This window comes from Hermetia illucens, chromosome 4 (assembly GCF_905115235.1).
Source record: "Hermetia illucens chromosome 4, iHerIll2.2.curated.20191125, whole genome shotgun sequence".
Classification (NCBI taxonomy): Eukaryota; Metazoa; Arthropoda; class Insecta; order Diptera; family Stratiomyidae; genus Hermetia; species Hermetia illucens.
In genome coordinates this window covers 63,528,911-63,600,999 of record NC_051852.1, presented here as the reverse complement: position 1 = coordinate 63,600,999, position 72,089 = coordinate 63,528,911, and the positions used below count along the sequence as shown (strand labels likewise).

The window sequence follows — 72,089 nt, the reverse complement described above, 5'->3', positions numbered from 1 at the left end:
GGCTGATCACGGGAACATGTCCGGTTTACCGATATGAGCCGCAAGCAGTACTTGATAGTTCTGCTTACAGCATGTATTGGGACCGGCAAGTTCTGACTGATCGCCATACCGCACACAACAAGCCTGACGTACTGCTAGTTGACAAGACGGGTCGCTCCGCGTATATTATTGATGTTGCTATCCCCCATAATAGCAACATTGAACGGAAATACGTGGAGAAGAAGGTGAACTATGAGCCATTGGCTCGTGAAATCAAAGAAATTTGGCGCCTCGAGCGGGTGGTCGTAGTTCCCATAATATTGTCAGCTACAGGTATTGTACCTAAATCCCTGACGGCTTCCCTTGATGTCCTGGGACTTTCGCACAGTCTAGTTCAAACCATGCAGAAGTACACCATTCTGCATACGTGCACGATGTTGCGGGGGGTACTCGACGGATTCTCCCACTGACCTACCACCGGCCACCACCACCAGTGCCCCTTTAGTTTTTAAGTAGGTAGGATCGTCCGAGCCTAAATGCTTGGCACTTAGTGCTAGTATTAGGTAAAATCCGGCATCTGCCGAGATTGTGATAACTCGGAAATAATAGTCAGAGGAACAACACAAGTACTCCACCTGTAAGGTATTCCATGGAACCAGTAATCAGGAGAAGCCTAGTAACTGGGGATGTTGACGCAGTTTATAATGAAGCTTTGACTGCATTCCAAGTCGCATTCACAGAATATGCTGAGATTCTCCCAGACGCTAGGCAAAAGACACCAAAACTGAAGTTTACTTCGGCAACTACTAAAATCATGACTGCCGTTGATAGAATTTTTGCTGATCGTTTAGCTAGCGAGAATACTGTTACAGAAGTTCACAGCCGAACGAAGAATACAGCCAAAATAACATCCGAATTGAGGGTATGGACGCGGAAGACGTCTACAAATACCTCGGCATATTGCAAACAACAACACCTGCTGTGACAATAATCAAATCTAAGTTGCTGGGGGAATTTGAACGGCGTCTGGATCTTGTCCTTAAAACTGAGCTGTACGAGAAAAATTAAATCGTGGCAATCAACACCTTCGCCATTCCCGTCCTTCTATACACTTTCGGGGTGATACAGTGGAGTAATACTGATTTAGAATCTGTCAATAGACGGGTAAGGGTAGTTCTTGCAAACAACAACATGCACAATAGAGCTGCCGAAAAATTGAGGATCACTATCCCACGTCATCAGGGAGGAAGGGGTGTATTTGATTTAAAAACGTTGCACTACAATCAAGTGCATTCTCTTGGAGAGTTTTTCTATGAGAAACAATCCTTTAGCCAAATACACCAGGCTACCGTCTTGGCATATAATAAATTATCTCCTTTGAACTTGAGGAGGAGAGAATGGGATTCCATGTCGAATGTTACTTCAGTCCAACAGAAGATCGACATGTGGAAAGAGAAACCCATTCACGGAGGTCATATCAAAAATTTGTTCTTGTCAGGCATTGAGATTGGCTTTGGGTGTGTGCCTTTGACGGGGTTTGGGTGTGTGCCTTTGGTGGGGCTTCGGGTTAGGGGTGTGCCTTTGGTGGGGGCTTTGGGGGTCTGCGACTTGGGAACGGGTGTTCCTTTGTGTGGGGTCTGTGCTTTTGCCGGGGTCGTGTCTTCGGTTGGGTGGTTTGCATATTGGGGATATTAAGCTCTATTGCTGTTTTTCTAGGATAAGGACTTTCGTTGTGTGTCTTGGATAATACCGAGTTATGTTTTGGCGTGTTTCTGGGATATGAAGATGTAAGGTATTTTTGGTGTGTTTCTGAGATAGGGATCTTTTTCAAGTGTTTTTGGGGAGTGCGAAGTTTTATTTGGTGCCTTTATGGGGGTATTGATTTTTTTGGTGTGGGTTTTGTTGTTTATTAAACTGTTGTGATGTATTTGGCTGGGTCTTTGCCCTGAGTGGCTTGGCTGAAGTGGGGTTTGTGGGGATCACGGCGGGCGGCTACGGTGCGGGCTTTAGGTGGTAGGCTTCGCCGCGGGCTTAAGGCGGTTGGCTTGGCGGATCTAGATTTTGCGGTTGCCATTGCTGACTTAGGCAATGGGATACTATACTTATTTACGCATACATCAGCATTTCATATACAAATTATGAAATTCATTACAAATCAGGTGGTGATGTTATTTAAAATTCTTATAAAACTATTTCACAATGTTATTCGACATTTTGAATATTACTTTAAATTACAGTGGATAAGCTGAATAATTATTATTTTGAACAAATTTTATTTTGAAATAATTGTGTTCCTGCACATCCAGTCCTTTGAAAACGAAATAGTGTTCCTGTATAACGTTGAGCTCATCGACCTGCTTCTGACTACGAATCCTTTCGGAGAAGCGAGGGAGTAAGAAAACAAAATTGTTATTACTAAAATGGACTGTCAAACGCTGTTCAAATTTAGTTTTAACAAGCTTGAATTCGGTGATGAGATATTTTTTACCCACCTCTAAACTGGATATTGACACGTAGGTCTGGGGTAATGTTTCGCTGACATTGTTCAGGATTTCGATGGTATTCTAAGGAAACAAACAAGAAACTATTGCAAAATATTTACTCAAGTAAATCAAGAAAATTGTACTAGCGACCCAAACTTGAAGTTGGCGCTCGGTTCTCTTGCGGTAAGGGCTCATCGAATTCTATTTTAAAACCAATCTACAATTAAAATGGAAGAAATATTAGCGCTGAGTTTTCTTTGCGCTAAAAGCACATAGAATTTTACTTCAGAAATAGATTTTTTTAGTTTCAGCGACAGATTTTTTCTGTTTCAGCGACAGATTTTTTCTGTTTCATGAAAGTCAAAAAGAAAAGTATATATAAATAAAAAAGCCCACGGACCCTCTTCCCGCCCAACCGCACCGAGGGGCGACCAACCTAAGGATGGGCTGAAGGCAACATCCAAAGGCCCGCATCACAGCGATGATGCGTTTCAACGCAAAGTGTGTGCGACCATGCGAAAATGTATTCCTTCATCCCGATTGTCGCAAACACTTCAGCCAATGACGCGGAGGTTCTACACTACAGAGACATGGATCTTATATCGAAGACAGTGCGAATGAAGACTGAAACCCATTAGGTCAGATTGTTACCGGACAGGACTCTTCGGACTATAGGCACATAGCACAGGTTGCAAGGATAACCGATTTTTGCATCTCCATGTATAGTCCAGCCCTAAGATCGAGCGTTTTCAGCGCTTTATGTAAGTTCTGCGAGACTAATCCCGTCGCTGAAATTACCACTGGGACTACTTCGATCTTTTGTAGTCTCCAAGTCTGCTTCATATCGTCTGCCAAGGGGCCGTAGTTCCGGATTTTTTCGTGCTGTTTTTCAACAGTGTTCCGGTCCAACGGTACGGCTACATCGATTATAAAGCACGCTCGTTCTTCCTTCAGAAGCGGAACTAGATCGGGTCTGTTATGATTAACACTGTGGTCGGTGACAATAGTGTGATCCCACAGTAGTTTGACCCGATTATTTTCTAAGATTCTCTGCGGAGTATACTTTAGTAAGGACGGTAGGTTGCCACTAAGTTATATGATACTTCAATGTAAGGTTTTGATGGAAAATCTGGCAGACGGAGTTATGACGATTGGTGTCCTCGGTACTGCTCAACATCCGGCACGCAGATGTTATGTGCTGGATGGTCTCTTCTTCACAGTTGCATAACCTACAACTGGAGTTGGTGATTGAAGAGTCGTGAAGAATGTACCGTTTATAATCTTTTGTTGGGAGCGAAGCATCCTGAATTGAAGTTAGGAATGCTTCGGTCTCATAGAAAAGTACAACATTTGTCAACCATTTGTTAGAGGCTTCGATGTCAATGCCTGACAACAACAAATTTTTTATATGAACTCCGTGAATGGGTTTCTCTTTCCACATGTCGATTTTCTGTTGGACTGAAGTAACATTCGACATGGGATCCCATTCTCTGCTTCTCAAGTTCAAAGGAGATAATTTATTATCTGCCATGACGGAAGCCTGGTGTATTTGGCTAAAGGATTGTTTCTCATAGAAAAACTCACGAAGAGAATGCACTTGATTGTAGTGCAACGTTTTTAAATCAAGTACCCCCCTTCCTCTCTGATGACGTGGGATGGTGATCCTCAATTTTTCGGCAGCTCTATTGTGCATGTTGTTGTTTTGCAAGAACTAACCTTACCCGTCTATTGACAGATTCTAAATCAGTATTACTCCACTGTATCACACCGAAAGTGTATAGAAGGACGGGAATGGCAAAGGTGTTGATTGCCATGACTTTATTTTTCCTGCACAGTTCAGTTTTAAGGATAAGATCCAGACGCCGTTCAAATTCCCCTAGCAACTTAGATTTGATTATTGCTACAGTAGGTGTTGTTGCTTGCAATATGCCGAGGTATTTGTAGACGTCGTCCGAATCCATACCCTCAATTCGGATGTTACTTTGGCTGTATCCTTCGTTGTCGGTGTGTTTTCCCCGAACAATTGTTTTTATGCGACATTTCTCCAAACCCAACTGCATGCCGATATCCCTGCTGAACTGGATGGTGATGTCCAGCAAGGAGCGAAGTTGGTTCTCGTCTTTGGCATACAATTTAATGTCGTCAATGTACATTAAATGGCTTAATGTACATTTCGACAATATGCCATGCTTGACTTGGAACCCGTATTTGCTTTCATGCAAAAGATGGGATAGTGGATTCAAAGCCAAACAAAACCACAGTGGGCTTAGAGAGTCGCCTTGGAAAATGCCTCGCCTGATTGGTATCTCTCCTGATGTTTGCGAAGATACCGATAGCTTCGTGCTCCAATTCTTCATTACTGTTCTCAGTAGAAGAACAACATTCGGGTTGATTTTATACAAGCGTAACACTTGTAGTAACCACGAATGTGATATGGAGTCAAAGGCTGATTTATAATCGATGTAGGCTGTCGAGATGTTTCGTTTTTGGTGGACAGCCTGCTTTACAGCTACCGTATCGATTATAAGCTGTTCTTTGCAGCCTCGGGAGCCTTTTGCGCATCCTTTTTGCTCCTCAGCTATCAATTTATGAACATCAAGATGTTTTGAGATGTTCGCGCACAGAACTGAAGTGAAGACCTTGTAGATGGTAGGAAGACAAGTAATTGGTCGACATTTTGAAGGGCAAGAGACACCCTGTTCCCTGGGGATGAGGAAAGTTATCCCCTTGGTGAAAAATGGTGGAACTAAATCAGGATCGGCAATCATCTGATTAAATTGATTTGCCAATATCCTGTGAGTGCTCTTGAACCGCTTCAGCCAAAAATTGTGAATCTTGTCAACTCCTGGCGCCTTCCAGTTACCTGCCTTGTCAAGGACTGCTTAATGTCGACTTCAGTTACGTCAGGCATGGTCATTTCGGGGAGGGCCTCACATGAACGCATAAGGTGTGGGAGCCACGCTGCTTCTAAATTGCAACGACTGGATTCGCTCCAAACACTTCTCCAGAAGTCTTCTGCCTGATCCAGATTGAGGTTACTTTCCCTACCTGAGTTGATGAGATTTTTGTAGAATCCTCGTTGGCTCTGGAAGAACAAGGTGTTGTCTGTCCTTCGCTGAAAGCTTTTCTGATACCTACGGATGCGATTGGAGCATACCGCAAGTTTCTGCTTCAGCACCTCGAGGATTTCTTCGATTGGCATATCATTGGACAAATGGTAGTTTCCAATGATGTTCGCAACGCATCTGTGCACTCTTGGTGATAGATTTCCAAGGAGTGCTTGCGTCACACGACCAATCTCCTTTCTCAACTTTTCGACTCTTTTGTTGAGTCGAAACACCCAGAACGGTAAAGTCCTTCTGCGCATACCTCTGTTATTCGCTCTAAGATGTTGGTTATGGAGACGAATAACCGTGGCAGCTGCAACGTAGATCAGGCTGTGAACCTCTGTAGCAGTAATCTCGCTAGCCAAACGATCAGCCAAAATTCTGTCAACGGCAGCAATGATGTTAGCAGTTGCCGAAGTAAACTTCAGTTTTGGGATCCTTGGCCTAGCGTCTGGGAGAATCTCAGCATACTCTGTGAATGCGACCTGGAATGCGGTCAAAGCCTCATTATAAATTGGGTCGACATCCCCAGTTACTAAGCTTCTCCTGACTACTGGATTCATGGAGTGCCTTACAGGTGGAGTACTTGTGTTACTCCTTTGACTAGTCCGGTAATTTGATGACTCCAGCCCGAGCTCAAGTGAAACCTCTTGGAAGATTTGTTGCCTAGTTGGTAAGGCAACTCGGTTGTTATTCACGATCACTCGGTACTGGTTGACGACGTTCTGTTCCGGAACATGACTTAGCTCCGGAAATCGGGTTATGAACGCGTCATGTAGTCGATGTCTGTACCCTGATGGATTCCGTTCCAAATCCGTGACACGGTAATAGGCGCGGACGATAAATTCGTTGAGTTGGTTCGTCCAAACCATACGACGCCTAGGTCTCCCGTCCTTGGTGGTTGACGGCATAACCGCCAAAACATCCAAGGGCGAAGAGCCGCTCTGATGTTGTTGAACGACCCTTAACCGTGTTGGGTACTGTCTTCGTGTCCCTGGGGTCCCATTTAAAGAATTTAAACCAAAGTCCCCAATTTTATTCCCACGAGTAATGGGGAACCAGTCAGCCCTTCAACAGAGCCCCAATGTTGCAATGCCCCATGGTTACCTCCAAAGGTAGGGAAGGTATTTGGAGGGGAGCCGCTGAAATACAGTGTAACGTCACTGCAATTCATCCGGTAGGCGCGTCAATCCCTTCACCCCGGATTACGGATTTGTTAAGGAGGTTTACTCCCCCTGAACGGGAAGAATCGGTAAGGGAGGACGAACACAAAGGGAAACGTTCTGCTTGTCCGCGGCTACTTATTTACAAGATTAACTTGCGATATTCGTAGCTGACCCGGTGGGTCATGTCATTATCCGCAACCCATGACACGCGCCTGGTCGCATGCAGCTCTGCGTTTGCAACTCAGGTGAGGGTAAACCTGGTACGCCAGGGATATATATGTATATATATATATTATTCGTCTCCATAACCAACATCTTAGAGCGAATAACAGAGGTATGCGCAGAAGGACTTTGCCGTTCTGGGTGATTCGACTCAACAAAAGAGTCGAAAAGTTGAGAAAGGAGATTGGTCGTGTGACGCAAGCACTCCTTGGAAATCCATCACCAAGACTGCACAGATGCGTTGCGAACATCATTGGAAACTACCATCTGTCCAATGATATGCCAATCGAAGAAATCCGCGAGGTGCTGAAGCAGAAACTTGCGGTATGCTCCAATCGCATCCGTAGGTATCAGAAAAGCTTTCAGCGAAGGACAGACAACGCCTTGTTCTTCCACAATCAACGAGGATTCTACAAAAATCTCATCAACTCAGGTAGGGAAAGTAACCTCAATCTGGATCAGGCAGAAGACTTCTGGAGAAGTGTTTGGAGCGAATCCAGCCGTTGCAATTTAGAAGCAGCGTGGCTCCCACACCTTATGCGTTCATGTGAGGCCCTCCCCGAAATGACCATGCCTGACGTAACTGAAGTCGACGTTAAAGCAGTCCTTGACAAGGCAGGTAACTGGAAGGCGCCAGGAGTTGACAAGATTCACAACTTCTGGCTGAAGCGGTTCAAGAGCACTCACAGGATATTGGCAAATCAATTTAATCAGATGATTGCCGATCCTGATTTAGTTCCACCATTTTTCACCAAGGGGATAACTTTCCTCATCCCCAGGGAACAGGGTGTCTCTTGCCCTTCAAAATGTCGACCAATTACTTGTCTTCCTACCATCTACAAGGTCTTCACTTCAGTTCTGCGCGCGAACATCTCAAAGCATCTTGATGTTCATAAATTGATAGCTGAGGAGCAAAAAGGATGCGCAAAAGGCTCCCGAGGCTGCAAAGAACAGCTTATAATCGATACGGTAGCTGTAAAGCAGGCTGTCCACCAAAAACGAAACATCTCGACAGCCTACATCGATTATAAATCAGCCTTTGACTCCATATCACATTCGTGGTTACTACAAGTGTTACGCTTGTATAAAATCAACCCGAATGTTGTTCTTCTACTGAGAACAGTAATGAAGAATTGGAGCACGAAGCTATCGGTATCTTCGCAAACATCAGGAGAGATACCAATCAGGCGAGGCATTTTCCAAGGCGACTCTCTAAGCCCACTGTGGTTTTGTTTGGCTTTGAATCCACTATCCCATCTTTTGCATGAAAGCAAATACGGGTTCCAAGTCAAGCATGGCATATTGTCGAAATGTACATTAAGCCATTTAATGTACATTGACGACATCAAATTGTATGCCAAAGACGAGAACCAACTTCGCTCCTTGCTGGACATCACCATCCAGTTCAGCAGGGATATCGGCATGCAGTTGGGTTTGGAGAAATGTCGCATAAAAACAATTGTTCGGGGAAAACACACCGACAACGAAGGATACAGCCAAAATAACATCCGAATTGAGGGCATGGATTCGGACGACGTCTACAAATACCTCGGCATATTGCAAGCAACAACACCTGCTGTAGCAATAATTAAATCTAAGTTGCTGGGGGAATTTGAACGGCGTCTGGATCTTGTCCTTAAAACTGAGCTGTACGGGAAAAATAAAATCATGGCAATCAACACCTTTGCCATTCCCGTCCTTCTATACACTTTCGGTGTGATACAGTGGAGTAATACTGATTTAGAATCTGTCAATAGACGGGTAAGGGTAGTTCTTGCAAACAACAACATGCACAATAGAGCTACCGAAAAATTGAGGATCACTATCCCACGTCATCAGGGAGGAAGGGGGGTACTTGATTTAAAAACGTTGCACTACAATCAAGTGCATTCTCTTCGTGAGTTTTTCTATGAGAAACAATCCTCTAGCGAAATACATCAGGCTACCGTCATGGCAGATAATAAATTATCTCCTTTGAACTTGAGAAGCAGAGAATGGGATCCCATGTCGAATGTTACTTCAGTCCAACTGAAGATCGACATGTGGAAAGAAAAACCCATTCACGGAGGTCATATAAAAAATTTGTTGTTGTCAGGCATTGACATCGAAGCCTCCAACAAATGGTTGACAAATGGTGTACTTTTCTATGAGACCGAAGCATTCCTAACTTCAATTCAGGATGCTTCGCTCCCAACAAAAAATTATAAACGGTACATTCTTCACGACTCCTCAATCACCAACTCCAGTTGTAGGTTATGCAACTGTGAAGAGGAGACCATCCAGCACATAACATCTGCGTGCAGGATGTTGAGCGGTACCGAGTACACCAATCGTCATAACTCCGTCTGCAAGATTCTCCATCAAAACCTTGCGTTGAAGTATAACTTAGTGGCAACCTACCATCCTTACTATAAGTATACTCCGCAGAGAATCTTGGAAAATGATGGGTCAAACTACTGTGGGACCACACTATTGCCACCGACCACAGTGTTAATCATAACAGACCCGATCTAGTTCTGCTTCTGTAGGAAGAACGAGCATGCTTTATAATCGATGTAGTCGTACCGTTGGACCGGAACACTGTTGAAAAACAGCACGAAAAAATCCGGAACTACGGCCCCTTGGCAGATGATATGAAGCAGACTTGGAGACTACAAAAGATCCAAGTAGTCCCAGTAATAATTTCAGCGACGGGATTAGTCTCGCAGAACTTACATAAAGCGCTGAAAACATGGAGATGCAAAAAGCAGTTATCCTTGCAACCTGTGCTATAGTCCGAAGAGTCCTGTCCGGTAACAATCTGACCTAATGGGTTTCAGTCTTGATCCGCACTGTCTTCAATATAAGATCCATGTCTCTGTAGTGTAGGACCTCCGCGTCATTGGCTGAAGTGTTTGCGACAATCGGGATGTAGCAATACATTTTCGCATGGTCGCACACACTTTGCGTTAAAACGCATCATCGCTGTGATGCGGGCCTTTGGATGTTGCCTTCAGCCCATCCTTAGGTTGGTCGCCCCTCGGTGCGGTTGGGCGGGAAGAGGGTCCGTGGGCTTTTTGAACTATATATATATATATATGTATTTTTTTTTTGTGCGTACACGGAAGTGGAAAATCTTAGAAAGGCACGTCCGCTGCAGCTTCGCCGCCCGAACGTCGGAACTACTGCGGGCGCGTGTGGGATTCACACCCACTAAAAACCACCCCCGGTCTCTCCAGCCCCAGCTCCGCGGGACCACCATTACTTCTCGGGGTGGGTTTGCCCTTAGGTACTCATCCTTATCCTATTTGCAGCTTTCCTCCTTCTTTGTTCCTTCAGCAACTCTTCCTGCATTTGGATGATTGCGGAGCTAACCGGAAGCCACTTCTCCTCGGACTCCAGCATCTCAGTAACCAAGCTCTCCGGGGTCCCGCTCCTGCCCAACACCTGGTTTAAGCTCCTTCTCTCCGTCGCAAATCGTGGGCAGTGGAACATCACATACTCTGGATCCTCCCGTATGCCATCGCATCTGGGACAGTCCGGAGAATCATCCAACCCAAAGCGGTGCAGATACTGCCTGTAGCAACCACCGTGTCCCGTGAGGAACTGGGTAATGTGGTAGTTGGTCTCCCCATGTTTTCGCTCAAGCCACACCCTAATGTTGGGAATGAGCCTGTGCGTCCACCGACCTTTCGTAGACTCGTCCCATCTGCGTTGCCAAAGATCAAGCGACTCTGACCTTTCCGCATTTCTACGCTGTGCATGCCCCTCCATACGTCTTTCATTGTATAGGATACTCATTTCTTTGGCCAGGATGTCAACCGGGATCATGCCTGCCACCACCAATACTGTCTCATCTGATGTGGTTCTAAAAGCACTGCAAACCCTCAAAGCCATCCGCCAGTAAACCGAGTTCACTTGCTTCCGTCTCTGAGAGTTTGCATGTGTCTCTGCCCACACAGGCGACGAGTAGAGCAGGATGGAGCGCACCACTCCGGCTAGCACCAACCTTCGGCAATGTTTCGGTCCACCAATATTTGGCAACATTTTTGCAAGTGCCGTGGTGCATGCATACTCTAGGTGTTCCCTAAAACTCAATTTGGTGTCAATTATTACCCCCAGGTATTTAATGGCCGGCTTTGATACCACCGTATGTCCACCGACCTCCACTTTTACAGTGTTATTTTTTCTGCGGTTCGTTATTAAGACCGCTTCCGTTTTCGCGTCCGCAAAGGTCAGCCCGGCCTTTTCTAGCCAGGACTTTACCGCTCTCACTGTTTCCGTTGCGTAAACCTCCACATCTTCTGGGTGTTTTGCTGCAACAACCACAGCTAGGTCATCAGCAAAGCCGACAATCATAGTCCCCTCTGGGACGGGAAGAGCAATCACACCATTATACATGATATTCCACAACAGGGGACCAAGTATCGCTCCCTTTGGTACCCCGGCCATGACAATGTACTCTTTGGGACCTTCATCCGTCCCGTACCAGAGAGTCCTCTCTAAGAGGTAATTTTCCACCAAATTCGCTAAGTATCCGGAGACACCTATGTCAGCCAACACCCCTTTAATTCTATTCTAGTTGGCCGAGTTAAATGCGTTTTTCACATCCAACGCCACCACGGCACAGCAGCCGCCAGAAATCAGTGCACCTTTTGCAAGGTTTACCACCATGCCAATTGCGTCCACCGTAGAGTGAGCGCGTCGGAAACCAAACTGGCGTTCCGACAAACCATTGCTGGCATCAACGATGGGCAGGAGTCTGTTGTTGATGACTCTCTCCATCAGCGATACGATGCTGGGTTTCCAGGTGGCTTGCCAGGCTTCGGAAGCAACACCAACTTTTGCTTTTTCCACTGGGCAGGGAATATTCCTTCTTTTAGGCACGCCTCGAAGGTGTTGGCGAAAAGGTCGGGCCTAGTCTTCACTGCCAGTTTCAAAGCTCGGTTGGGGATGCCATCCAAACCTGGGGCCTTGTTGTCACCGAACCTACCACATATTTCCCGCAACTTCTCCACAGTTATAGGCGGTATTATGCCGTCATTTAGCTGGACAAAAATTTTCCTTCCCCTATTTTCGTGGTGAGGGAACAGACTGGTAACAATCTGTTTCAGGAGGCGCGGACAGGTCACCTTGGATGATTTCTGCAGCCTTTTCATCACCCCTCTGTAAGTCTCGCCCCAAGGGTTTATGTCGGCATGGTCGCACAGCTGTTTGAAGCAGTTCTTTTTGCTCCTCCGAATGGCTTCCTTTAGACGGCCACGCAATTGCCTGTGTGCCTCCTCTCGACCGTCGCCACCGAGTTTTCCCCTGAGCCTCTGGTAAAGCCTCCATGCCCGAAAACATGCGGCTCGCAAACTAGCGATTTCGTCGTTCCACCAGTAGTTGGGTTGCCTACTGCGGAACAATCGCCTTCTGGGCATAGTAGCATCGCATGCTTCCGTCACCCATCGAGTGATCTGGGTGGCTTTCTCTCCAGCCGTACCATTCAGGGATATGTCGGATTTGAGCACCGCGGAAAACGTGTCCCCCTCGAAAGCTTTCACTGTCCAGCCAAGCATATCATCCGGCATTCTGCGAAAACTCTTTTTCGAGCTCGATCCGCCCTTGATCTCTATGCAGATTGCCTGGTGGTCGCTGTGAGTATATTCCTCACTGACATGCCAAGCGGTTCTACTGGCTAAAGTGGCACTCACGTATGTCAGGTCCACTATAGACCCCAGGCCCCTTCCCCGGAAAGTGTACGAAGACCCAACATTCGCCAGTACTACGTCTAGCTCCGCGAATGCTTCGAGGAGAACACATCCCCTCACATTAGTTATCCGGCTGCCCCATTTAAGAGCCCACGCATTGAAATTGCCTCCTATTATGATCGGCCAACGTCCTATTGCATCCAAAACAAGAGCAACAAGCATCCGCTCATACTCGACGAGTGTAGCGCTGGGTGGAGCATAACAGCTGTAGATGTGGATGCCCTTCACCTTCACTCTGATGAAGCCCTCCTCCGGGTGCTCCATTATTTCCTCGAAGGCTTGTTCTTCACAAGTCCATAGCGCTGCGTGGCCCGTTTGGTCTTTGACCCAAACGCTACCACCGTGGTTTCAGTATGGTTCACTTAGTATGGCCACATCGCATCCGCGGATGGTTTGCGCGAGTAGATCCTGCGCCGTCTCGCAGTGGTTGAGGTTGATTTGTATCAACCTCATCTGCGATTTATGTTAAGGGCGCTCATGTATTCCGGGCACCTGCTGCTGCCTGCAATGTGCCGATGGTCACACCCTCCTTTCCTTTGCACAGTAGATAATTTGGGTCAGCTCCACAGTCCTTGCTGATATGGCCTTCCACTCCGCATCTCTTGCATTGCTTTGACCTGTCGTTGGGACTAGTGCATGTCTTCGCAATGTGACCAAAGCCAAGGCATCTAAAGCACCGTTTTAACGCCCCCTGTTCCCTAAGGTGACACATAACCCAACCTATTCTCACTCTCCCTGCTGCTAACAGTTTGAGTGCGTTCTCCACTGGCAGGCTGATGATGGCGGTTTGTGTGTCCCCCATATCTTTGCAGATTATAGTGATCTCCGACCTGCTAGCTCTTATGTCGGCTTCCTGCCCTAAAGTCTTTCCGATTTGGCTTAAGAATTTGTCCGCGGTTACATCCTTGGATTGCTTAAGCTCCAACATAAGATCTCCCTTCTGGGGCCGTCTAATGCGGTTGACGTTGTCTCCCAAATTGATGAGTTCGGGGTCTGCCTTCACTTTCCTGAGAATGTCGGCGTATGACCCTTCGCCTCGTTTGGAAATGGAAATCACCTCCGGTTTAATCTTCCTCCGATCATTTCTTTTCCGCGGTTCTACCTTCCTCCAAGCTTCCGCATCCGCCTTTGAAGGTTCAATCCCTTTTCTCGAGGTAGCCACTGCAGTATTTTCACTGGCAGCTTCAGACGTACTTTTCATGAACTCCGCCTTTTTGGGGAGTTGAATCCTTTTTTCTTTTCGGGGTTTGCTGGCCTGTTGAGTCATTTAGCTTCTCGAGTAGCCTCTTCCCCGGTTTCTCCCCTTTTGTGTTTTGAACCGGTGTTACTTGAGTTGCCTGGTTCACTTTTCCAATCGGCGACTTCCCTACTCGTTCATCCTGGGCCTTGCCGTACGTCAAACGGATGCCTCTTATCATGACCCTTATATTTTGGTGAATGTTCCTCCGCTCCTTTATAAACTCACACAGGTCCATGATCTTTTACCGAGGGCAGTAAAGGCAGCTCCAGACTGATGATTGCCCAAAACATCGCTCGGGTGAATCGGCGTCAGCGATTCTTCCTCATCGAAGACTCCCGCTATACGCTTCCCACTGGGAGTAGCGATCGGCTTGTGCCCGTGTGGGAGGGGATCTGCGAAAAATCGAGCGTCAATGGAGCCAGTTCAAGTTCCTCCCGTACGCTTGTAACATTATCATAGATGCCACAGTAGCCAAGGTTCCCACTACTGAGGCACTGCGGTCGTTGGATATCGACGGCCGGGAGCCCGCTTGCTCACTCCCAAAAACCGCCGGTAGTGGGTTTCCGAAGCCCTGCACCGTAACTTCATTCTTCTTCTGCTCCTCCATGTTTGGTTTTATTTCTGGGTATCCTTCCCGTAGCCAATTTTTATCCACGGGTGGGCGTTTACTTCCCACCTACCCGGCCAGCGCATAAACATGCTCATACACGCACATCTCCGGATGCGTGCATGTGCATGGCCATGACACATTCGCCGAGCATTCTCCTTATCCGCACGAAGGGACGCGCCTCCACACAGGATATATGGTTACATGTCCTGTAACATGCGTCACTCCACTTTACACAAACACCACATGCCCATAATACATATGAGTCATGAACACCTTATCTTCATAAAATTTATCTTACTAAACTCGAGCGAAATAATATAAACATTGTCATTCTAACAGAAGCTAGAATCTATCCACAAGAGATAAGCGACATTTGAACATGAACAAAAACATGACTCAAACGAACATTGAGCGATATCGAGTTACAAAAGATGCAACTTTGCAAACTCAGCAATTTGCGCCCTTTGATCAACTCAACTATAAATATAAGGTAGAATTGATCTAAGTCTTTAGTCTTAGGCAAATTATTGGAAAAATAAAACCTAATCACTCCGAGTATAACCCGTGTTTTTTATTTTAAATAACAGACGGTATAAGCTCGTAAACTATATATATATGTATATACCTGGTGTACCAGGTTTATCCTCACCTGAGTTGCAAACGCAGAGCTTCATGCGACCAGGCGCGTGTCATGGGTTCCGGATAATGACATGACCCACCGGGTCAGCTACGAATATCGCAAGTTAATCTTGTAAATAAGTAGCCGCGGACAAACAGAACGTTTCCCTTTGTGTTCGTCCATCCTTACAGATTCTTCCCGTTCAGGGGGAGTAAACCTCCTTAACAAATCCGTAATCCGGGGTGAAGGGATCGACGCGCCTCTCGGATGAATTGCAGTGAGCGGGTCCCCTCCAAATACCTTCCCTACCTTTGGAGGTAACCATGGGACATTGCAACATTGGGGCTCTGTTGCAGGGTTGACTGCCTCCCCAACACTCGTGGGAACAGAATTGGGGAAAATATTTCAAATTCTTTTAATGGGACCCCACGGACCCGAAGACAGTACCCAACACGGTTAAGAGTCGTTCAACAACACCAGAGCGGCTCTTCGCCCTTGGATGTTTTGGCGGTTATGCCGTTAACCACCAGGGACGGGAGACCTAGGCGTCGTATGGTTTGGACGAACCAACTTAACGAATTTATTGTCCGCGCCTATTATCGTGTCACGGACACGGACAGACATCGACTCCATGACGCGCTCATAACCCGCTTCACAGAAGTATGATAAGTCATGTTCCGGAGCAGAACGTTGTCAATCAATACCGGGTGATAGTGAAAAATGATCGAGTTGCCTTAGCAACCAGGCAACAAATATTCCAAGAGGTTTCACTTGAGCTCGGTCTGGAGTCATCAACTTACCGGACTGAACAAAGGAGCAACACGAATACTCCACTTATAAGGCACTCCATGAATCCAGTAATCAGGAGAAGCTTAGTGACTGGGGATATCGACCCAATTTGTACTGAGGCTTTGACCGCATTCCAGGTCGCATTCACAGAGTATGCTGAGATTCTCCCAGACGCTAGGCCAAAGATCCCAAAATTGCAGTTTACTTCGGCAACTACTAAGATCATTGCTGCCGTTGACAGAATTTTGGATGATCGTTTAGCTAGCGAGATTACTGCTACAGAGGTACACAGACTAATCTACGTTGCAGTTGCCACGATTATTCGTCTCCATAATCAACATCTTAGAGCGAATAACAGAGGTATACGCAGAATAACTTTACCGTTGTGGGTGTTTCGACTCAACAAAAGAGTCGAAAAGTTGAGAAAGAAGATTGGTCATATCACGCAAGCACTCCTTGGAAATCCATCACCAAGAGTGGACAGATGCGTTGCGAACATCATTGGAAACTACCATCTGTCCAATGATATGTCAATCGAAGAAATCCTCGAAGTGCTGAAGCAGAAACTTGCGGTATGCTCCAATCACATCCGTAGGTACCAAAACAGCTTTCAGCGAAGGACAGACAACACCTTGTTTTTGCAGAACCAACGGGGATTTTATAAAAACCTCACCAACTCAAGTCGGGCAAGTAACCTCAATCTGGATCGGGCAGAAAACTTCTGGAGAAGTGTTTGGAGCGAATCCAGCCGTTGCAATTTAGAAACAGCGTGGCTCCCACACCTTATGCGTTCATGCGAGGCCCTCCCCGAAATGACCATGCCTGACGTAACTGAAGTCGGCGTAGAAACAGCCCTTGACAAGGCAGGTAACTGGAAGGCGCCAGGAGTTGATAAGATTCACAATTTCTGGCTGAAGCGGTTCAAGAGCAGTCACAGGATATTAGCAAATCAATTTAATCAGATGATTGCCGATCCTGATTTAGTTCCACCATTTTTCATCAAGGGGATAACTTTCCTCATCCTCAAGGAACAGGGTGCCTCTTGCCTTTCAAAATGTCGACCAATTACTTGTCTTCCTACCATCTACAAGGTCTTCACTTCAGTTCTGTGCGCAAACATCTCAAAACATCTTGATGTTCATAGATTGATAGCTGAGGAGCAAAAAGGATGCGCAAAAGGTTCCCGAGGCTGCAAAGAACAACTTATAATCGATACGGTCGTTGTAAAGCGGGCTGTCCATCAGAAACGAAATATCCCGACAGCCTATATCGATTATAAATCAGTCTTTGACTCCATATCACATTCGTGGTTACTACAAGTGTTACACTTGCATAAAATCAACCCGAATGTCGTTCTACTTCTGAGAACAGTAATGAAGAATTGGAGCACGAAGCTATCGATATCCTCACAAACATCAGGAGAGATACCAATCAGGCGTGACATTTTCCAAGGCGACTTTCTAAGCCCACTGTGGTTTTGTTTGGCTTTGAATCCACTATCCCATCTTTTGCATGAACGTAAATATAGGTTTCAAGTCAAGCATGGCATATTGTGGAATTGTACATACATTAAGTCATTTGATGTACATTGACGACATCAAATTGCATGCCAAAGACGAGAACCAACTTCGCTCCTTGCTGGACATCACCATCCAGTTCAGCAGGGATATCGGCCCGCAGCTGGGTTTGGAAAAATGTGGCATAAAAACAATTGTTCGGGGAAAACACACCGACAACGAAGGATACAGCCAAAGTAACATCCGAATTGAGGGTATGGATTCGGACGACGTCTACAAATACCTCGGCATATTGCAAGCAACAACACCTACTGTGGCAATAATCAAATCTAAGTTGCTGGGGAAATTTGAACGGCGTCTGGATCTTGTCCTTAAAACTGAACTGTATGGGAAAAATAAAATCATGGCAATCAACACCTTCGCCATTCCCGTCCTTCTATACACTTTCGGTGTGATACAGTGGAGTAATACTGATTTAGAATTTGTAGACCGGTAAGGTTAGTTCTTGCAAACAACAACATGCACAATAGAGCTGCCGAAAAATTGAGGATCACCATCCCACGTCATCAGGGAGGAAGGGGGGTACTTGATTCAAAACGTTGCACTACAATCAAGTGCATTCTCTTGGAGAGTTTTTCTATGAGAAACAATCCTTTAGCCAAATACACCAGGCTACCGCCGTGGCATATAATATAATAAATTATCTCCTTTGAACTTGAGAAGCAGAGAATGGGATCCCATGTCGAATGTTACTTCAGTCCAACAAAAGATCGACATGTAGAAAGAGAAACCCATTCACGGAGTTCATATAAAAAATTTGTTGTTGTCAGGCATTGACATCGAAGCCTCTAACAAATGGTTGACAAATGTTGTACTTTTCTATGAGACCGAAGCATTCCTAACTTCAATTCAGGATGCTTCGCTCCCAACAAAAGATTATAAACGGTACATTCTTCACGACTCTTCAATCACCAACTCCAGTTGTAGGTTATGCAACTGTGAAGAAGAGACCATCCAGCACATAACATCTGCGTGCCGGATGTTGAGCAGTACCGAGCACACCAATCGTCATAACTCCGTCTGCCAGATTTTCCATCAAAACCTTACATTGAAGTATAACTTAGTGGCAACCTACCGTCCTTACTATAAGTATACTCCGCAGAGAATCTTGGAAAATGATTGGGTCAAACTACTGTGGGATCACACTATTGCCACCGACCAGAGTGTTAATCATAACAGACCCGATCTAGTTCCGCTTCTGAAGGAAGAATGAGCGTGCTTCATAATCGATGTAGCTGTACCCTTGGACCGGAACACTGTTGAAAAACAGCACGAAAAAATCCGGAACTACGGCCCCTTGGCAGACGATATGAAGCAGACTTGGAGACTACAAAAGATCGAAGTAGTCCCAGTAGTAATTTCAGCGACAGGATTAGTCCCGCAGAACTTACACAAAGCGCTGAAAACGCTCGATCTTAGGATTGGACTATACATGGAGATGCAAAAAGCAGTTATCCTTGCAACCTGTGCTATAGTCCGAAGAGTCCTGTCCGGTAACAATCTGACCTAATGGGTTTCAGTCTTGATCCGCACTGTCTTCGATTCAAAATCCATGTCTCTGTAGTGTAGAACCACCGCGTCATTGGCTGAAGTCTTTGCGACAATCGGGATGTAGCAATACATTTTCGTATGGTCGCATACACTTTGCTTTAAAACGCATCATCGCTGTGATGCGAGCCTTTGGATGTTGCCTTCAGCCCATCCTTAGGTTGGTCGACCCTCGGTCCGGTTGGGCGGGAAAAGGGTCCGTGGGCTTTTTTAACTATATATGTAATTTATTGCCAATAATGTGTTACAAAGTTGTTTTTTTTTTATAACAAAGTTTGAAATTCGAGTTACGTCAACGACCCCATCATAACCACCCGATGCCAATACATGATCCACGCCAACAACCCCAATGCGAACTTCGATACCAACACATGCCATGCTAACTCATCAGATTGCCACACATGCCATGCACTCTACTTTTTAAGGTTTTGTGTAAACACAAAACCTTATTAAAATCTGTTTACCGTCTGTCTGTCTGTCTGTCTGTCTGTCCGTCACACGCATTTTTCTCGGAGACGGTTATAGCGATTGACACCAAATTTGGTAGAAAGGTGGGAACTGTGAACGCTCGCACATACAGTGAGTTACATCCTCTTACGTTGAATTTAAGGGGGGTCCCCATACATGCAAAAGGCGGGTGTAAAATTTTTTTTCATCAAATATAGTCATGTGGGGTATCAAATTAAAGGCCTCGATTAGTACTTTTCGAAGCCGATCTTAGTTTTGACATTTCTTGAAAACGTGGGGAGTTCGGGGGGTTGAAAGTGATCATTTCTTTAACAGGGCCATTCTCAGAAACTACCAAACCGAAAAATCTGAAAAAAATCAGGAGGCTGCCACTATATGGTGCCTTGGCTCCGAAATACCTTTCATACCGATATCTGTTCAAAGAAAGTTAATAATAGTATATTACTATAATTTTTTGTAATTGGCTGGAAACCCCCCTTAAATTCATCCTAGCGGCACGAAATTCTGCAGTGATGTAGGCTATAATGTAGAGCATGATCATACCAAGTTTGATGGAAATCGCACTATTACTAACAAATTTATAATACGGCGAAATTGTTGCTTCTTTGGAAATTGAAGACTATCAATGTCAATATCACCTGAAAGTGGACATATGCATATATTACGTGTTACGTACTAAGAAATACACAAAACCTTTCGTACTTGAAGCGTCCAGTTTCCGGTTTCCCGACTTGTTGCTAAATATAATATGTTAACGCACTCCACGCACATGCACCTGAGTAAGCATTATTGTAATATTATAAATGATGCACTCAATTAACGTAAGTGCAGTTATTGTATTGTATGCATTCGCATTAATGTGAATAAACGTCTAAAAATAAAATCATTTATTTTAATCATTTATTTTTTTGATGTCTACGGAACAAGTTCCATAACTCGCGCAATTTGTACTTTATATCATTATGGGTAATTTAGAGGAAAACGGCAATTAAAAACCTCTTGAACTAAAACTAAAACTTATTCTAACTTAACATAATTAAACTTTGTAAGCTAATTTTTTTTACATTAAAGAATTTATTAACGGATTATCTACAAGCGAAATCCCATCATAAAATTTCTTTTTCAATACACTAATTACTGAATCAATTAAGTCAACTTTAGCTAAAGAGTGCAGTGTATTCGTGCTGAAGAATTTCGAACGATTTAAGATTATTTTCAGCACTTTATTTTGTGCAATTTTTTGTGGTATGCGATTTAGCACAAGTAGCGAAGATTGGAGCTGCATAGGACATTATAGGCTGGAAAATCATTTTAAAAATGAACAGCTTATTTTCTATGCTTACTTGAGACTTTCTATTAATTAGTGGGTACAGAGCTTAATCAGACTATTAACCCTATTTAACGTCTCAATAATGTGATCTTTATAAATTAAAGATTTGTCGAACGTAAACCCCAAGTACTTAAGCTGCTTAGTCTACTTTACTTTACATCCATTTTGTGGATAAATCTGAGGTAGGTATATTAGGAATAGATCTACGTTTAGTAAAAAATATGGCTTGAGTTTTTTGTTCGTTAATTTAAATTTTCCATTTTGGAAAATATTCTAATATAACATCATTGCATGTTCCACTGTTGTTTGGATTTTAGAATAGAGAGTGTCTGCTGTATAAATTGCAGTATCGTCCGCAAATATTGCAATTTGTACACCGTCTGCCTGAGGAAAATCATGTGTGTATATAAGGTACAATAGTGCGGCCAGCACTAAGCCCTGTGGAACTCCTACCCTAATATTCTGGGGCTCCGAAAGGTTATTATAAATGTGCACCTTAAATGATCTGCCACTAAGGAAACTATTCACCAGATTAATAAGGTAAGCCGGAAAGCTCGCCTTTATGAGCTTGTAGAGTAAACCATTGTGCCAAACTATATCAAAAGCTTTTTCTATATCTAGGGACACTAAGGCCATAGATTGTTTTCAACTGAAAGCTAATTCAACAGCATTTTTTACATGCATTAACTGATGGTTTGTTGAACGCCTTTTCCTAAATCCAAATTGTTCGTCCGGTATCATTTTTTGACATTCCACGTGGACAGAAAGATGTTGTTTTATGATCTTCTCAAACACTTTTGCAAGATTGCTCAGAAGACTTATACCTACTAGCTACATGAGCATGTTTTTGTGGCTTCAAAATCGAGATGATTTTTGCGCATTTCCAAACAGTTGGATAATAGCCACATTTGATTCATGCATTGAAGATGTGCATAAGAAATACGATTGCTTTCCTTGGCAACTTCATTAGGCAAATGTTGGAGATATTATCAAAGCCTGTGGATAACTTCGGCTTAGATGATTTGATTATATCCCATATAATCTTCGGTTTAATCGTTGGGAAGCTTTTGGACATGGAAAGTGTGTTCCACTCTCTAATTGTCCGTTCAACCTCGATTTCTGTTGCTGCATCATGCAGTTCCTCATTTTCGCGAAAGTTTTTAGCAAATGCACTTGCTAAATGATTTGCTTTCTCTTTCTTAGTTATATAAATTTGGCCACAATCTTCTAAAGTTGGAATATGTTTGTTTTTGCTTTTTAAAATTTGAACAATGTTCCAAATGGTTTGTCTCCTTTTTAAGGTTTTGTGTGAAACAAAACCTTATTAGAATCGAGACGGTGTCTGTCTGTCCGTCTTTTTTTTTTTTTTTTTTTGAGGAGGTGGAAATCTTCAAAAGACACTGGTCTGGACACACCAGCGTGTGGGATTTTTACCCACTAAAACCACCCCCGACTCCCTCCCTGCCCCGCGGAACCACCATAAGGTATTACATCACGGGGCGGAGTCAGCTCACTCTAGCTTAATCCCATTTCTTCTATACGCGGCGCACGTGACCGCGTTTTTCTCCTTTCCTCTGTCTTTCGAAATTTATCTTGAATTAATACGATCATGGAGTTGACCGCATCCCAATTCTCTTGATGTGCTAACATTTTCGGCACCAGATTTTCTGGTACCAGCACCTCTCCTAGAGTCTCCTCTAGGTTCCTCCTTTCTTCCACAAATCTCGGACAGTGGAAGAATACATGCTCTGGGTCCTCTGGGATTCCATCGCAATTTGGACAGTCGGGTGAGGTCTCCAATTTAAACCTGTGAAGGTATTGAAGATATCCTCCATGTCCCGTGAGAAACTGGGTGAGATTATAATTAATCTCACCGTGTCGTCTCTCCAACCACTCCTTGATGGCAGGAATGAGCCTGTGAGTCCATCGACCCTTTCCCGAGCGTTCCCACCGCTCTTGCCATCTATTTATGGATCTCTCCCTCTCACCGTTCTTCGTCTGCAATAAGGGAGAGATTGGCTTCGCATGGTATATATTCACTATCTCATCTGCCAAGATGTCAATCGGCATCATTCCAGAGATGACGAATGCTGCATCATCTGAGACAGTCCTGAAGGCAGAGCATACCCTCAGAGCTGTCCTCCTGTAGACTGCATTCAGTTTGCTAGTGTTAACTGACATCCGCAACGCCTCGCTCCAAACTGGGGTCGCATAGAGCATGATTGAGGTCACCACCCTGGCTATAAGCAACCTAGAGGTATGCCGTGGCCCTCCCACGTTCGGCATCATCCTCGCCAGGGCCATACTAGCTTTGGATGATTTGATCTGTCTGTCCGTCTGTCAGTCTGTCTGTCACACCCGATTTATTCGGAAACGGCTAGACCGATTGTCATAAAAATTGGTGAGAGTATGTAATCTGGTGTTCCCTTTACATGCAGTAAGTGGCGCCATTTTATATTCAGTTTAAGGGGGGCTCCCCATACATGTGAATGGAGGGTGAAAATTTTTTTTCCGCAGAATGTAGCCACGTGGGGTATCAAATGAAAGGTCTCAATTAGTACTTTTTGAAACTGGTTCCATATTTGATATTGGGTGTAACATGGAGGAGTGAGAGCTCAAAATATGACCCACAAAAAGTGTAACAGGTCTCATTCTCAGAACCTATCCAACCGAAAAATCTGAAAAAAATCACGGTAGTGCATCTCTACAAAATCTAGGCCTCAAAATATATCCGGTTCCGATATCTGCATAAATAAGATTAATAATGGTATATTTCCACATTTTATAAATTTACCCGGCACCCCCCTTATGTTCATCCTACAAGTACAAAATTTGGCATGCGTGTAATGAAGAATATAGTGAACAATTTGGTCTAGTTTGATTATTAACAAAGTTATAGGGAATAAAACTTTACCATTTTTTGTGAATTTCGTGCACTCTACAACCTGCATGACGTCATCATCACATGTCAATTCGTCAATACCACAACGAAATGAGTTTTTATGAATGGGGTCGGAAAAAATTATTTTGTTTTAGTCTTTTAGTCATTTGTATATGAATATTAATTACTCCAACCAGACATGTGCGTATGTAGGTATAAGAAATCGGAAATATGGGTACGATCAATTAATATACGTGCATATATGTGTACAGTATTCGGAAATAGGCAGTTTGTTTGTTTAGGGTGCGCGTAATATCTATGGCTGTAATATATACGTATGTCTCGTAGTTTGGAAAAATATGAAGGAATATGTTTGATTTGTAGCTATATACGGATAGAAAAATGTGCGTTGAAATTTCTTACATAAGATGAACACAAAACCTTTATACCCGAAGCTCGAGCTTCCGATATTCCGACTTGTTTAAGTTTGGTCAACATATTATTCCACTGATTGTTCCTAACAATGATGAGTAACTCTTGAATCAGTGAGTTTACTTGCTTCCACCTAAATTTTGAGCTGGCATTTCTGTGTCTCTGCCAGTCACGTCTATAGGCATTTCTGAGCGCAATGAGCTTTTTCAATTCTAGGGGAAAGGAAATGTGAATGAATTTTTTCGGGAGCCTTATGTATCAAGTTTTCAAAAGATCTGAGATATTTGTCAATTATATCGGTGGATGCAATATCTGATTTGGAAACCTGTGCTAGGTCAAAATCAGTATTTAGACTGTTCTGAAACCTTGACCAGTCAGCAGACTTAAAATTATAAAAGAATTGTTTGGTTAATAGCTCTGGAGGACTATATAACTTAAAGATAACTGGCAAATGATCAGAATTTAGCTCGTTAACTACTTCTAGTGCAGAACAGATATTCTGGACATTACACAGTACCACATCTAGATTTGAAGCCGAAACTTTTTTGTTAAATGGGACGTACATTGGATCATCTGCGAAAAACATTGAGACGGGGTGAGTTTGGATGTATTTATATAGAATATTCCCCCATTTGTTGTTCCCCTTGCAACCCCAAATAGTATTTCTGCAATTAAGATCACCCCCAATATAAAATTTCCATTTACGTAACATAATTTCCGTAAATCGCTGATAAATAATTTTTCGCTAATGTCGTTAGAATTCCCACCTCAAAAATAAGCTGCAATTATATTCAAATCTGTGCCTCACTGAAGTTTAACCTTTATTCCAATAGATTCAATAGCTATTGTTCCAAGGTTAGGCAATAATTCATGTTTAATATTTCTTCGTATAAAAATTGCAACACCACCACCCTTAGATTGCTTTCTATCTTTTCTATATAAAAATAAATTTAGATCCGTAAAAGCACTGTCACTCTTCAACCAAGTTTCCGAAACTAATGCAATTTCAATATTGCTCGACGATAAAAACTCAAAAAATTCTGTTTTCTTATTTGCTAGACTTCTTGCGTTCCATATCAAACATTTGAAAAATTTGTTAATTGTATAGGAATTTGATAGTCAATTTAACTAAAACATCGAATTGTTCATTTTTATTTTTACAACTCGATAGTTGCTGCAATAGTCTCCGTTATACAAGCAGAAACTCCTGTGCTGAGAAAAGATTATCACTAAAATTCGCTGACTGAACATTGAGTTGAGTATTTGCCGTACGTTGAGGAATATTACGTGTAACCTGGCTGTAAGTAGGTTTGGATATTCCACTAATTTTAGCAACGGAGTTTGTACCCTAAATTCGGAAAAAAAGCTTCGGAAGCTTTGAATTGTTTCTCTGAAGCGACATTCACCTGCTTTCCACTCTTCCGCGGCAGCTTTTGTTTTTAATCAATATATTCGATTCGACGTTTACAATTTTTGTCACTGGCTAAGTGACGTTCCCCGCAGCTGGCGCATTTGATGCGATCAGGTTCTCGATCGTTAACTTCGCATTGGGAAAAGTGATGATCGCCACTACAAATCATACACTTCATAGAGAAATGACAATGGGAGGAACCATGCCCATACATTTGACATCTTCTACATTGCGTGGGGCCACACCTTTTATTGTCGTAGCAACTCCAATGTACCAATGTGTGCATAATGGCTTCATGCGCTCTGAGCGAACTTATGTTCGTTCCCCCTTCCAAATAGAGGAAATAAACGCTTTTATTCAGCACCTCCTCTTTTCTATTGATTTTTTTACTTCTAAACAGGGAATGTTGAGGTCCGCCTTGAAATACTTTTTCAATTGTTCACAGGACATATCATGCAGCCCTGATAACAATATTTTAATGGGGCGCAATTCTGGCCGTTGGTATCTAAAATATTTTACGTTTTTGGCCGTTAAGTAAGCCCAATAACTTATCATAATCCGCAATATCCTCCAGCAAGAGTCTGCGTCCAATTGAAATAATTTTGATGGAAAATTTATCAATTTTCAATTCCCCAAGCATAGAGAGAATAGTCTCACGTTGTAGCTCCGTGAAAGTTATTGGCGGTACTTTAATGTTTTTTGGTGCTTCTTCCTTTTCGGGAATTAAGGGATCAATAATCTCATCAGCCAAAACCGAAAATGCAATTTTGTGATGACACTCCAGCACTTTTAGCCATTTTAGGCATTTTCAACTTCTCTCTGATGAGCACTTTTTCTGGGGAATCCTCCCGGGACCGTTTTATCCCACTCGCTACTATTGGCACTATAAAAGTTCACTTGTCCTTTATTGAAATGTAAGTTCAAGCAACAAAACGCCTCGAATAAAATTACTTCGTAATACTTGGAATTTAAAACTCACTTCCGACTTCAATTCTGATGTATTCACACGTTCTACGAGACGTCGAATGTTGAAAAGTATATAATAACGACCCAAACATAAAGTTGGCGCTCAGCTTTCTTGCGCTAAAAGCGCATTGAATCAATATTAAAAATTTAAGTGATATTAAATAAACTTACCATGTTGGTATAATGCAGCCTTGCAAATGATAATTACCTCCAGAGGAAATTCCTTTTATACATGTGTTCGCTACATGAGAACATCATATAGCGATCATGAAGATATCTACATAACTCATAAACAAGTCGGGAAACCGGAAGCTGGGCACTTCAGTTATGAAAGGTTTTGTTTGCTTCTTCTGTGAGTATATTTGAGTGTAGAACTATCCCATTTGTACGTAGCCCGTTAAGAAGATGCATTTAGCATATCAGATTTGGTACTTCGGGTTGTAAATTTACACGGTAAAGACAACTTTGAGCTACTTTAACTTTGTTACTATTAGTATGATTTTGATTAGACTTGGAGATAATATGCTTCCTATTATATTTTATACTACTACCAACTCTGAGATAAACTGAAGGGGGGTTTTACTCAATTTTCCCAACAATATGGTAATATACTATTATTAACTTAATTTGAACAGATATCGATATGGAGAGTATTTCGAAGCCTGGGCACCATATAGAGGCAGCTTCATGATTTTTTTCAGATTTTTCGGTAAGGTAGTTTCTGAGAATGGCTCCGTTTAAGAAATCATCATTTTGCACTCCTCCCACTCCCCGCATTTTTAACCAATCTCAAAACTAATACCGGCTTCGAAAAGCACTAATCGAGACCTTTCATTTGATACCCCACATGCCTATATTTGGTGAAAAAAAATTTTACACCGCCCTTTTACATGTATGGGGACCCCCCTAAATCTCAACGTAGGAGGATATTACTCACTGCATGTTTGGGGGTTCACAGTTCCCACCTTCTTACCAAATTTCGTATCAATCGGTATAGCCGTTTCTGAGAAAAGTGCCTATGACAGACAGACAGACAGACAGACAGACGGACAGACGGACAGACGGACAGACGGACAGACGGACCTGTGAGGAGTTGCCAGATCTCCCATCAGACGCGACCCCAGGTGGCGGATAGGGGCATACCTATTGATGTGTAAATATGTGTTCATGCACTTTTCTTTTCTGACTGTGTATGGGCTAGTGTTTGCTCATCTCTGGTGCGTGGACCAAAATGGCTATGGGAAGGATACCCAGAACATAAAACCACCATGGAAGACGAGAGAAGGAGTAAACTTACGGTGCAGGGGCTCGGAACCCCAGTACCGGCGGCTTTTGGGAGTGAGCAAGCGGGCTCCCGGTCGTCGATATCCCTCGACCGCAGTGCCTCGGTGGTGGACAACTTGGCCACCTTGGCATATAATGTTACAAGTGATTTGGATCTGGAGAAGGAAGTGTTCAAGCGAAGTACGACCTTACCGAGAACACCAGTAGCAAGAACAACCAAGGATGAACTGAAGATGGATCGTTGGACGACAAAAACTGTAACAACACCCACAGCATATGTTCAAGATGCGCGACAGCAAGAGGTGCTCCAGGAACAAGATAAGGATCCATTCAAAAGAAGCTCATCAACTTTGAGATCTCCACCAATGCTAAAGGCGATGAAGGAAAAAGTACAGGCAAGATCAATAACTGGCAAAAGTGAAACAGCGTATAAAAGGAGTAACCCTGTCGGGGCTTATAAGGAGCGGAGTCCCGATCCGGAGGAATTACCCTTCACCCAGCTTGGGGCAAAGATAGTTGAGCTGTCCGAGTTTATCAAGGACAAGCACAACGTGCACCAAGCCATAAAGAATATGGTGAGGGCCATTAGAGTCCTCTATAATAGATCACAGATGGAGGAGAAGAATAATAACAACACGCCGAACCCCGCTGTGCCAACAGTATCACAAGCGACCCAAGTGACGCCTAACCGTACTACCATCGAATCCCAGCGAAATAAGCGAGTACGTGAAAAAGAGGGGGATCCTTTAAATAATCAGCATGCACCTAAGAGAAAAAAAGGCGGACAGGACATCCTGAAAACCAACACCAACAGTTCAGAAGGAGGAAAGCATACAGCGAATCTAGGAAACTCGACCAGCGTTGCGAAGCCCAAGACCAGCGAAAACGATGGATGGACTAAAGTAACCAACAAAAAAGCGAAACGAAAAGCAAAAGTGCGAACTCGTCCAGATGCGATTGTTATCTCCAGTAAGGGCAATCTGTCCTACGCGGAGATACTCAAAAAGGTCAAAGCTGATCCCGACCTAAAAGATCTGAGCGGAAATGTTAACAGAATCCGAAGAACCCAGAAAGGGGATCTCATGTTCGAGCTGAAAAGATCCAGCGGTGGCAAAACTGATGACTTTCGCACTCAAGTGAAAAACTCACTTGGGGAGAATGCCGCAGTGTGTGCCCAAAAACATGAGATCTATATACAATGTAAGGATCTCGATGAAGTTACATCGAAAGGAGAAATTTGTACTGCTCTGAAGGAGCAATTCAAGTTGAAAGAACTTACAGAGGAGTCTGTTGTCAGTCTACGGAAAGCCTATGGTGGTACTCAAACGGCCACCATACGAGTGCCAGCGGAGGCAGCGCAGATGTTGTTAGCTGCCGGAAGGGTTCGGATTGGATGGGTTGTTTGCCGTTTAAGGGAGCAAACTTCACTAAAGAGGTGCTTTAAATGCCTCATGTTTGGGCACTTCGCGAAGGCATGCACCAGCAACATTGATCGGTCCGATCGATGCAGAAGGTGTGGGGAGAAAGGCCATATTGCCAGAGAGTGCAATAGGGACCCCAAATGCCTATTGTGCGTAGCCAAAGAGGGACAGGATTACCGGCACATTGCCGGAAGTGCCAAATGTCCGGAATTTAGGAAGGCGCTCACTGCAATGAGAAAATGAGGTTTATTCAAATAAACCTCAATCATTGCAGAGTCGCTCAGGATTTACTTGAGCAGACCACGTTCGAATCTAAGATGGAGGTTGCCATCATAAGCGAACCGTACAGAAACCGCCACGGTGGCGTATGGGTCACAGATTCGACTGGTGGAGCGGCGATATGGGCTTGTGGTCGACAAGCCATACAATGTACTGCAAGTCAGGCAGCCAGTGGCTTTGTGTGGGCGAAAATAAGTGGTGTATATGTATACAGCTGCTACGCCCCACCAAGTTTGACACTGTCTGAATTCGAGCAAATGCTTGATAATCTTGTTCTCGACGCAAGGGGACGAAGTCCAAAGGTGATTGCTGGTGATTTCAATGCTTGGGCCCTAGAGTGGGGTAGCAGAGAATCAAATGCTAAGGGGCGCAGTCTATTAGAGGCTTTTGCGCAGCTGGTAATGGTTTTGGCTAGCGAAGGTGCCGTAAACACCTTTCAGAAAGGGGGGTCAGGGTCGGTTGTAGACCTGACCTTTATCAGCCCTGCGCTGGCGCGTGGTATGTCCTGGTGCGTCAGCGAACGCTACACCCACAGCGATCACCAGGCAATCTTCTTTGAGACATGTGTCGAGCCACAGGGCAAAGAGCTATCATGCCCGAAACCGAAAAAGGTTTCAGGCTGGTCTGCAAAATCTTTGGATGAGCAGAGCTTCTTAGAGGTGTGGTTAGATCAGCCTGACATAGCGGGCGCCTCTACGGAAAGAGCCGTCCATCTGGCTCAATGCATCGCCAAAGCATGTGACGCGTCTATGCCTAGGAGGTGCTCATTCCCCAGTAGAAGACCAAACTACTGGAGGAATGATGAACTGACCGGTCTTCGATCAGCCTGCCACCGAGCCAGAAGAGCGGCTCAGAGGGCTGTAGGTAGAGTCGATCAGGGGCAGAAAGAGTGCGCTTATAAAGCAGCCCGCAAAACCCTCAAGCTCGCCATCCAGCGAAGCAAGACAAAATGCTTTAAGGAGCTCTGTTCAGAAGCGGACATCAACCCGTGGGGGAGTGCTTATAGAATAGTGATGGGACGATTCAGAGGCCGCTCCTCTCCGCAGATCACGTGTCCCACCCTCTTGCTGAAAATCATACAGGGGTTATTCCCCCAGCAAGAGGAGAGCACCGACATATTCCAACCACCTCTGAATGTGACGGCAATTCCTCCAGTCACCAGAGACGAGCTGCTGGAGATCTGCAGCAGAATAGGAGACATGTTCGCTGAGCTGTTTGAAGCGTGCATGTCCGAAGGAATATTTCCGGCGGCTTGGAAGCGACAGAAGTTGGTACTTCTGCCTAAGCCTGGTAAACCTCCAGGTGAACCATCGTCATACCGGCCCATATGTCTTTTGGACACAGTAGGGAAAATGTTAGAGCGGGTTATCTATAATAGATTACTCCCGGTTGTTGAGGGCCAAGGCGGCCTTTCAGATCGGCAGTATGGGTTCCGAAAAGCCAGATCAACCATTGATGCCATCAAATTGGTTACTGGCTTGGCCGAAGATGCAATTCACGGAAAGGGTAGTACCAGCAAATATTGCGTGGTAGTAACCCTGGACGTGAAAAATGCATTCAATTCGGCCAATTGGAATCTAATACGCAAATCCCTAGCGAAGATTGGTATTCCCGCCTATCTCGCTGCTATCGTCGATAGTTACTTAACTGAAAGGAGGCTATGGTATGACACTGATGACGGACCGCAGGAGTACGTTGTTTCCGCCGGTGTCCCACAAGGCTCCGTATTGGGCCCACTACTGTGGAACATCATGTACAACGATGTACTTAATCTTCCCCTTCCGGAGGAAGCCACAGTGGTGGGTTACGCTGACGACATTGCACTGGTTGTCGTCGCAAAGCATCTTGAAGATGCTGAGTTATACTCAAGCGAGGCAATCAGTGCTGTCAAATGCTGGTTGGAGAGCTCTGGTTTGACGCTTGCGGAGGAAAAAACAGAAGCGGTCCTCATCACGAAGCGCCGGAAGAGAAATTACGCCTGTGTTAGAATCGGGAATCATATCATCACTTCCAAGCCGACCATCAAATACTTGGGGGTGGTGATAGACAGGAAGCTCAGCTATAAGCAACACTTACAGTATGTTTGTGATAAATCATCCACTGCTAGTATGACCCTGGCGAGGATGATGCCGAATGTGGGAGGGCCACGGCATACCTCTAGGTTGCTTATAGCCAGGGTGGTGACCTCGATCATGCTCTATGCGACCCCAGTTTGGAGGGAGGCGTTGTGGATGTCAGGGAATGCTACCAAACTGAGTTCAGTCTACAGGAGGACAGCCTTGAGGGTATGCTCTGCCTTCAGGACTGTCTCAGATGATGCAGCATTCGTTATCTCTGGAATGATGCCGATTGACATCTTGGCAGATGAGATGGCGAATATATACAATGCAAAGCCAACCTCTTCCTCATCGCGGACAAAGAACGCTGAGAGGGAGAGATCCATAAATAGATGGCAAGAGCGATGGGAACGCTCGGGAAAGGGCCGGTGGACGCACAGGCTCATTCCTGCCATCAAGGAGTGGTTGGAGAGACGACACGGTGAGATTAATTATAATCTCACCCAGTTTCTCACGGGACATGGAGGATATCTCCAATACCTTCACAGGTTTAAATTGGAGACCTCACCCGATTGTCCAAATTGCAATGGAGTCCCAGAGGACCCAGAGCATGTATTCTTCCACTGTCCGAGATTTGTGGAAGAAAGGAGGAATCTAGAGGAGACTCTAGGAGAGGTGCTGGTACCAGAAAATCTGGTACCGAAAATGCTAGCACATCAAGAGAATTGGGATGCGGTCAACTCCATGATCGCATCTATTCAAGATAAATTGCGAAAGGCAGAGGAAAGGAGAAAAACGCGGTCACGTGCGCCGCGTATAGAAGAAATGGGATTAAGCTAGAGTGAGCTGACTCCGCCCCGTGATGTAATACCTTATGGTGGTTCCGCGGGGCAGGGAGGGAGTCGGGGGTGGTTTTAGTGGGTAAAAATCCCACACGCTGGTGTGTCCAGACCAGTGTCTTTTGAAGATTTCCACCTCCTCAAAAAAAAAAAAAAAAAAAAAAAAAGACGGACAGACGGACAGACGGACCGACGGACAGACGAACAGACGGACAGACGGACAGACGGATAGACGGATAGACGGACAGACGGACAGACGGACAGACGGACAGACGGACAGACGGACAGACGGACAGACGGACAGACGGACAGACGGACAGACGGACAGACGGACAGACGGACAGACGGACAGACGGACAGACGGACAGACGGACAGACGGACAGACGGACAGACGGACAGACGGACAGACGGACAGACGGACAGACGAACAGACGAACAGACGAACAGACGGACAGACGGACAGACGGACAGACGGCCAGACGGACAGACGGACCTGTGCGGAGTTGCCAAATCTCCCATCAGGCGCGTCCCTTCGTACGGATAAGGGAATGCTCGGCGGATGCGTAGGAATGTGCACATATATGCATTTGGAGGTGTGCGTGCATGGACATGTTTATGCGCAGGCCTGGTAGGTGGGAAGTAAACGCCCGCCCGTGGATAAAAATTGGCTATGGGAAGGATACCCAGAAATAACACCAAACATGGAGGAACAGAAGGAGAATAAAGTTACGGTGCAGGGCTTCGGAAACCCAGTACCGGCGGCTTTTGGGAGTGGGCAAGCAGGCTTCCGGCCGTCGATATCCCTCGAATGCAGTGCCTTGGTGCTGGATTACTTGGCCACCGTTGCATCAAATGCTACAAGTAGCCTGGAGAAAGAGGCATTTAAAAGGAGTACATCACTCCCGAGAACGCCTGTTCAAAACACAAGAAAAGATGGGGCACAAACTGGTCATTTATTAGCCCATAGCGGGGTAACTACACCTGGTCAAAACATGCCGCAGGACTTAGTGTTTGATCCATTTAAAAGAAGCTCGACGATCGTGCTATCTCCTCCGAAATCAACCTTGATGAAGGAAGGAAATCAGGCGAGCTCCCGGAAAGCTAATAAGTACGTAAGCGCCCAATGTGAAAACCAAGCGGAGGAGCTATGTCAGAGTCCGGATGAATCATCGTTTGCCCTACTCGGAAGCAAAATAGTAGAGTTGTCTGAATTTATTAAGGACAAACACAACGTGCACCAGGCCATCAAAAACATGGTCCGTACCATTCGGGTACTATACAATGGCGCCAAGGAAGAAAAAAGCGCCTCGAAGAAATCAAGCGTCACCCAGGCAACACAAGTGACACCCTCTCAAAATCCAAAGGGCGGTGAGCTAGAAAAGAGGAGTAGAGAGGGCGCGAACGATTCTTTCGGATCCTCACAGGACGCGAAAAGGCAAAAAGGCCTCTCACCGGCAAAAGGCAAGGCAAACAAAGCTACCAACATCGTGGAAACTGCGGCGCCGGCTCCAATTGACCCAAGGGAGGCAAAGCCTCAAAAAGGGACCAAGGAAGCATGGACCAAGGTTGGCGGAAGGAAAAATACGACGCAGAAAAGAAGATTACGGCACGAATTAATCATCATCTCCAAAAAAGGGGATATAACTTACGCCGATATCCTTAGGAAGGTCAAATCCGATCCTGAGCTGATGGACCTTGGAGAAAACGTCAGCCGAATCAGACGCTCCCAAAAAGGAGATTTGATGCTGGAGTTGAAGAAGTCTCCGGGCAAAACGGTGGAAAATTTCCTCAGCAAGGTGGAGAAGTCCTTAGGGGAAGAAGCTCAAGTACGGGCCAGAAAGCAGGAGATTGTCATCGAATGTAAGGACATTGACGAAATCACGACCAAGGAGGATATCCGCGACGCCTTAGAAAAGCAGTTCGGACCTTGCAAGATTCCGCAATCAGGGGACTGAGGAAGGCATACGGAGGCACGCAAACGGCAACCATAAGCTTACCAACTGAAGTAGCGTTCAAACTGCTAGCGGCTGGGAAAGTAAAAATAGGTTGGGTCGTTTGCCGACTCAGGGAGCAGGTGTCCCTTAAGCGCTGCTTTAGATGCCTGGAATTCGGCCACATAGCGGCGAAATACACCGGTGACTGTGACAGGTTAAAATGTTGTAGAAAATGTGGGGGAGAATGCCATATGTTCAGGGAGTGCAAGGCTGAGCCTGAATGCATGCTCTGCAAGGAAAAAAAGGGCGTCGACTGTCGGCACGTTGCAGGCAGCAGCAGATGCCCAGTGTTTAGGCGAGCCTTGAATGCAGTAAAAAAATGAGGTTGATACAAATCAACTCTCTCGCAGACCATCTATGAGAAGGGAATCGAAGCTGCCATAATCAGCGAGCCATATCGCAACAATAAGAGCGGTGCCTGGACTGCAGATAAAACTGGCAAGGCGACAATATGGGCGTGTGGAAATCAGGCCATTCAAGAAGTGATGGAGTTTCCAGAAGTTGAATTCGTCAGGGCAAAAATAGCTGGTATCTATATATATAGTTGCTATGCTCCACCAAGCGCGACGATAACAGAATTCGAAGGAATGCTAGGTATGCTAGTCTCGGATGCAAGAAGTCGAAACCCCAACATCATAGCTGGTGATTTCAGCGTGTGGGCCGTGGATTGGGGCAGTCGCACTACGAACACCAGGGGCCGTGTCCTGCTCGAGGCCTTCGCGGAGCTAGATTTGGTGCTTGCCAACACGGGAAACGTTTCCATTTTTCGTGGAACAGGGTCGGGCTCAATAGTCGATCTGACATATGTGAGTACCACATTGGCGAGGAGAATGACATGGCTTGTCAGTGAGCATTATACTCACAGCGACCATCAGGCGATTTTCCTCCAGATCGAATATGGGCCATGCGTCCATGCGTGCTCCCGTGAGACTGGAAACCGGAGCTGGTCCGTGAAAGGGCTTGAGGAGGATGCATTCATAGAGATGCTATTGGGAGGAAAAAGTCCCGGTGGTGCGGCTACGGAAAAGGTAGAGCAAATGATGGGACGCATAACACGAGCATGCGACGCTGCTATGCCGAAGCGACGAGTTCTCGCAAAAAGGTGCTCAAACTATTGGTGGAATGAAGAGATCGCGATGTTACGGGATGCATGTTTTCGTGCTAGAAGGATCTGCCAACGATCTAGAGCAAGGCCAGACTTCGACGAGAAACGGCTAGCATATGTGAACCTTCGAGGTAGGCTTAAGCAGGCTATACGGACCAGCAACCGAGAATGCTTCAAGGAACTTTGCACAGAGGCAGACCAAAGGCCCTGCGGAACAGCGTACAAGATTATGAAGAAGATGAGAGGGCGAACACCACAATTGACCTGGCCGCATCTTCTGCTCGACATCGTGACGGTGCTCTTCCCCCCGGATAAAGGGGAGCGCAAACAACACAAGCGAGCACTGGACGTCTACACTATACCTGAGGTAACTGAGGAGGAACTTACGCAAATTTGCCGGAGAATTGGTGATAACAAGGCACCCGGTCTGGATGCTGTTCCCAATAGAGCCCTTAAACTCGCTGTTAAGACCAGACCCGACTGGTTTATCAGCGTGTTTGAAACATGCATGATAGAAGGAGTTTTCCCCGACCGGTGGAAGAGGCAAAAACTAGTTTTGCTCCCGAAGCCGAATATACACCCAGGACACCCATCATCATACCGACCGATCTGCCTTATCGACACGGTAGGAAAGATGCTAGAAAGGGTCATCTACAACAGACTGCTCCCTATCATCGAATATAAGGATGGACTATCGGAGCGTCCCTAGTTACTTGACTAAGCTCCTCAACAGTTGCCTTTCGGAGAGGACACTGTGGTACGACACGGATGAGGGATCCAAGCAGTACTACGTCACCGCAGGTGTACCACAGGGCTCAGTGTTGGGTCCTCTCCTGTGGAACGTCGTATACAATGGAGTCCTTGTCCTTCCCGTGCCAAAGGAGGCCACGATAATCGGTTTCGCAGATGATCTAGCTGTGGTTGTCGTCGCGAAAGAACCTGAAGATGTTGAAATGTACGCTAATGAAACCATTAGCGCCATAAAAGCGTGGCTGGAAATGGTTCAGCTTGACCTTGCGGAACAAAAGACGGAGGCGGTCTTGATTACCAATCGTAGGAAGAGGAAAACGGTTAATATTCGTGTTGGTGGTCACGTCATCACTTCGAAACCGGTTATCAAATACCTAGGGGTGATGATTGACGCTAAAATCAATTTCAGGGGACATCTGGACTATGCCTGTGAGAAAGCGGCAAATCGTATCATAAGCGCGGATGATGCCTAACATTGGAGGTCCAAGGTACAGTCGCAGATTACTTGTGTCCGGAGTGGTTCGCTCCACACTACTATACGCGCTAAGGGTGTGCAGCGCCTTCAGAAGAATATCAGGCGAGGCAGCGTGTGTTATTGCGGGAATAATCCCGGTAGACATTCTGGCAAGTGAGGCACGCTGCCTGTACGAGGCAAGGAAAATGAATCCTCTTGAAAAGGATACAGAATACCGAAAGGCGGCAAGGCGAGAGTCGCTGGAGAAGTGGCAGAAACGGTGAGACGACTCGCAGAGAGGTCGCTGAACCCATACTTTGATTCCCCGTATTGCAGAGTGGATCCAGCGACGACACGGTGAGATTAACTACCATCTGACGCAATTCCTGTCAGGACATGGTGGTTACAGGAAGTACCTGCACCAATTCAGGCTGGATGAGTCTCCCTTGTGTCCTGAATGTGGTTGCACACCTGAGGACCCGGAGCATGTTATGGAGGAGTCTGGAAGACTCCCTGAAAACCACCCTAAGCCCGCAGAACATCGTCGGGGAAATGTTGAAATCGGAGGGAAACTGGTGTGCGGTGAACACCGCAATCAAATGAATACAAGAGGAACTTGGAAGAGCGGAGCGCGCAAGGAGGACGCGAAGAACGGAAGGCGTGGTCGCGTAAAGCGCAGTCCACCCCGCGAAGTAATGCTTTGCGGCGGTCCCGCGGGGAAGGAAAAAGGAGAAAGTGGGGGTGGTTTTAGTGGGTGAGAATCCCACACGCTGCTGCAACCTGGCGCGGCAGTGTCTTTCTAAGATTTCCACCTCCATCCATAAAAAAAAAGACGGACAGACGGACAGACTGACAGGCGGGCAGACGGACAGACGGACAGACGGACAGACAGACAGACGGACAAACAAAACCTTAAAACAGTGCTTAAGCTAATGCCTTGATTCTTTGAGTTATCCAGTGCAATTTTTTTTTATATTTTTATATTCTCTGAAATGAATTACCCGACATCTCCAATTTCATAATTCTATGCAACCAAATGTTTGGGAATAATATACTTGTCTTATGATTTATATTATACATTTCGCATGATTTGCAAAATGATGCGTAAAAAAAAATGTATGGAACCATTGCCATCATGAAGATACGCATATGTTGCTTGCCAACAAAAAGGGAATTGCATATGCCTCCGCCTTGATTTATCCCATCCGAAATGATGCATAAAACAAGTTGGGAAACCGGAAGCTGGACGCTTCAGGTACGAAAGGTTTTGTGTATTTCTTTGTACGTAGCACGTAATATAAGTATATGCCCACTTTCGGGTGATATTGACATTGACAGTCTTCAATTTTCAAAGAAGCAACAATTTCGATGTATTATAAATTTGTTAGTAATAGTGCGATTTCCATCAAACTTGGCTCTACATTATAGCCTACATCACTGTCGAATTTCGTGCCGCTAGGATGAATTTAAGAGGGGTCTCCAGCCAATTACAAAAAATTATAGTAATATACTATTATTAACTTTCTTTGAACAGATATCGGTATGAAAGGTATTTCGGAGCCAAGGCACCATATAGTGGCAGCCTCCTGATTTTTTTCAGATTTTTCGGTTTGGTAGTTTCTGAGAATAGCCCCCTTAAAGAAATGATCACTTTCAACCCCCCGCACTCCCCACATTTCCAAGAAATTTCAAAATTAAGACCGGCTTCGAAAAGTACTAATCGAGACCTTTTATTTGATACCCCACATGACTATATTTGATGAAAAAAAATTTTACACCCCCCTTTTGCATGTATGGGGACCCCCCCCTTAAATTCAACGTAATAGGATGTAACTCACTGTATTTTTCACAGTTCACAGTTCCCACCTTTCTACCAAATTTGGTGTCAATCGCTATAACCGTCTCCGAGAAAAATGCGTGTGACGGACAGACAGACAGACATACAGACAGACAGACAGACAGACAGACAGACGGACAGACAGACAGACGGTAAACCGATTTTAATTAGGTTTTGTGTTTACACGAAACCTTAAAAATGAATTGGACTAAGATACTGCGATCATGAAGATGTGTTACTTGTGAACAAGAAAAAATACGCATGCATATGCCTTTTTAACACGTTGTCAACTTACGATATTTTTCTCCTTCAAGCTATTTATTGAATATTTTCAAATCGAAATATTAAGATCCAAAATGATTCAAAGATGTGAACCGATGATGTTCTCAAAAACTCAAGATTTCGATTAGTGCAATTTAGTTAGAGTTCGTATCTTTATAATTTCCTATCATCAATATTTAACACTTCTTGGTAGTGCGGGGGAATGAGCCCACTTCTTTCCTCACATGCCTGGAGACTTTACACTTTTGGCATGCGATGCACTCTCTGGCCCAGGAATTGATATCCTTGTTCATGGAGGGCCAGAAGTATTTTCCGGTGACTAACCGGTTTGTTGTCCTGATGCCGGGGTGCGCCAAGTCGTGAACTGCGTGGAACACTTCCTTGCGAAATGTGGCCGGAATGTATGGCCGAGGTCCCTTTTCCGAGTCTTCGCAGCAGAGCGAGAGGTTTGAGCCGAAGATGGGCAATTCCCGAAATTTGTATTTGGGGTTGGACTTGAGGCTCTGAAGTGCTGCCTCATCCTCCTGCGCCTTGGCAATAGCCGAGAAATCGAGTGAGGCGGGGATGTTAACCTCGGAGACACGAGACAAAGCGTCAGCAACTATGTTGTCTTTGCCGGACACGTGCTGGATGTCTGACGTAAACTGGCTTATGAAGCTCAGGTGTCGAAGCTGACGAGGGGACGCTTTGTCGGGCTTTTGTTTCAAAGCATACGTGAGAGGCTTATGGTCCGTGAACACTGTGAACGGCCTGCCTTCTAGGGAGAAACGGAAGTATTTGATGGACAAGTACGCGGCGAGCAGTTCGCGATCGTAGGTACTGTAGTTCCGTTGAGCGGGATTCAACTGTTTCGAGAAGAAGCTCAACGGCTGCCAAACTTGATCCACCTTTTGGTGAAGAGCAGCACCTACTGCGATGTCAGAGGCATCAACAAAAACGGCTAGGGGTGCATCTTGCTGAGGAAATGCCAAAAGTGTAGCATCAGCCAGTTGCTGTCGGGATTTATTGAACGCGCGGACAGCCTCTTCAGACCACACAATCTCTCGTGTGTCTTTTGTTTTGGGGCCAGACAAGTACGCGTTCAAAACGGACTGGTGATGGGCGGCCTTGGGCAGGAAACGACGATAAAAGTTTAGCATGCCCAAGAACCTCCTCAACTCCCTCACTGTTTTTGGACGCGGGAAGCTTGTGATTGCTTGCACCTTGTCTGGGTCGGGCTGTATTCCTTCAGAGGAAATAGAGTGGCCGAGGAATCTCACCTGTTGTTGAAGGAATTTGCATTTCTCAACGTTTAGGACTAAACCGACCGCAAGGAGACGTTGAAAAATGCACTCGAGATGGGCTAAGTGCTCAGACTCAGTGGAAGAAGCGACCAAAACAGCATCCAAATAGACGAAACAGAAATCGAGGTTTCGCAGGATTGAGTGAATGAACCTTTGAAAGGTTTGCGCCGCATTGCACAATCCGAAAGTCATTCGGGTGAACTCGAAGAGTCCAAAGGGTGTGCATATTGCCGTCTTTGGAATGTCTTCAGGAGCTACTGGGATTTGGTGGTAAGCCTCGGCTAAGTCCAAGGTCGAAAAGATGCGGCAATTCGCGAGGTAATGCACAAAGTCGGGGATGAGAGGAATCGGATATCGGTCAGGAACAGTCTGTGCGTTTAGCCTTCTGTAATCCCCACAGGGACGCCATTCGCCATTTGGCTTAGGGACCATATGCAATGGAGAAGACCAACAGCTGTTTGAGGGCCTGCAGATACCCTGTTGAGCAAGTTGTTCGAATTCTTTCCGCGCAATACCCAGTTTCTGGGGTGGTAGAGGACGCACCTTCGAGAAAATCGAGGAACCAGTAGTATTTATGTGGTGCTGCACATTGTGCTTCACTGGTCTCGAGAGACTACACTCGGTAGTAATCTGTCTGAACTTTTGGAGGAGTGTCCGAACACGAGAGTCGGTGATGTCTTCCAAAAGAACGGAAAGGTTATTGTCAGCGTGAGATACCATTTGGCCCGACAAATTAAGGTTGGTTGTGGGGTCTATAAGAGACTTATTTTGCAAGTCCACCAGCAACCCATAGTGACACAAGTCTGCGCCTAATATGGGGAAGCTGACATCCGCCAGGATGAAACGCCACGAAAACGTCCTACGCAAGCCAAGACTCACGTCCACTTGCCTGTACCCGTATGTATTGATGCGGGAGGAATTTGCTGCCGCCAGTTTGAGGGGTTGTGGATAGAGTTTATGATGCCGGGGTACGGGAAGAACCGAAACCTCCGCACCCGCGTCGACGAGGTAGTTGCGCCTGCTGAGGGGATCGAAAATAGTTAGGCGACGTGGCGCTGCGCTCTGGGTGGCCGTCGCCAAGACTCCCCGCGGACCTAGTTTTTTGCGGTAGACGCGAATTTACAAGGTAGCGTACATCTTGTCGCTTTATCTCCGAATCTCAGATGGTACCAGCAAATACCTTTGTCCGCAGGCTGTCTTGACGACCTGCTACCCGAACGCCCTTTTCGTGTGGCAGACCGTGAGCGAGCTCGCGATCTGGCACTCAAACGCTGAGCGTCCAACGTCGCCCGCATCTCGGCCACGCTGGCTGTTAAAGCAGCTATCTCGCGCCTTAAGTCGCTCACCTCATCCGACTATGGTTGAACGGCCGCTATGGTTGGGCGAACGTACACCTCCTGTACCTGGTCGGCCGTCGCTGCCAGTTCCTCCAAGGAACCGGAAACGCAAGCTAGGATCGCCTGGGTGCCCTCCGGAAGCCGTCGCAGCCAGAGCGACTTGATCAGGTCACCGCCAATCTTGCTCCCACCCAGTTGCCTCATTTCGCGAAGCAATTGGCTGGGAGTTCGATCACCCAATGTTAAACCCGCCAGCAAGTGATCTAATTTTGCCGACTCGCTTGCCGACAGGCGCCTGATCAACTCACTCTTGAGCTGCGTGTATGATGCCGACTTCACTACGTCAGACACCATAAGAATGGACTCTTCGTCCAGGTCGACTACCGCATAGTTGAAGCGGGTCGCGTCCGATGTGATGCCGGACATTTGGAACTGCGCTTCCAAATGCACGAACCACAGCTCCGGGTTCCGCCGCCAAAACGGAGGAACGCGTACGGCGAGGGCGGTCACTTGCGGGTCCGATGGGCCTGCCGCGTCTTTACTGTCCAACGACATTTCGAGTAACAACAAAAAAAGTAATAGTTTTCAATGAACACGCGGTGAGTTTATGATGAAAACGCGGTGAATTTTGCTCCGACACGGCAGGCCGCACCCACAAATGCACGCACGAACACAGAAATGACGACCGAAGCGGACGCTCTCCAGTGCAGACCGAAATCACCACCCAGAAAACGGAGAACCCGCGATGAGAAACACCTAACGCCGTCTATGTTCACAATTTAAACTCTTAATAATATAATTAACAATTAGCGCGAATATTGCAAAACTAATGACAACAATTAAATTTGAAGATTGATTGCCAGTTGCTATCTTATTGGAATGAAGTTGATGGCCGTCTCCTTTCCTGCGAAACTCCTTGCGAGGGAAGCAATTATATATTTTTTTTATCGGATATAATTAGTTGTCCTTGCGAGTGCTACTTTCAAGCCGAGCCGACTGGACCCGTAGACGGACGGAGATTTATGCGCCTTCGACGAAAATTGAAACGAAGAAAGTTTATGCGAAGTGCCTGCCTGTGCCCGTTGTAGAGTGCTGATGGGTTGCGATGCGGCGTTGTTTACGTCGTCGGCTCGTAGCGCTGATGTTTTCGTAGCACTTCGATGGGATTTTGTATGCTTCCGTATTCACAAATTTTCCAACTTAATAAAACTACACAAAGGCAAAACCACGAGGATGACGATGGCGGAATCACCAGACTTGATGGTGGAATCACCAAACTTGAGGCCGTTGCTGCGGTAGCGATGTCTGTGGCGGCGGCGCTTGTGCGGGTTCAAATGTCGGGGTCACCACTTTAACACGTTGTCAACTTACGATATTTTTCTCCTTCAAGCTATTTATTGAATATTTTCAAATCGAAATATTAAGATCCAAAATGATTCAAAGATGTGAACCGAAGATGTCCTCAAAAACTCAAGATTTCGATTAGTGCAATTTAGTTAGAGTTCGTATCTTTATAATTTCCTATCATCAATATTTAACACTTCTTCTCCTAAAAGTATTTTATTTTTTTACGTATTTTGAATATTTTTTTTAATTTTAATTTAATAATGAAGGGCGATACAAAATGAATGGTCAAAAATGTTTGATCCCACTGTTTATGACTTCAGAACAAAGATCAGTATTAATGTGTTCACCGCCGCGGTTGGAAACAGAAGAGACCGGCTTATTTCCATGCGGTCCTTACTGTCCCAACCAACGGCATTTTTCCACCGCTAATTCTCCACTCCCTTGGTGCGTTCTAAAATGAGTGAGTGTGTGGCAGCCCTGAATTGCATTCTAACGAACACAGCGCCGTGAGAGTCAGTGCTTGATATTGGAAGTAATGCAAAGGAATAAATAACCGGCGATCGCGATACAAAGGATACTCATACGAAGAGAGTTGTTACGACAAGAGTGAACTTAGTTTTACAAATGTAATCGTATTAAAGCTAATAAACAAGTAAGATCCCGAGCCGTTCTAGTTTTAATATATATTGTAGTAGACACTACAAATTGGTGACCCCGCATAAAAGACAATTATTCAGTGAGTGCAATGGCTACAAGTGATAAAGTGAGTGAGGAGGATATACAAACTCCGAAGATAGATACGCGTAGAAGACTGGAAGAATTTTTACCTCCGCGTTCAGACGTGCGTGTAGACTCTATTCGCGACGTGAAACTTCCGCCATTTTGGGCACCGAGGCCTACGTTGTGGTTTGCGCAAGTGGAAGCACAATTTGCTTCAAATCGCATTACAACAGACAATGCTAAGTTCAACGCAGTGATTTCCTGTCTAGATTTTGCGATACTAGAGCAAATCGCTGATGTGGTAGAAAAACCTCCATTAGTGAATAAATACGACGAATTAAAGCGTCAGCTCATTCAACGATTTACTGATACACCGGAAACGAGTCTAACAAAAGTTCTAACAGAATTGGAGTTAGGTGACAAACGACCATCTCAATTTTATCGGGAAATTAAATCAATGGCTGGTGATCAATTGCCTGAAGATGCGGTGAGAGCGTTATGGTTGAGACGGTTACCCTCCCGCGTACGTGCGATTTTAACTGTGTCAACCGATACAAAAATGAGCGTTCTCTCAGAAATGGCCGACCGTATAATGGACGAATTTAGTGCGACATCGTCTGTGTCAAGTGTAAGCCGAAACGTGGAATTTACTCAGATTCCAAAAGAGGAACCTGCAAAGAAAAACGTGTTGGACGAAATTCTGGAACGTTTGAAGAAATTGGAAATGGGTGCACGACGAGAGCGAAGCCGTTCGAACAACCGACAACGTTCACGATCACGATCCCGACAATATGGTAACAGCGATTGGTGTTATTATCATCGTACTTTCGGGAATAAAGCCAACAAGTGTCGAGAACCGTGCTCTTTCGTTCAATCGAAGCCGGCGGAAAACTAATTCTGCCATCGTCAATACGTACGGTCAGCGATGGCGTAACGAAGAACCGTCTTTTGGTATCGGATAAGTCAAACGGGATTACATTTCTCGTCGACACAGGTGCCGATATTTCAGTTATTCCGCATACTAACAACAAGGATGTGGCTTCTTCTTTTTGCCTTTACGCCGCAAACGGTTCAATCATACAAACTTTCGAAAAAAAAACACTGAAACTTGATTTTGGACTTCGCAGAAAATTTCAATGGACATTTAGTGTTGCAAATGTGTCGAGACCAATAATTGGGGCCGATTTTCTCAATTTTTATAATTTATTGTTCGATTTGCGTCGAAAACGACTTGTTGACGGTGAAACATCATTAGAAGCAGCTACAACAACTACAATCGATTCTGCACCAACATTGTCAACTATTCGAAGAGGAGACGAGTTTCATGAACTCCTTGCAAAATTCCCGTCAATAACGAATCCGAGTATTAAGACCGCAATTCGAGAACATGTCGTCAAACATCACATTACGATTCGAGGCACACCAGTAGCAGAACGACCAAGACGTCTACCACCGGACAAATACGCAGTAGCCAAACAGGAATTTCAACGAATGGTGGAGGATGGAATCTGTCGTCCTTCCAGTAGTCAATGGGCTAGTCCATTACACCTGGTAGCAAAAAAGTCACAGGAATGGCGGCCTTGTGGGGACTACCGTCGACTAAATGCGATAACGATTCCCGATCGTTATCCTATTGCGAATGTTGAAGATTTTACCTACAACCTCGAAAATAAAAAAGTGTTTACAACGATTGATTTAGTTCGAGCATACCATCAGGTACCAGTTGCCGAAGAAGACGTCGCCAAAACAGCAGTAATCACACCATTTGGATTGTTTGAATTTATTTATATGCCATTTGGTTTACGAAATGCCGCTCAAACTTTTCAACGGTATATAGATATTGTTTTGAGAGGCCTCGAGTTTTGCTTTGGATATTTGGACGATATCCTTGTCGCTTCGAACAGCCTGGAACAACACAAGCAACATTTAGAAGTTCTTTTTAAGAGACTGAGCGAATACGGCATCAAAATCAACCCGAGTAAATGCCATTTTGCCAAAGAAAGTGTACAATATTTGGGTTATACGGTCAACAGCGAAGGGATTCAACCTTTGTCCACGAAAGTCGATGCGATACGAAACGCGAAACGCCCAGAAACTATTATGGAGCTTCGAAGGTATTTGGGACTTCTAAATTTTTATCGTCGCTTCATGAAGAATGCAGCTAAAGTACTGTTACCATTGAATAAATTGATTGGTAATAGTAAGAAAAACGATCGAACACGAATACAATGGACACAACAAAGTGAAGACGCATTTGAGAAAAGCAAAGGCTTGCTCGAAAGTACCGCATTGCTTTCTCATCCGATTTTAAATGCACCAATAGCGTTATGTACCGATGCGTCGAATTTTGCGATGGGAGCTGTACTGGAGCAGCAGCAAAATGCGACATGGAAGCCTTTAGGTTTCTTTTCAAAGAAATTCAGCAACGCACAAAGAAATTATAGTACTTATGACAAAGAACTTCAAGCGATTTATTCTGCTATTAAATATTTTCAGAGCCGACTTGAAGGAAGGCAATTTCTTATCAAAACGGATCATCTTCCATTAACACATGCGTTTTTACAGAAATTATCGAAGGCTACTCCACGACAGGCACGACAACTTGCATATATTTCGCAATTCAATGCTGAAATTATGTATGTTAAAGGAAGCTTGAATATTGTCCCAGATGCTTTATCACGGTTAGAAGGAATTGAAACAACTGCGCTGAATCCGGAAGAAATTGCAGTTGAACAACAACGGGACGAAGAGTTAAAAAATCTTTTGGATTCGACTACATCATCACTTCAACTGAAAGAATTTCCTGTAGATAATAATCACATTTTATATTGTGATGTTTCAACAGGCACCGTAAGACCGTTTATTCCTAAACAACTTCGACGAAGAGCATTCGACTCAATTCATCGATTATCGCATCCAGGAGTAAAAGCGAGTAAGAAGTTGATTCGCAAACGATATGTGTGGCCGCAAATGGATAAGGACATAGCAATATGGACTAAAAATTGCATTAATTGTCAGCGATCGAAAGTACATCGACATACCGTACAATCACCAATGCATTTTCCGTCGACAGACAAACGATTCGAACATGTACATATTGATATTGTCGGACCACTGCCAGCTTCTCAGAATTTTCGATATCTATTTACAATGATCGACAGGTTTTCAAGATGGACTGAAGCTGTTCCTACAACTGACACGCGTGCTGACACAATTGCAACTGCATTCTATACATCATGGATTGCCAGGTTTGGAACACCTCGAATTATAACTAGTGACAGAGGAAGTCAATTCGAATCTTAGCTATTTCGATCGTTAACGAAGTTAATCGGTTCAAAGAACATCAAGACAACAGCATATCATCCTGCTTCGAACGGAATGATCGAGCGATGGCATCGAACATTGAAAACAGCTTTAATGTGCCACGAAACGATGAATTGGATTGATACGTTACCTACCGTTTTGTTAGGACTACGCACCGTGTACAAGGAAGAAATGAAGTGTTCTCCTGCCGAAATGATTTACGGGACATCGTTGCGACTGCCTGGAGATCTTTTTGTGGAAAACAATGCTCCAAATGATCCATCAATCTTTCTTGAAAAATTCAAACGAGACATTCGTCGATTGAAGCCTACACCAGCGTCACATCATCGAACAGACAGCATTTTTGTACATAAAGATTTGCCGAAATGCAGTCATGTTTTTTTAAGAGTGGATTCGTGTAAAAAACCACTGCAACAACCGTACACTGGCCCGCACGAAGTAATCAAGAGAATATCGGATCGCGTGTACACAATAAAAAAAGACGAAAAGGAAATTAACGTTTCAACAGAAAGACTGAAACCAGCATTTATCTTGAATGAAAATTTGGATCTTTTGCCAGACAACGCAAAATTAATAGCACCACGACCACTGGTTCGAAAAACATATTCTGGACCCAAAACAAAAAAAGTACGATTCGAGACAAATGCTTAGGGGGGAAGTACTGTGGCAGCCCTGAATTGCATTCTAACGAACACAGCGCCGTGAAAGTCAGTGCTTGATATTGGAAGTAATGCAAAGGAATAAATAACCGGCGATCGCGATACAAAGGATACTCATACGAAGAGAGTTGTTACGACAAGAGTGAACTTAGTTTTACAAATGTAATCGTATTAAAGCTAATAAACAAGTAAGATCCCGAGCCGTTCTAGTTTTAATATATATTGTAGTAGACACTACAAGTGGAGAGTTCCGCGCCATCTACCCGTCCGCATCCGAAACATTCGAAATAAATTTCGAATGCTGCAGATCCTGCCGCGCCACACCTTGATTTATCCGTTGCAGTTTTATGATATTTTTATGTTGCCTGAAATTAATTACCCAGCATCTGCGACTGTAAACTCCTTACAATTTCATTTGTCTTTTGATTTATTGCAATATTTCGCATGAAAAATGCACGGAACCAAGAGATTGCGATAATGAAGATTTGTTGCTTGTGAACATTATGATTTGATTTATCCGGTATAGTTTCATCTTTTATTTTTTTTTTGATTCCCTAAAGAATACGTGTAAAGTATTTCAACGCACAAAAATTAAAACACAAAAGAGTCCATTAATTTGTCTTTATTTATTTGATTGGTACTCGATATTCGACCGAGATCTTTTATCTTCTATAATCTTCTACTTTATTGTTTCACCGCGTATCTCCGATTGAGATCCTTTCTTATCTTAAAGCGTAAAACTGGACAAGTGGAAGGGTTTCAAGCTAAACCTGTTTTCACACACACATATTCACCACACACATGTATTATTGAAAGATCTCCGTCAAGATCCATTCCCAATTTTCTCATTTGTGTAGGATTGCAAGCTATGGCAACAAGTTAGTACGTCTACTAATTGCGTGTTACCATGCTCGTCCTACACGTTTAACTAAACCTCTTCCACGACAATTATTACATAGTTTTCATCCGATTGGGCATTGATAATCAATGAGTCGGAGACACTTTAACTCTCATTGCACATTCCGAATACGAAATAAGTGAGAGATATAGAGCTCATATTTTGTCTCAGTTTTAGCTTTTTACACATTTCGATTTCACCACTTAACAATACGTACAAATAGTGCAAATTTCAAGTGGGAAATCCGCAGAAATTTTGAAACGGTCAGGAAGGTAGCAGTGGGGAAAGATTCTTTCATAAAATTTGTTTAACGATTATTAACAGGTTTTCTAACTTTATTTCAGATTTAACCAATAATAAATTAAAGCAACAGTACCGTTGGCTTATTAGCTAAGGTATTTAAATGACAATGAGTTTTTCAGCTCTTTCAAAATAAAAAAAAAATTAAATATAAAATATTTATTTATATAGATGAGTCTCGAACAAGCGCTCAAGGACAAAACTGCTGGCCCCAGGCCAATTTCCATTGAGGAGTACCGGGCAAGGAACCCGTAAAAGCCTCCAACACAACCAGCTGCTTTTGCAGAGGCTAAGGAGAAGCCCTTCGTGCCGGTCTTCACCATAGGAAGGGCATGAGCATGAGCTTGCTGATTTATACAGAGTCGCAGCCTTTACCGAAAAGGGGAATAAAGTTGAAATTCTAAAGAAAATCAACAAACTAAAAGAAGAGAGACGATTATCGATCGATCTCTCAAAAAAAAAAAATGCCCAGCTTGGAAAAAAAAAAAATTAAAGTAACTTGTTCTATTGCTCTGGATTTTCTAACTTGTATAGATTATTATATAGATTAGGAGAAATAGATTATAGTATATATAGAAACAAAAATAAAATTTTCTAAAAATGTCTTTCACTTTTAATTTAATTCAGCTCTTACAAAATTCTGTTGCTTTGGGTAAAGAGTTTTGCTTTGAGGTGATGAACACTGTTATTAGTTACTTGGAGAAACAAAAAGTTTCAATAACAGTGGAAGAAAAGAATTCATTTTTCAAGATTCTTCTTGAATGTTCCAGGGAGTTTAAAATAAATCAGGATGACGTAGTTTTTCATAAATTTTTTAAAATTATAGATAAGTGTGTAAAATTGTCAGATTGTGCAACTATAAGCAATAGTACAAATAGACCAGCAGCTTCCACTTCGTCGATATGTGTTGCTACTATTGTTACGAATGCGCGTAGTAATAGCAATAATCAAAATTATCAAGTCGGTTCAGGATTAAAAGAAAAAACCGAAATAATTTCAAAACAAGTCGGGAAACCGGAGGCTGGGCGCTTCAGGTATGAAAGGTTTTGTTTGTTTCTTGTGTGAGTATATTTGAGTGTAGGACTATCCCATTTGTACGTAGCCCGTTAAGAATATGCATTTAGCATATCAGATTTAGTACTTCGGGTTGTAAAATTACACGGTAAGACAACTTTGAGCTACTGTAACTTTGTTACTAATAGTATGATTTTGATCAAACTTGGAGATAATATGCTTCCTATTATATTTTATACTACTACCAACTTTTATAACTCTGACATAAACTTAGGGGGGTTTTGCTCAATTTTCCAAAAAATACGGTAATATACTATTATTAACTTAATTTGAACAGATATCGATATGGAGAGTATTTTGAGGCCTGAGTACCATATAGAGGCAGCTTCATGTTTTTTTTTCAGATTTTTCGGTTAGGTAGTTTCTGAGAATGGCTCCGTTAAAGAAATCATCATTTTGCACCCCGCCCACTCCCCGCCTTTTTAACAAATCTCAAAAAACTAATACCGGCTTCGAAAAGTACTAATCGAGACCTTTCATTTGATACCCCACATGACTATATTTGGTGAAAAAAATTTTTACACACCCCTTTTACATGTATGGGGACCCCCCCTAAATCTCAACGTAGGAGGATATTACTCACTGCATGTCTGGTGGTCCACAGTTCCCATCTTCTCACCAAATTTCGTGTCAATCGGTATAGCCGTTTCTGAGAAAAGTGCCTGTAACAGACGGACAGACAGACATTGAACCGATTTGAATAAGGTTTTGTTTTACAAACAAAACCTTAAAAAGTGACAAATTTCAGAAAATTTAATGTGATGGGGGTGAAAATGGTTTTCCGACTGAATGAGTTTAAAAATTCTGAGGAAAATATTTTGGAAGGTCTTAGGAATACCTTTAACGAAGTTGTAAATGAAATCGTGAAAAATTCTAAGGAGGGTAGTAAAATTTCAATGTATATTTCATTGCCAAACTCGCCGCACGAGAAACCTATATGGTCTAGTTTAAGACCTGTATGTTGTTTTGGATAGTGAAATAGCAAAAAATAGTTTAAGCAAGGCAGCCAAAAAACTTTGTAAACTTGCAAATGTAAATGTGAGTGAAATAAATGGCTGTAGCTTACTAGATCTGTATAAATTTCAAAAGTATCTCAACAATTATCAGATAGTTATCGTTCCGACGCTTGTAGTTCTTCTAAATAAAAATAAAACTAGGTAGCTTGCTCCTACTACAATATATTTTAATAGTTAGTAAATACGTATTTCGAGAGCTACTTACTCTCTTCCTCAGTACTTAAGCTACTCTTAGTACTACTAATAGCACTACTAATAGTACTCATTCCTGTGTGGAGTTGCCAAATCTCCCATCAGGCGCGTCCCTTCGTGCGGATAAGGGAATGCTCGGCGAATGTGTCATGGCCATGCACATGCACGCATCCGGAGATGTGCGTGTATGGGCATGTTTATGCGCTGGCCGGGTAGGTGGGAAGTAAACGCCCACCCGTGGATAAAAATTGGCTATGGGAACGATACCCAGAAATAAAACCAAACATGGAGGAGCAGAAGAAGAATGAAGTTACGGTGTAGGGCTTCGGAAACCCAGTACCGGCGGTTTTTGGGAGTGAGCAAGCGGGCTCCCGGCCGTCGATATCCAACGACCGCAGTGCCTCAGTAGTGGGAACCTTGGCTACTGTGGCATCTAATGTTACAAGCGTACGGGAGGAACTTGAACTGGCTCCAATGATGGACCCGTTCAGAAGGAGCTCGATCCCCTCCCATACGGGCACAAGCCCCACGATCGCTACTCCCAGTGAGAAGCATATAGCGGGAGTCTTCGATGAGGAAGAATCATTGACGCCGATTCACCCGAGCGATGTTTTGGGCTCAGTCTGGAGCTGCCTTTACTACCCTCGGTAAAAAGATCATGGAGCTGTGTGAGTTTTAAAGGAGCGGAGGAACATTCACCAAAATATAAGGGCCATGATAAGAGGCATCCGTTTGACGTACGGCAAGGCCCAGGATGAACGAGTAGGGAAGTCGCCGATTGGAAAAGTGAACCAGGCAACTCAAGTAACACCGGTTCAAAACACAAAAGGGGAGAAACCGGGGAAGAGGCTACTCGAGAAGCTGAATGACTCAACAGGCCAGCAAACCCCGAAAAGAAAAAAGGATTCAACTCCCAAAAAGGCGGAGTTCATGAAAAGTACGTCTGAAGCTGCCAGTGAAAATACTGCAGTGGCTACCTCGAGAAAAGGGATTGAACCTTCAAAGGCGGATGCGGAAGCTTGGAGGAAGGTAGAACCGCGGAAAAGAAATGATTGGAGGAAGATTAAACCGGAGGTGATTTCCATTTCCAAACGAGGCGAAGGGTCATACGCCGACATTCTCAGGAAAGTGAAGGCAGACCCCGAACTCACCAATTTGGGAGACAACGTCAACCGCATTAGACGGTCCCAGAAGGGAGATCTTATGTTGGAACTTAAGAAATCAAAGGATGTAACCGCGGACAAATTCTTAAGCCACATCGGAAAGACTTTAGGACAGGAAGCCGACATAAGAGCTAGTAGGTCGGAGATCACTATTATCTGCAAAGATATAGATGAAATCACGACGAAGGAGGAGGTTCGCGAAGCGTTGGAGAAACAGTTCGATCTTGCCGGCTATAAGAATCAGTGGTGAAAACGGTAAGGAAAGCCTATGGGGGAACACAAACCGCCATCATCAGCCTACCAGTGGAGAACGCACTCAAACTGTTAGCAGCAGGGAGAGTGAGAATAGGTTGGGTTATGTGTCGCCTTAGGGAACAGGGGGCGTTAAAACGGTGCTTTAGATGCCTTGACTTTGGTCACATTGCTAAGGCATGCACTAGTCCCAACGACAGGTCAAAGCAATGCAGGAGATGCGGAGTGGAAGGCCATATCAGCAGGGACTGCGGAGCTGACCCAAATTGTCTAATGTGCAAAGGAAAGAAGGGTGTGGACCATCGGCACATTGCGGGCAGCAGCAGGTGCCCGGAATACAGGAGAGCCCTTAGCACAAATCGCAGATGAGGTTGATACAAATCAACCTCAACCACTGCGAGGCGGCGCAGGATCTACTCGCGCAAACCATCCGCGAGAAAAACATCGATGTGGCCATACTAAGTGAACCATACCGAAACCACGGTGGTAGCGTTTGGGTCAAAGACCAAACGGGCCACGCAGCGCTATGGACTTGTGAAGAACAAGCCTTCGAGGAAATAATGGAGCACCCGGAGGAGGGCTTCATCAGAGTGAAGGTGAAGGGCATCCACATCTACAGCTGCTATGCTCCACCCAGCGCTACACTCGTCGAGTATGAGCGGATGCTTGTTGCTCTTGTTTTGGATGCAAGAGGACGCCGATCATAATAGCAGGCGATTTCAATGCGTGGGCTCTTGAATGGGGCAGCCGGATAACTAATGTGAGGAGACGTGTTCTCCTCGAAGCATTCGCGGAGCTGGACGTGGTACTGGCGAATGTTGTACACTTTCCGGGGAAGGGGCCTGGGGTCTATAGTGGACCTGACATACGTGAGTGCCACTCTAGCCAGTAGAATCGCTTGGCATGTCAGTGAGGACTATACTCACAGCGACCACCAGGCAATCTGCATAGAGATCAAGGGCGGATCGAGCTCGAAAAAGAGTTTTCGCAGAATGCCGGATGGTATGCTTGGCTGGACAGTGAAAGCTTTCGAGGGGGACACGTTTTCCGCGGTACTCAAATCCGACATATCCCTGAATGGTACGGCTGGAGAGAAAGCCACCCAGATCACTCGATGGGTGACGGAAGCATGCGATGCTACTATGCCCAGAAGGCGAGTGCTCCCCAGTAGGCAACCCAACTACTGGTAGAACAACGAAATCGCAAGTTTGCGAGCCGCATGTGTTCGGGCATGGAGGCTTTACCAGAGGCTCAGGGGAAAACTCGGTGGCGACGGTCGAGAGGAGGCACACAGGCAATTGCGTCGCCGCCTAAAGGAAGCCATTCGGAGGAGCAAAAAAACTGCTTCAAACAGCTGTGCGACCACGCCGACATAAACCCTTGAGGCGAGACTTACAGAGGGGTGATGAAAAGGCTGTGGAAATCACCCCAGGTGACCTGTCCGCGCCTCCTGAAACAGATTGTTACCACTCTGTTCCCTCACCACGAAAATAGAGGAAGGCAAATTTTTGTCCAGCTAAATGACGGAATAATACCGCCTATAACTGTGGAGGGGCTGCGGGAAATATGTGGTAGGTTCGGTGACAACAAGGCCCCAGGTTTGGATGGCATCCCCAACCGAGCTTTGAAACTGGCAGCGAAGACTAGGCCCGACCTTTTCGCCAACACTTTCGAGGCGTGCCTAAAAGAAGGAATATTCCCTGCCCAGTGGAAAAAGCAAAAGTTGGTGTTGCTTCCGAAGCCTGGCAAGCCACCTGGACATCCAGCATCGTATCGTCCTATCTGCCTGTTGGATACAATGGGGAAGATGATGGAGAGAGTCATCTACAACAGACTCCTGCCCATCGTTGAAGCCAGCAATGGTTTGTCGGAACGCCAGTTTGGTTTCCGACGCGCTCACTCTACGGTGGACGCAATTGGCATGGTGGTAAACCTTGCAAAAGGTGCACTGATTTCTGGCGGCTGCTGTGCCGTGGTGGCGTTGGATGTGAAAAACGCATTCAACTCGGCCAACTGGAATAGAATTAAAGGGGCGTTGGCTGACATAGGTGTCCCCGGATACTTAGCGAATTTGATGGAAAACTACCTCTCAGAGAGGACTCTCTGGTACGGGTCGGATGAGGGACCCAAAGAGTACATTGTCACAGCCGGGGTACCAAAGGAATCGGTACTTGGTCCCCTGTTGTGGAATATCATGTATAATGGTGTGATTGCTCTTCCCGTCCCAGAGGGGACTACGATTGTCGGCTTTGCTGATGACCTAGCTGTGGTTGTTGCAGCAAAACACCCAGAAGATGTGGAGGTTTACGCAACGGAAACAGTGAGAGCGGTAAAGTCCTGGCTAGAAAAGGCCGGGCTGACCTTTGCGGACGCGAAAACGGAAGCAGTCTTAATAACGAAACGCAGGAAAAATAACACTGTAAAAGTGGAGGTCGGTGGACATACGGTCGTATCAAAGCCGGCTATCAAATACCTGGGAGTAATAATTGACACCAAGTTGAGTTTTAGGGAACACCTACAGTATGCATGCCAAAAGGTAGCCAGTGCCACCACGGCACTTGCAGAAATGTTGCCAAATATTGGTGGGCCGAAATATTGCCGGAGGTTGGTGCCAGCCGGGATGGTGCGCTCCATCCTGCTCTACTCGTCGCCTGTGTGGGCAGAGGCGCTTGCAAACTCTCAGAGACGGAAGCAGGTGAACTCGGTTTACCGGCGGATGGCTTTGAGGGTTTGCAGTGCTTTTAGAACCACATCAGATGAGGCAGTATTGGTGGTGGCAGGCATGATCCCGGTTGACATTCTGGCCAAAGAAATGAGTGCCCTGTACAATGCAAGACATATGGAGAGGCATGCACAGCGTAGAAATGCGGAAAGGTCAGAGTCGCTTGAACTCTGGCAACGCAGATGGGACGAGTCTACGAAAGGTCGGTGGACGCACAGGCTCATTCCCAACATTAGGGTGTGGCTTGAGCGAAAACATGGGGAGACCAACTACCACATTACCCAGTTCCTCACGGGACACGGTGGTTGCTATAGGCAGTATCTGCACCGCTTTGGGTTGGACGATTCTCCGAACTGTCCCAGATGCGATGGCATACCGGAGGATCCAGAGCATGTGATGTTTCACTGACCACGATTTGCGATGGAGAGAAGGAGCTTAAACTAGGTGTTGGGCAAGAGCGGGACCCCGGAGAGCTTGGTTACTGAGATGCTGGAGTCCGAGGAGAAGTGGCTTGCGGTTGGCTCCGCAATCATCCAAATGCAGGAAGAGTTGCTGAAGGAACAAAGAAGGAGGAAAGCTGCAAATAGGAGAAGGATGAGTGCCTAAGACCAAACCTACCCCGCGAAGTAATACCTCAATGGTGGTCCCGCGGGGCTGGGGCTGGAGAGACCGGGGGTGGTTTTTAGTGGGTGTGAATCCCACACGCGCCCGCTGTAGTTCCGCCGTTCGGGCGGCGGAGCTGCGGGGGACGTGTCTTTCTAGGATTTTCCACCTCCGTGTACGCACAAAAAAAAAAAAAAAAAAAAAATAGTACTACTAAGAGTAGCTTTAGTACTGAGGAAGAGAGTAAGTAGCTCTCGAAATACGTATTTGCTAACTATTAAAATAAACTAATAAAATAAACTTAAGCTACTCTTAGTACTACTAATAGTACTAATAGTACTACTAAGAGTAGCTTTAGTACTGAGGAAGAGAGTAAGTAGCTCTCGAAATAATAGTACTACTAAGAGTAGCTTAAGTAGTGAGGAAGAAAGTAAGTAGCTCTCGAAATACGTATTTACTAACTATTAAAATATATTGTAGTAGGAGCAAGATACCTAGTTTTATTTTTAATTATCAGATTGTTGTGTTCGATGATATCAATGATCCAAATTTACTATTTAAAATTCCATATAATTTTTTTATGACCGAAATAAAAAAAATTTACCTGTATTATTCCGCATTACAAAACCATTACTACGTTACCAAATCGCTTACAGCCTTTTTTAATAAGAATTATGCCTGCAATTATTGCGATAATGTCAGCAATTACAGATTTCATAAATGTGCAAGGAAGTGTCCATACCGTTATTGCTATCCTCCTTGCCAATTTACTTCTACATTGAGGGATTGCCTAAAGTGTAATCGATCGTTTAGAGGAGAACACTGTTATCTACAGCATATTCAGAATAAAAATCGTAAAGATAGTGTTTGTGACTCCTTACAAATCTGTAAGATGTGTAACAAGTTCTTGAACTTTGTTATTAGAGGTAGAAGAGAGCATACATGTAATGAGTACTATTACCAAACATGTTATAAAGTAGTTCCACAAGAAAATCTATCAGTTCGCTCCGAGACATCGAAGCGGACAGACGCGTTACGGAGCAATTCAAGTGTTAAAAAATATATATTAGAAAGTGGCTAAAGTAAGGAAAGTGACGAAAGTGGTGCAGTGTAAAGCGGAGTACTATCAAAGGAAGTACAGTCCAGTGAAGTATGCAGTGCATCTCAACATTATTGAGACACTGTATACCAAAGTGCAAATACTTGTAATTGTTTTTTTAATTTCAGTGAATACCTGAAGATTCCGCGAACAACAGAGGACGGGCTTGGGGACAATAATGTCCGCCAAGAGATCTAAAATGACAATCCCTGGGGAGCTATCCTCTGAAGATGAGGGGAGCACGGGCCCCTCAGAAAATGACTACCCCATAATTTAGCTAAAGCAGGAGCTAGCAGCACTACAAGAGGCGGTGCGAGCCGGCACATCAAGGAACAATTGTGAACCAATCGTCATCGACAGCGGGGGAGCACCAGCAACGATGGAGAAATCACTAGGAACCAGCCAAGAATGCGATATGGCCAGCGTGGGACCGCCAACAACATACCCCGAAGTCATCATCGACGAAGGTGACCCATTCAACTTCGTCCGGAGGAGGAAGTAAAACAAGAATAAGGTTAGTGTCAAAACTGTAACCGCTCCCAAACAGGCTACCCCTCCCCCCCTCCCCCCCCCCAAGCTCCCCGACCTTAGTAAGTCAAAAGAAGAATCCCCGCTATAACTGGGTACGGTTTAAACGTACCCTCGTTCCTAAAGCTTTTGAAGAATAAGGGGCTGAAAGCGTCCCTTAAAAATACGAGGGCTGGCAGGACCCTCATATTTACGGAGACGGCGGAAGACCACGGGAAGGTCTTAGCGCTCTTGAAGGAGCAGGGGCTTAATGCCACTACTAGGACGCCTCCCTCCCTTCACACCCAGTCTGTTGTTATCCGCGAACTCCACAGGAAAACGGAGCCCGTAGATATCCTGGAAGAACTGAAAACAGAGCATCCAGATTTCCAACTGAAGACAGTTGCGGGTCTCGTTACGCGCAGGGACAAGTTTCTGCACAGCGAAGATCCGGCCCTTCCGATGAAATCGCAATCGGGATTATTCATCGCGACTTTCGAGCCCTCTCAAGAGCTCAGCGAGGTGATGAAGGTGAAATACATCCTTCATCAAAAGGTAACCTTAGAAAAAGTTAAAAGCTTTGAGGAAGTGCAGTGTTTTAACTGCCAAAATTTTAGGCACATCGCCCGAAATTGTTTAACTGTGCACAGGTGTGTTAGGTGCACAAAATCCCATCCTCGCGGGGAATGCGGAAGACAAGCAACCGAAGGGCCTCTTTGCTGCAACTGCGGCCAAGCTGGCTACCCAGTGAGCTATCGCGGGTGCCCGGCCTACAAAGAAATGGTAGCCAGGAAGGAAGCTGCCAAACAAAAGCGAACCAATGAAAGCTCCCGAGCCAAGCGCGCAGTGACACAACTGTCACAAAGCTTGGTCAATCCCAGCGTATCGTACGCTCAAGCTGCCAGAAACGCTCAACCAAGAGTGGCAGCACAACCTGCTCCCATCTCCGCACCAAACGCCTTCCGCGAATTGGTGCAATCTCTCGCGTCGGCCTCAACTAATGAGCAGCGGCAATTCGCCGCTATAAAACTCATTATGAATCTATGGAGTTAAATATCATCACGTTTAACTCCGGGCCCCTGATCTCACACGCCCAACGTGCCACTGCCCAAGTGTTGATTGACAGTTTGAAAGCAGACCTCTATTGCGTTTCAGAAACGAAACTAAACAGCAGGCATAACGTGCAATTCACTGGGTATAATATTATCTGGAATGACAACAACACTGGCGCTGCCCTTTTAGTCAGAAAACACTATCAATTTGAGGAAGTCGTCATAGGAAACCTGCTGACCTCTTCCGTCTCGGCGGCAATAGTAAAAACCACTGATGGTAGACGGATTTTGGTAGTTTCCGTCTACATCAAATGCAACTCTCGAAATGAGCAACTGGGACAAGATCTTAAGATCTTGGGCAATCTCCAGTTAAAATACAAGTACCTCATTTTCGGTGGCGATTTCAACTCGAGGCATACCTCCTGGGGCGATACGGCAGTCAACAGAAATGGGGGAACCCTCTTAAATGGGTCCAAGATCCTTACTCGCCAGCCTATGTCGATTTGGTCTTGCCAGATTCTCCGACAAGACCCAGTAGTCAATCAACCATTGACTACTTCCTCCTTCCGGAGGAAATTTCCCTGAACTTTCAAGTGATATCTTGCACTACTCTACCTGGCATGTCTGACCACCTCGCAGTACTACTTAAACTTTCCTCGTCCTCTCAACTGCGAAAGCGAGTGATGACCACCGTAAGGTCCTTTGCCCACACTGACTGGGACAAATTCAAGTCAGACCTTGCACCAAGGCTGAACTTGAGAAAACTCGCAACTGACCGCAATCTATCAGACATAGAAATCGACGAAGCCATCACCTTGGCCACGGATGCCATTAATACTGCTACACGCAGAAACACAAGGCTTATCAAAGTCGACGAGTTACAACATAACTCAGTCCCTCACGATATCATGCTCCACGTGAAAGTCAGGCAAATGTGGCGTAGGAAACTCAAACGGATCTGACACAAACACGAAAATAAAGTTAATGCTGAGTATAAAGCATTGCTTTCCCGGATTAATTGTCTGAGTACAATAATTCGGCAAAGAGTGGCGATCTTCCGCAACAAAGAATTAACAAGGAAACTAGCAGATATTAAGCCCGGGCCAGATATGTTTCAGCATATCAACAGGCTAACCGGCAAACACAAATCCCGTAATATCGCTCGTTCCAAGAACGGTGAGCACATCTGCAGTGACGCTAGGAAAGCGCAAGTTCTCGCGGAAACTTTCGAGACTCAGCTCAATTCACCTCCGCCTCAAAACAACCCGGCTATATCATCGATTGTTGATTCAACAATCAAGGCCTTCGTCTTTGAGAACTCCCAGAAGCTAACTAAATTCACCACAACCAACACTTCAGTCAAGCCATCGGAATCGCAACATTTTCTGAGTTTGCCACAACTCACCGACTTAACCTCAACGGTAAAAGGTCAGCCGGGCCTGATGAAATCCCGAACTTTGTAATAAAGAACCTGCCCTGAGCCTCATTGAAATTTTTATTAGCAGTCTTCAACAACTGCATTAATAATGGCTACTTTCCGCATAGAAAGTTGCAAAAATTATTTTGATCCAACAAAAAGGCATTTCCAGCGAGCCAAGTAATTTCAGGCCCATTTCGCTATTATCTAACCTTGGCAAACTGTTTGAGAAAGCATGGACAATTGGGCTAGTCCAGCACTGCAACCTCAACAAAATTATCCCTGACCACCAGTTCGGATTCCGCTCTAAACACGGAACTCAGCACGCACTGAGCTACCTACACGACACGATCGTCTCAAGACTTAACGTCAAGAACAAACCCACAGTAGCATGTGCGTTAGATTTGGAAAAGGCCTTCGACTCCGTGTGGGTAAACGGACTTATATACAAATTAATAGATAATGAATTCCCAATCCCGATAATTAGACTTGCGTTAATTTTTTTCGGAGATGGGCACTTTTATGTCAGCGCGGGTGAATGAACTCTCCGATCTCTTGCCGGTAACGTCGGGTGTACCGCAAGGATTCATTTCTGGACCAACCTTCTATAACTACTTCACGGCTGACGTTCCGATCTCCGATGATGGCGTTGACCTGATCCAATTCGCCGATAATACGCTTATCTTCGCTTCGAACCTCCACCCCAACAGGGCAGCCAAAGCGGTTGAGAACTACATTGTAGACCTGTGCAGGTACTACCGTAGTTGGGGAATCAAGATAAATGAGGGTAAAACGCAAATCTGCACTTTGAGGAGAAAATCTAGATGCTTAGGTTCTAGAGGCATCCACAGGAAAGCTAAACGCTTCAAAATCAGAATCGGGAACACCGCAGTGAGCAGATCTAGTTCGATCAAATACTTGGAAGTAACCTTGCATGAACTCCTCAAGTTCAAACCCCAGTGCAGTCAGTGGCATCTACTCTCATCTTCGCAAGACAGTAGGTCTCCGCACCAAAACCAAACTGACACTGTATAAGGCCCTGATAAGATCCGTTATCTGTTACGAAGCACCAACTTGGATCTCATGCTCCAACCAAGCCATGGCAAAATGCGAGTCATTCGAAAGCCGAATCCTCAGACACTGCACAGGCTTGTCATACAACTGGAAAACTAAAAAGATCGGCAAAAACGCCGAAGTGTATAGGCGAGCCAAAGTCAAACCAAAGAATACCAAGAGAATACGTTCTCACACTAATGGAAAGGTTCTTCGAAAGAACGGAGGACCACCCCAATCCATTAATTCGGCATCTCTACCAACAGGGTAAACCCTCCCCATTGGCCACATTCTTATGGCCCTGCCAAATCGTGAGTTCATCCCACAGACCCAAAATCCGCACCCTTTTCGAAACTCCCTGCCTGGTAGGAGTGGATAGGGGCTAAGCAAAGAAAATTGTAATGTGCTTATTGTAAATATTAGTTAAGGATTAATTATATTAAATTAAGCTAGGTTAAGTTAAAATAAGTTAGGTTAAGTAAGTAGATTTCAACCTTCTCGCGCCTTTAGTGCGGGCGCAGTTTTGAAAAACTCAAGATTATACTACAATTGTCAAGGTCCATGTATGTAAAGAATAATATACTAAGTAAAGTAAATTACAGAGAAGGTCGGGTTGGCCAAACAATGTTATAGTCACCCGTTTGATAGAGTTAAGATCAATTAGCCATTATTTAAGCTAGAATTAAGTAACCATTGTCTAGTTGTAAGTCACTATTTGAATAAATTGAATTGAGTTGAATTGAACGTCTATATTACATTCAACCATACCGGGGGAAAGGTAATTCACGTTTTGTAATTATTTTTTTCGACTGCGGAACCACACAAGATACTATTTGCGGTGCATCTCCAGATACACATTTACATATTGTAAATTTAATAACTGCCCATGACATATCAAATGATTGTGTCAATTGTGGTAAAAGAGAGCATAGATATCTTCCAATATAATGAAGACATTGATATTGTGAAGCAATATATCGACTATATGTTTATGACGCGATCTTATGTGACAAACATTATTTGCGTTGCGCATAATTTCCAAGGCTTCGATGGACACTTTCTAATATCAGAACTTTTGATTAGAAAATTCGCCATTAATCCTGTAATGAATGGCACTAAAATAATGAAACTAGCTTGTAAAAATGTTAGTTCTATTGATTCTTTAAATTTTCTGCCATTTCCTTTATCCAAATTTTCTGATGTATTTGGATTTGAAAATCATAATAAGGGTTACTACCCATACTTTTTCAATACAACGGAAAATTTTAATTATATTGGGAAATACCCGACACCAAAAATGTATGGTTACAATTCAATGAAGCAAAAAGAGAGACAGTAATTCTTAGAATGGTACAGTTCAAATTTTACAAAAATGTTTGATAATAAAAATGAAATGTTAAAGTACTGTATCAATGATGTCACTATTTTACGTTTAGGATGCTTATCTTTTATGAAAGAATTTCTGGAAATAACTGCTGTTGTAGGTTGCCCTTTAGGTTAACCCTTTCACAGAATCCTTAACAATAGCATCTGCCCGCAGTAGACAAACAAATAACCGAAGATCTCGCATATTTTACTTTACCTTTGACCTTTGATGAATTGTTTTTGGGGGAAGTTTGCTCAAAGGGAAAATAACTCATTTACAAGCGTGTTTGGTGATTTAAAGAGTTTTGCAATTTTATTCAATCACCAGGAATAGAGATCTCATCCATTTTACCTATCAATGAGGATACAATGTGGGTAAACTGGAGATATTTTGAAGAAAATCTAAACTTGCTCCCGCACATTAATATTCCCCTTGCAGCATCCACAACTGCCTTCGCACGGATAAAACTGTATGAAGCAATGGAAAATATCGGTAACGCGCTTCTTTATTGCGACACTGACAGTTTAATATTTACTGAAAATAAAAAGACACCTTCCGTTTTTAAAATATCAGATTAGTTAGACGATTTAACAGATGAAGTGGAATCCTTTGATCCTAATGTATTTATTTCGGAATTTCTATCCATTGGTACTAAAACATACAGTTTTAAAGTTGAAATTTCTCCTGTTGCTCAATATACAACAAAATGTAAGGGCATAACAATTAATTTTCAAACATCAAAAATTGTAAACTTTAATCATTTAAAATCTTTGGTAATGGGAGAAGCTGAAGAAGAAAATGGGGAAAAGGGGGCGATTATCAAGTATGATAATAAAATTAAGCGGAAACGAGTAGGAATTGTTATAACAGAACCGCAGAAAAAAACTCTGGCATTTACTTTTAATAAAAGAATTCTCGTGGATAATCATTTATCCTATCCATACGGCGTTAAGAGAATTAAATTACAAGAATGAAAAGAGAAAAATAATAAATATAAATAGGGATGCTTCTTTTATTTTTCAGTATTCTGATGGCAGATTCGGAAAAGATAGTGCAATACGTTATGGAACCTAACAAAAAGTCGGCTATTGTTGATGTCCAGTTTAGTATTTATATCATTTCAAACCTCCGTTCCCGAAGAAAAAACTTAACGCAAAAAGTGCATGGCAATCAGATTATAATTATAAATTCATAAATGGATTAACGTGGTCGAATGGCGTCATTGATTATAATCATTTACCTGAAATTTTATCAACCCTAGAAGGTTCAGTAATATATGTAAAAGGAGAAGAGAAAGCAAAAGTTTTGAAAAAATACCTTAAAGACGTTGAAATTATTCAGGAAGATATCCCCAAACTCGGTCTTTTAAAAAAGTATAAAACAAATTGTATGATACATGGGAAATAGCCAAATGTTAGATGTGCTTTAGAAAATACTGTGAATATGTATCAGATACATATACATAAGAATGAGAAATAAAATAAAATCATTGAATAAAATAGAAAATATTGCCTTTTATTTAATTTGCTCTTTTATTTCTTTATAAACACAAATTATTAAAAAGTCTGGAATAATTAACATGAACGTTAGATGCTCTCGATGGTATAAAGAATCTTCGTCTGGCAGTTTGGTGGTGTTTTTCTCTCGGCACTTTGTAACGTATCCATTATAGTATTCTTTCACGCTCTCTGATGCACTGTTGTTGTGGTACATAACAATATTAAAGAACCGCATCATCTCATATAGCTTCAAAAGTTCAAGTGTGTGCAATTGGATACCGCCCTGACCTACTGGAATTTTGTATTTTTTCGAAAGCCCAAACTGATTTTCCGGTAAAACGTCTCCTGTTTCCTCTTTAAGCTTGTTTACATGATCGAAAACTGCACGCCATCCTGAAAAATTTGTCGATACTGGAAACCGTCCATGACGATGAAAAATGATTTTCGCTTCAAAGTTTGAAGGATCAAAACCGAGCCCAATTTTTCGGTTCTGGCATCCGTTCAAGTAATAGGTGTAATTTAACAGCACTTGTTCTCCCGGCACTACAGACTTTCTTTCACCGTTTTGGTCGTTGTTTTTTTCTCACTTTTTAACTTTTTGGTGTCAGGCTTCATCGTGAACAAATGTAGTTACGAAACTGCATGTAAAACATGTCATTTTGGGTTTTTATACTTAGTTTTCATCTCGATGAGTACATAAATTTCCTCCTGTTATATATGCACATGATTCTTTAAATACACTTTTCTGTATAAAATAACAACCTTAGTGTCATTCCAAGTGAAATCATATGATCAAAATTGGGTTAGGAAATTTCTAAGACTTCGTCCCTTACAACGCCAGTAAAGATACATACAACAGTAATACCCATAGGTGGATGCAAACGCATTTTTGTAACCGTTTCTTATTATTTATAAATACGGACGAATTAGTCAGGAGAAACTTTTGAAAAAAATTATTTACCGGGTATCCTCCAAATGAATCAAAGTACTCCGCAGGTCCTTTTTTCGGAATGAAGAAAGCAAACCAATGAGTTCCACTTTTATAAGAAGGATCTGTATTAGCTATCACACATGCCGGTCTTTTAATTCGCTTCGGTAAATAATTACATGGAAAAGCGTTCTGAGTATTCTGTTTAGTTCAATCGTATTCAGTCCTGTTCAGAAAAGTTGTAAGCTTCAATATTAATAATTTTCGAGTACGATGTGACATAGCGCTTTATAAATTCCTTTACACCATCATCTTGAACAAATACCGTAGTAAATTTCGCCAATGTTTTTATAACGTCTTCATCCAACCGTCTCAGCTCCAAGTTGCCGCATCTTCCCAATTGTTCCACACCTGCTAAGTGGTATAAATATGTATGTTCTAATCCACCGGGGCGGCGTGCGTGTTTGTTGTTGTTGGATGTCATGTGCGTATTGCTTGGGTGATGGGGAATTGCTTATCAGGTTGACATATTTGGGAGCGTGTGAATATTAGACCGCAGGTGAATATGTAGTAAGTTTGAAAATGATGGTTTTTTGTAGATTTTGAATGTTGTTGTTGAGGTTGCTGATAAGAGATGATCGTTTGAGTGCCATGTGCTAATTGTTTGGATGACAAATTAATATAAATAGTGGAATTTGTGAAAAGATTTTGTTATAAGTGAAAAGTTGCCGTAGAGGATGGATTCGATTAACGAATTGGGCTGTAAGCCGCTCATTTATATTAAAACGTCAGAGTTGGAAGTGGGAAAGCGGTACCACATCACTGGAGGCGAGAGAATGGAAACAAGGTAAGTTAGAATTTAAAATTAAACTTTTCTTCTGCTAACATTTTTCTTTTTGTTTTTTCTATAGATATGGACAGACTATCGTCGTGGATTTGGAGGGTACTATGCGGCTATTTTTACCATCGCGCTATAGTAAATGTAGCGATAATGTGTTGGACGACTTCAATACGGCCAATTCCAAAAACTTGGAATTCCATCTTCATATATAATAATAAACCACGAAAATGTAGATGCAGATGTGAAAATTTGTTATTATTCACAGAAAAATTACTTACAATAAAGAGAAAAACAAAATTTATTATTTACAATGAAAACTTCTTTTTATTACATTTGATTTATCACAATCTCGGCAGATGCCGGATTTTACCTAATACTAGCACTAAGTGCCAAGCATTTAGGCTCGGACGATCCTACCTACTTAAAAACTAAAGGGGCGCTGGTGGTGGTGGCCGGTGGTAGGTCAGTGGGAGAATCCGTCGAGTACTCCCCGCAACATCGAGCACGTATGCAGAATGGTGTACTTCTGCATTGTTTGAACCAGACTGTGCGAAAGTCCCAGGACATCAAGGGAAGCCGTCAGGGATTTAGGTACAATACCTGTAGCTGACAATATTATGGGAACCAACCCGCTCGAGACGCCAAATTTCTTTGATTTCCTGAGTCAATGGTTCATAGTTCACCTTCTTCTCCACGTATTTCCGTTCAATGTAGCTATTATGGGGGATAGCAACATCAACAATATATGCGGAGCGACCCGTCTTGTCAACTAGCAGTACGTCAGGCTTGCTGTGTGGAGTGTAGCGATCAGTCAGAACTTGCCGGTCCCAATACATGCTGTAAGCAGAACTATAAAGTACTGCTTGCGGCTCATATCGGTAAACCGGACATGTTCCCGTGATCAGCCCATGCTTATATGCAAGGTTTTGATGGATAACCTTACATACAGCATTTTGCCTGGTGATGTATTGCACCGGTGCCATAACAGTACAGCCAGAATGAGATGGTCCAACGTCTCTAACGCCGAACCACACATTCTACACTGGTCGTTCTCCACCCGTTCTTTCATGATGAGTTTTTTATAAGCTCGGGTGGCGACCATGCCCTCCTGAATGGCACACATGAACCTCTCCGTCTCAGCAAAGAGCTCCCCAGCACACAGCCATCTGTTCGACAAATGCAAATCGACAAATGGCCGCCAAAGACAATTCACGTGTTTACCGTGCATTGCCTTCGACTTCCATTCATCGATCCGCTTTTGGTCCGACTTCACCCCACTCAGAGGATTGAAAGATTGATCCTTCAAGTTAAGTGGAGTCAGTCCACAGTCTGCCTTACAGACAGCCGCATGCAAGGGACTCGCCTGCTCTTTACTGTAAAAATAAGCGCGCAGCGAGTCGACTTGGCGATGATGTTGTGCCGCCACGTCAACCACGCCCCTACCTCCGATGTCACGAGGCAGGTTCATCCGCTCCACGGCAGACTTTGGGTGATGCATTCGGAATTTGGACATAGTTGTCCGTATCCGCCGCTAGACGTTTTCCAGGTCGGTCTTCGTCCACGGCAATATTCCGAATGCATAAGCCAATGAAGGGATAGCGAATACATTCAACGCGCTTATTTTATTCTTCCCCGAGAGATGAGATTTCAGCACCAGCTTTACACGTCGCAGGAATTCGGACAGCAGAGCTTCCTTCAGATCACCAACTCGAGCATGGGTTCCTTGCAGAATTCCTAGGTACTTGTAGAAGTCTGTCTCGGTCATAGCTTCGATGTGGAGGTCATCAACGCTATGTCCGGCATGCGGCTCGTGATGACCTTTGCGAATGGCTTGGATTCGACATTTGTCTAATCCAAACTCCATCCGAATATCACGGCTGAACATGTCTATTATTCGCAACAGACTTCTAAGATGGTTGTCAGTACCAGCATACAGCTTGATGTCATCTAGGTACATCAAGTGTGTCAGTTCGCACTTAACACGTAGGCCATATTTTATTGCAAAACCATGCCCGCTAGCATCATTCAGTAACCATGAAAGGGGGTTCAGTGCCATACAAAACCAAAGAGGACTCAATGAATCCCCCTGGAAGATGCCCCTCCGTATACGGATGGGCTCTGAGGTATTAGCACCCTCAGATGTACGGACTGACAAGGTGGTGTGCCACCCTTCCATGACTGTCGCCAAAAACTTTATTAGTTTCGGATCAATGCGATACAAATGTAGGATGTCGATTAGCCAGGTATGCGGAACGCTATCAAAAGCCTTGGCATAATCGATATAGCAACTGAAGAGGTTTCTTTGGCCTCTAGTTGCTTGTCCTACAACTACCGAGTCGATAATGAGTTGCTCTTTGCAACCCCTTGACCCAACTCGGCAGCCCTTCTGCTCCTCGGACAGAATGTTGTTGGTCTCGAGGTGCGCATTGATCCTTCCACTAATAATGGACATGATGAATTTGTAGAGGGTTGGTAAGCAAGTGATCGGTCTTGTGTCTGCGGGGTCCTGCACCGTGTCCTTCTTAGGGATAAGGTAGGTAATCCCCGCAGTGAGGAAAGCTGGAAATTCCTCCGGCCGACTCATGACCTCATTTATACTGCGTGCCAACCGACTGTGTACGCTGGTAAATTTCTTATACCAGAAATTCTGCACCCGATCCAGACCTGGGCCCCTCCAGTTCTTCGAGATGTTTATGGCTCGTCGAACTTCCTCTTCGGTAACATCCGCGAAATTCATGCCAGGTGTATTGGCATGGCGGGTGCCTTCGGCGGTGATCCACTCAGCATGCTCAGCATGCTGGGCAGGTAACCCCCAAAGTCCACCCCAATACTCTTTCGCTTCCGTCACCGAGAACTGTATTGTCTGGGCGCTCTGTTGGGATTCGTTGAGAGATCTGAAAAAGCTCCGCTGGTTCCTCGCGTATGTTGCATTCTGGACACGTCTGGAATAACTTTCGCCATACCGTCGTAACCGACTGCATATGACAGAAAGTTTCTGTTTTAGTGTGTCCAGAATTTCAACAACGGGTGTCTCACAAGGGATGGCATAGTTCCGGTAAACCCTCTGCACTTTATTTCTCACCCGTCGGCTGGCATTGCCAGTGCTGATCTGAATCAGTCTAGCAATGTCCTGCCTTAATGAGTCCCGCCGACGTTCCAGACGAATTTTCCATGGTGGATCTCTTTTGTCACTCAAACCAATAACGCGAAAGCGAATCTTCTGACCGTGCAATCTGATAGCCGCAACTGCACCACAATACACAAATGATTGTATTTGCAGCAGCGACATATCAGCACACAGTCGAGACGCAATCTCATCATTGATTTGAGATAGAATTCCCGGAGTTGCTGGAGATGCATAGAGCCTGGGAATACCTGGTCTATGCAAAGGATCCATATCCGAGAATTCCATACACGCTCTTTGGAATTCGTCCCGAACCTCAGCGGAAACCTCAGCTGGACGGTGGAGAAGAGTGCTTCGGCCAGTACTGAACCTGTTGCCTGCAGTGCGGCGTGATGTTGTTGATTCCGCCGCCTCTGCCCCCATCGACTCTCGGTTACCAGTTTCCCCGATGACTTCAAGTCGAACACGTTCCCTGATGGTGGCCGGGATTGTGTGGCTGCGAGTGATGAAGCGGTACTGGTCTGCGACCCGCTGCACAGTCACGTGCGCGAATTGCGGGAAACGCTCGACGAATCTGTGGTGCAACAAGGGGCGGTAAGATGTTGTACCTGCCCCCGCCGTTATTTCATAGTAGGAGCGGATGATGAAGAGATTCATTTCTTCAGTCCATTTCATCCGCTTCCTACGCGAACCTGCCACAGATTGTGGCGAACCAGCTGCCAGGTGTGTAGATAGCTTCCTTAGTGAGTAATCTGCAAGACTGCAAAGTTCCTGCACTTTCCTCACCTACCCCCTGAGACGCTGCGGTGGCGTACAGCCATTCAGACTGAAGCTATCCATCCCTCCTCCTTTCACAACCGGGCTTAGGACCGGCTTCGGCGGAGTTTTACATTACATTACATTTGATTATTATTATTATTATTATTTTGAGTTATAAATTTTTTCAGAAGGAATGCGTTTTGCAGCGCGCAATATCCGCTGTGGGCATTACAGCGTAACATGTCGGGATAATTTTGTTTCAGTGATTTTAGATTCGGACAGCTGTGATCTTCCACATTGAATACTAGTGCAATATTTCCCAGCAAATCATCCAGCCATTTTTTCTTCTCTGTTCCTTTGACGTAGATGGTTGTATTTTTCATGTTTAGAAGTAAATATTCTTTCACTTCCCAAAATGTTGTTAGCCCACCTTCCCATTTCAATCCATGATGATTTTCGTATACCCAGTGTGCCTGGCATTGCAGCTCTCTTGATAGTGTTGTAAAACTGAAGGGAGGTTTCAGTATAAAGTGTCGATGAAAATTTTCGTTTACATTTACGACAGCTAATTCTTTGATGATGAAAGTATTGTTGCATCCTCTAAATCCTTGCATATCGATAACGAAAATCGTCGTCATGGTGATGAAATGGTGTAGTTTGCTTGCGTGCAGAATGTAAACGTGATACTGGATTAACATTTATAGTTTCCATAGTTTTTATACAAGTTTTTTAACTGAACAAGTGAGTGGGTTGTACTCTATCACACGATCATGTAGGAGCAAGCAGTAAGCTGTTGTTAAGGCAGGCACATCTACAGATGTTTTCATGTCTAACCTTATGTCCACTGAGCCAGATTTCATGGATCCATTTTGACGTGAATAATCAATTACTATAATTGGTGCAGATTCCTTATATTCGCTTCGTGAAAGTAGTGGCTGAGGTTGTACACCGTAATAAGATTGTTGAAAATTGCAGTATATATCATAGAGAAGAGCGAATCGATCACGGGAAAATTTAATATTCATATCGTCATAAGGATACGATTCGGAGTTTAAATGTATTTTGATATTTGTTAAATCACAGTGATCAAATTTGCTGGCATCTTTGTCTTTGAGATTTTTTCGATTTGTCTGTAAAGCTAAAATAACATATCGAGGTTTTTCGAGTTGACCTGTGGTTTTCACATTCCACACATGATCTGTTGTTGTGGGTAGAACCGGATAATCGTACAGTTCCCAATTTCGAAAGCTTATTTGAATCGGATGTCCCGATTCAATATATTTCAACATTAACAATTTTTCAGCGCCATCGAGGACAACATGAGGCACCTTCCACTGTAGTTTAAGAATTTTGATGTGTACATTATCAGTGGATAAATAAATGCATTTTCATCGCTTCTAGTGCGAACCAAAATTAGCTGGTGTTTAGCGTTTACAATAATTTTCTTGTAGTCCTCGGCAAATCCCAAAAGTTTTCTTAGCGGAATAGAAAAGTTCAAGTAACCATTTGAGGGCGTGATAGATTCGTTCGGTGACCAAGCGGCATTATAAAGCATTTTACTTTCGTTTTCATTAAGTGATACATAATTTTTTAACGTCGATGTTATTCCCACATTTTTGTTTCGATCGATTTCTACTCCATTCAGTTCATATCTTATCTCATCAAATAGGAATGCTACGCTATTATTCGTCAATTTAGCTAGTGCTGATATTGTTCCATCTGTTTTAGTTAAGGCGCCTTCAATGTAAATGAAACTCTGACTCGGCAAAATACACAAATCCTGTTGTTGTATGGGTATTCGGATTTCATCACTGGACTTGTATGATGATAAGAATGGAGAGTAGCTATGGTATTCGATTTTGGTCGTTTACCATCGGGCAGGTATTTATCATCGTTATATAGCAGCATCCTGAGGCTTCAAATGAAGTCTAATCGTTATTATTTCCTGCTTGAAGTTTATTCTATCTCCGTTTTGATCAATCAGCTTAAGAGTTAGCGTGCTTATTCGTTTAAGGCTTACCGGTAAATAAATGACGTTACTAGGAACCTCCACTATTTTATAGCCTGGTCCTACTTCAGGTGAGAATTCATGGATTGTGTGTGAGGGAATATTATTGATGTAAGAATTTCCAACTATGTTACACTCAATCCGTATTACGTTCACTTTACTTATATTCACAGGTAGATAAGAAGTATGTTTTTCATTGATTTTCAATTCTCGTTTACCGAATCCCAACAATTGACCAATGGATCTTTCTTCATTGAAGTAAATTGGAGCATTTGACTTTATTTCACTTTTGAGTGTATTATTATCAGCCTGTATTAAAAGAATTATTTTGTCATTGATCTTCGCTAATTCTTTATACAGATAGTTGGCAATATCATCAATTTCGTACGATCCAATGGGTAATTCTATAATGTGCTTCCCAATGTGAAATAAATTATTTTTTTCATCCACGTTAGTATACCTAATTATATGTTTGAAAATCAACAAGTCCGCATACGTAACCACCTTGTAAATCGATTGGTGGAAAATATTCAGTTGTAAAAATGGATGAATTTCCACTTAGAGTTAATGTAAGTGCCATGGCAGTATATAAAACAATCATTGATTTTCAATTTTAAAAGTATTTATATATATATTTACATAGATGCATTGAAAATTTACAAAAGATTGTACAAAAATTTCAA

General features: G+C 44.1%; 2 protein-coding genes across 2 annotated transcripts; both read left to right on the top strand.

Annotated features, from left to right (window-relative positions):
- The first annotated feature begins 43,575 nt into the window (after positions 1 to 43,575).
- LOC119653961 lies at positions 43,576 to 44,445 on the top strand. The gene has a single exon (XM_038059121.1). The coding sequence runs from the start codon at positions 43,576 to 43,578 to the stop codon at positions 44,443 to 44,445; it is 870 nt and encodes a 289-aa protein (XP_037915049.1).
- A 2,483-nt stretch (positions 44,446 to 46,928) lies between these two features.
- On the top strand, positions 46,929 to 47,525 carry LOC119653960. The gene has a single exon (XM_038059119.1). The coding sequence runs from the start codon at positions 46,929 to 46,931 to the stop codon at positions 47,523 to 47,525; it is 597 nt and encodes a 198-aa protein (XP_037915047.1).
- The last annotated feature ends 24,564 nt before the right edge of the window (positions 47,526 to 72,089 follow it).

Bases quoted from the DNA above. Each gene is read 5' to 3' on its own strand.
- LOC119653961 (XM_038059121.1), top strand. From the start codon at position 43,576: ATGGCTACAAGTGATAAAGTGAGTGAGGAGGATATACAAACTCCGAAG.
- LOC119653960 (XM_038059119.1), top strand. From the start codon at position 46,929: ATGATCGAGCGATGGCATCGAACATTGAAAACAGCTTTAATGTGCCAC.